Source organism: Crocuta crocuta, unplaced genomic scaffold (assembly GCF_008692635.1).
Source record: "Crocuta crocuta isolate KB4526 unplaced genomic scaffold, BGI_CrCroc_1.0 scaffold197, whole genome shotgun sequence".
Taxonomy (NCBI): Eukaryota; Metazoa; Chordata; class Mammalia; order Carnivora; family Hyaenidae; genus Crocuta; species Crocuta crocuta.
In genome coordinates, this window is record NW_027532002.1 from 9,767,553 (window position 1) to 9,839,641 (window position 72,089).

A 72,089-nucleotide genomic window follows, 5' to 3' on the forward strand; every position below is an offset into this window, starting at 1 on the left:
AATGCCTCAAATTCAAATTCATAAGTACAATGTCCTAACTTTCAAATAAATATGCATGATGATTGTCAAATGACAGCAGGACTCGCCATGTAATTTGCTTTGTCTGGAAATCGATTAGTCCCAAATAATAATGGTTATAGAAATTTTCATGACTTTCTTTTTATATATGTATCCTACTCGCTGCAAATCGGTAGTAATACTGATAATTCACCCATATGTATGCATTTCACGTGCAGTGATTCAGCTCACCTTCACAATCATGCTTTGACATAGGGGCAGTATTATACTCATTTTACAGGTAAAGAAAGCAAGGCTCAGATGCTCAGAGATTTACATCACTAATAAATGACAGGACTGGACCTCAAATTCTCATGATCACCTGAGCCCAGGGCTACCACATGCAGCTGCTGAGCAACATTACAAAGAGAATTCATTCTAAGGGTCACAGAAGTGGCCATTTTTTACCTCTCAGCAACATTTGGTCTTGCTGCCCACCCCTGCTTTCTCGAAACCCTCTGCTCTCTTTATTCTTGGGAATTGCTCATTATTGATTTGCCTTCTGCCTCACAGACTTCCTCGGTCTTTTCCAAGATGTCCTCTTCGTTGGGCTTCTGTCCCCTTCTCTTGGCTTCCACCATCAGTGAGCAATCTCATCCACTTCTATTCTTTCGTTTATTCATTCAACAAGTGTCTCTTGGGCATTTCCTGTGTACCACGCCCTGGTCTAGGCACATGCGATAGCACAGTGGACAACAGCGATCTCCCTGCACAGACAGAGTTCGTATTGTTGGGTGGGTACAGAGAAGACAGATAAAAACAATAGGTAAGTAAACTAGATGCAGCGGGGAGTGCTGTGGATAATAGAAAGCAGAGAAGGATAGGGAGCGGCAGTGTAAGGGAGTTGAGACGAGATTGCAACTTGGGGGTCAAGGCAGACCTCACTGACTAGACACTTGGGCAGAGATGACCTCTGCAATTCTCCTTGCAGACGATTTCTGAGTGTCCACCTCTGACCTCTCTCCTGACCCCAACCCCATCCCGGCGCTCCTAAACCTCCGTCTCTTCCTGTACCCACACCCCAAAGTCATCATTGCTACACTTGAATTCATCCTCTCCTTCCCTTCCTCCGGCACCTCCTAAGGCAATAAATGTATCAGGGGGACCTTCGATGCAAATATACTATTCTAGGTACTAAAGGAATACACTGGTCAATAAGACCTATTTCTTCTTAACAGCTGTGTTTAGGCAAATCACAGAGAGAAATGATTAAGGATTTATAAACAGACCTGTATTGGGGCGCATGGGTGGCTCAGTTGGTTAAGCGTCTGACTTAGCTCAGGTCATGATCTCATGGCTCATGACTTTGAGCACCATATCAGGCTCTGTGTTGGCAACTAAGTGCCTGGAGCCTGCTTCGGATTCTGTGTCTCCCTCTCTCTCTGCCCTTCCCTTGCTCATGCTCTGTCTCTCTGTGTTTCTCAAAAATAAATAAACATGTAAAGTAAAAACAACAACAACAACACAGACCTGTGTTCAATTCCATCTCTTCCATCAATTAGCAGCAGGTCCATCTATACAATGGGGATAATGGTACCTACTCATATTAATGTTATAGGGACTACATGCAACAATATCAGAGAAGTGAGCAAGTGAGTAATTGAATGGATAAATCAGTGAATGGTGTGTTTCCTGCAGTGCTTGAGGTGGGAAGTACTTAAAAGATTTACATGATTTCATCACGGCCCAATCTCTTACCTCTCAGCTCTGTTGTCTTTCACATGGCCTCATTCTCAGCAGGCTCCCCTTTACAGTGCAAGATGGTGTCCCAGAGTTCTGGGCTTGCACCCTCACCCAGCCACTCAGGAAGATGAAAGAGAGTTTCTTTTCTCCATAACTGCACAAAAACCACGGGTCCTGGTAGAGTCATGTGCCCACCCCTGAACCAATCACTTGGGCCAGGGAACCACTGTTGCTCTGACTGGCCAGGCTGGGTGGCAGCCCCCTCTGGGCAGGGAGGTTGAATCAGTTCCACTGTGAACGGAGAGCAGAGAGAGGTGCCCACCGAGGAAAATGTTTCTTGACATGAATTGATTCATTAAACTAGTTTCAACGAGTTCTTCTTTTGCTCATTTTAAATTCTGTGGCATCTTGTTCTCTTTTTATTACATGAGGGTACATAAAGTCTCAAACACACATACACCTTTTAACACCCAAAGAGACAAGATTCCAACAGCAGAAGCAAATAAACCATCTTCATAATTTACATATATATTGACTCTCTTCTAAAATCATTATCTCAGCTAATTTTACACAGGTGAGAGAAAAGCAAGATTCGGTGGTGCCTTTCTAAGGCTGCTTCCTTTTGCTGTCCTGGTTTTGTGCAGCAAATGTTGCATTTGCTAAAAACTCAAGGGTTGCATTTGCTAAAAACTCGCTCTCGCCTTTCACAAGGTATCATCAGTACACAGTTGTCATCATTTGGATTTTACTGGAGTGCGGGAATGTCCTCAGACTTTCCGTGAGTAATTTAACTTTGATCTCTGTGGCCTTTCTCAAGGACGCCTCTCAAATCCTGTGACCTCAAGTGGGGCACTTTCCTCCTCCTTCCTGGGCACACAGCCTCCTGCTACGGACTCTGCCCCGCCTTGCTTATGGCTAGATGTGGCCGGGTCACTGGGTTCTTACGAAGCGGTGGATGTGGTGATGTCTGCAACTTCCAGATAGCTTCTTAATGAGGTCGAAGATCTGATTTAAAATAATCCGGCCAGCAATGGGGAAGGCATATTTGGGGCACAAAAATGGTACAAGTTCTACCACGTGAAGGTAACTGAAGTGATGGTCACGTGGGCGTGTATTATACTACATTCTCCTTACGCGTGGGCATGCTGGAAAACTCTTATTGGCAGATGAATCAAAATAAATTAAATTAACTTAAAATTAATTAATTAAAAGGTGCTCGCCTCGATCGTTCTTGGCCCAGCTGTGCTCGCCTTTCCATTGGACTGGCTAGAAATGGGAAGGAATGGGTACAGCCTTGGAAAGCACAGCCTGGGCCACTCCCCCACCCCCCACCAGCCTGGGGCCCTGAATGACCTCCTGGAGCAGGGCTTGCTGGTCTGTGTTAGAGAGTGACTGCAAGAGAGATTAATTTCTGACTCATTAGAGCCATTGCACTTTGGGCTCTCTTTATTGTAAGTGTCTCTCCCCAGCTCCAGCTCCTCGTTTACTTATGTTCTATTTCAGAACAGTCTCCTTTCCTTGAACAGACAGGATACATCACCTGCCTTCCCCAGCCCCTTACTGCTTTCTGTTTTTCGTTGTGGTCAGAAGGGTGCCTCCGCTCACTGCGTGTTCACCATGGGTACGTTTTCTGCTCCTCTGCAGGTCAGGCTGCACGAGCCCCACAGACCCCCAGGCGGCACTAAGTCGACCTTAAATCGCTCACAGCACAGCTCTCCGTCAGAACCCTTGCAAAAATGCCGTGTTTGAGTTTGGAGGTCTACTATTTACTACAGCTACGGACAAACTTGATTCAGAAAAGGACCATAAATTCTTACAGCAAAGTTTAGGACAGAAGAGTGATGTTGAGAACTTTTTAACAAAAGAATAAAAGGTTAATTTTTTTTTTTTCCACATAAAATATGGTTGTATTCGAAACCATCCCGTAGGCTGTATCCAACCCATGGGCCTGTTTGGCCTCCCCCTTCCCAGATCTGGTGACACCATTGCAGGATTTCCGAATTTCTGTGCTTCGAGGACACACACGCTCCAGTGTAGCAATTCCTTCCCTCCCTTGGCTTCCTACCCCCCGCCCCACCCCACCCCCCACAGGCTTTTTACACATTTCCCCGGAGCCCAAGGGATCTGGCTATTGACAGGGCTTCAAGTGTAGCATGAGGCACACAGATTTAAAATACTTTTCTTTTTTTCAAAATTTTTAATGTTTTTTTATTTATTCTGAGAGAGAGTGTGTGAACAGGGGAGAGGCAGAGAAGGGGAGAGAGAGAGAATCCCAAGCAGGCTCCGTGCTGTCAGCGCAGAGCCCAACACTGGGCTTGAACTTATGACCCGTGAGATCATGACCCGGGCCAAAACCAAGAGTGGGACGCTTCATCGACTGAGCCAGCCAAGTGCCCCTAAAATTAATTTTCTAAAAGGAGTTGTCAACCCTTGCAATGGATTACCAAAGGTCCCAGGCTCTTTCTCCAATGGTCCTTAGAAATCAGGTTGGTTTTCACATAGTGGCTTTAGGTGAATTCCCCTGAAGGTCAGAGGATGAACCTGGTAGACAGACCTACAGAGAGGAAAGTAAAAATGGGATGTGAACTACCCTTTGTTGTCATTGAACGTAAAAAACTGAAAAGTCTTAGGAAGCTGTACCGGCAGGTGGGACCGCAGGTGTCCTCTGCCCGCTTGTGCGCAGGGAAATAGTACAGCCAGCCTGCTGCCGCCCCCTGCCCCCAGCACACCCACATCCACACACACACACACACACACACACACACACACACACACACACCCCCCAGCCCCCCTCCCCCCACCCCACCCACCCCCACANTCCGCAGATGAGCCCTGGCTGCACGGGCTGCAATGAGTGTGGGTAGGAACCAAGAGGATCAGAGATCGTCTCCAGCAATTTATATGAGAGAAGAGCAAGGTTAGAAAAGAAGGGGGGAAAGGCAAGAGCCAGTGTGGGCTGGGATTTGGAAGTTTGAACAGACGCTCAAATTGTCAGAAGTTTGAAAAAACTGACAAGGAGTGTGAGGTGTGTGTGTGTGTGTGTGTGTGTGTGTGTGTAGAGACAAAGACAGAAAATTGGGGGGGTAAATTAGATTCCTTTGGTGTTTATTTTAGGAGACTTTAGTAAAACTCTAAATTACTCTTTAAAAGTCAGTCTGGGCTTCAGCTTTATATGGGGTTATACGGCAGAGCCACAAACATTTGGAGAAAACTCTAACCTGTCCACAGGGTCCAATATTTCAGCTCAATCATCAACCATGCTTTGGACGTCACTCTACTGATACACACTGCACTAGGCACAGGTCTTATCAGAAACAAGTTGACCAAAAGAAATAGTTCCTCAAAATGTTTCATTGAACGGTCTCTTTGATCAATGAAGAAAAAAGTAATCTCAAGCGAGGTATTTATTGTCTTGCCACGCAGACCTCACGAAGGGACAGTTATGTTGCCATCCCAAGGCGTGCTTGAAAAGAGAACTGGGAAACGTGGCACTGTAAACAGAGGGTTCTCATGCACCCTCAGGATGAATAAAGTTTCCAAGTTCAAGGAGCTAAACTTCTCTGAATTACCTGCTGCGTTCTCTAAGCTCTTCTATTTTTTTGCTGGTTCTGCCGCAGGAAATGGAGCCCTCAGAGGGTCCCCAGGCCTTTTGCCCACCACATGGCAGTAATTCATCACTCACCCTAGAATGTGCTCGGTATTAAACTGTAGGTTGGTGCTGGGTGGCAGCGGGCGGGAGGCAGAAATGAAATGCAGTCCTCACCCTCCAGGAGCTTCTGCCTGAACAGAGGGACAGACAGACGGGTGACGGATCGTGCAGAGCAGGGGGAGAAGGGCTGGCATGAAGTCACGTGGGGATGCGTAGGTCTTGCTACAGAAACACCACGAAAGGGCACCTGACTCGTAGTGGGCGTGGTCAGAGTAGACATCAGCCATCAGCCCAAAGGAGACATACCGTGAGTCCTGAATAACTAGTAGGAACTAGCCAAGCAATGAGGCCTTGGGAGGGGAAAAGAAAAGACCCTTCTGAACAAAGGGACCGTGCAGTGACTTCATCAGCAATTCACACTTGGCCTCACATTGTATTATTATCCTCACGCTACAAACAAAGGAGCGAATTCCATAAGGTTGAGTGACCTGTTCCCACTTATCCTGTAAGCAGTGAAACCAAGATTTAAACTTGGTACCATATTCCCTGCCTCTTTATAGGACTTGCTCTCTGAAGGGGAATCCTTTTTACTGAGTGATAGTCACACATTCCTCACACTGCACCTCAGGGACACCTAGGGTGAAGGCAAGTGCATTCATTCTGGGAAGAGATCCAAAGTATTATAGATTCAAATATCACAGAATTTTAGATTCTCTTCTTCAAATCAGTTTAAGGAATCTGCATACAGAAGCCCCACCTCCACCCCCCCAACACACATACACTTGAGAGATTCACAGTGTGTATTAACATATGAAAAGCACTGACAAGTCCTGCAGAAAATGCAGGGTTAAATTTTGTTTAACGCAGTGTGACAGAAATGTAACTGTCCATGGAAACCTTCAACTTACCTCCTTCCTTCCTTCCTTTCCCTTTCCTTCTTTTTTTTTTACTATCACTTACTAACACCTTTAAAGACATTCTGTATCCCATTTTCTCACTGCAATGATGAGGAAACTGCAGTCGAGAGGAGTTAGGGGCTACCTTGTGCTATGTACTATGTGCTAGCGGCAGAGCCAGAACTCAATTCACCAGACTTCCCTCCAGTCAACATTCTCTCAGACAAATCATGCTTCAATATGTCCATTCCATACTTCCAGTCTGTAAACAGTACACACACAGCACACGAGTTGATAACCTTGTAATTGTCAACTTACAAATTACCCCTTTAAAAAAACACAAAGAAATCCGTAGGTGAGAGCTGAGATCATGTATACAAATTTGAAGTGTGTTTATATGCACTATTAATCGCCCTTGTCATGGTTTATATTAGTTATCCAAGTCTTGCTGATATCAAGTGTTTATCTTCACAGCCTTCCCACTGAAATAATAATACTAATAACAACTACTAGCTCTCTCGTTGCTTTCAATGTGAAGGATAACATTAATATATCGATGGCAATTTCTAGTGTTTATCTATGCATTCATTTAAATGGAACCAAAGCTGAAGAAATCACTCGTTAACAAGATAATCATAAAACAAATCTTTGCACCAAGTACTTCATGGCTAGATCAAATCCCATCATCCCCACCCTAAAGGAAAATTCTCACTTTGGAATTCACTTGGAATCCAGACAGCACAAAAAAGGAAGGGGGTAGAAGTTTGGAAGTTTTGTTTAGTTTTGCAAAGATTTCTATTATAACAATATCTATTATATTAAAAATTAAGTTATGTTTGAATGAAAACATTTTAAAGGTAATATACATTTCAAGAGCAGTCAGGATGCAGATTTGAAGAGTATTCATGAATAATAATGCATTAGGAAAGGTCAATTGGGCTTTCTGTCTAAAAAGTTAAATATTCAGTGCCTGCATTCTGCATTTGTTACCAAAGACTTCTTTATCAGTAGAAGGAGGCAAATGATACCCTGAAAATGTTTTAAACGTGCAACTTTGCTTATCTCCCTGTATTAATGATCCTTACGGCAGTTGTTATATTAACCTTATCACCTAGCACAGCAATGGGGGGAAACTATTGTGAAAGGAACGAAAAGAAAAGGCATTTAGTTTAATCTTGAGACTCTTTTTTTCAACCTAGCAATTTTTTGATTGTCATGTCAGAGGGAAATGAAATTTAGGTTTTTACTGGGTTTTCTTAAAATCTCAAAAAAGCACTTCGACATTTCCAAATGGGTGATTTGTTAAACATCATATGCTGTGAAAGAGGACAGAGATTAGATTATCAGTGAAAGGCTCATTATGTGAGTTCTGGGTTTCGTGAGGTCCATGAAAGAGCTCTGACCAGGAGACAGTGAGTGGCTCCTGAGAAACTAGGCTCTCCTTCAAGGATCTGAATTACTCATTTGTGGATATGCCATTACAAGAACTATCATTTGCCCCTCAGAAAACTTCTACATCCTTCTTCATACAGTCTCTGCGTTCACATAGAGGAAGTTCAAAGGCTCTTTTAACTCCTTTTAACTTTGACAATAATACCAAATCCGACCCTAAGACCCCTTACCCTCTCATGCTCTCAAGGTACTTAGGGAATCACCTAACTTTGTGATTGAAATTAATGTTTTCATTCCACTGCGAATGCTTGAGCTCAACACACACACCAGCAGAGTGAAGCCCCTTCGGCTTCATCAGGCAGGTAATACGCCTCTTTTTTTTTTTTTTTTTCATTATCCCTTTAATGCAGAGCAGGGCTACTGATTACAAAGAGGCAGTTTGACTCCAGCAATAGGTCTTCTTCACTAATCCTCACTGTCATGGAAATTCCAGCTGCTACAAGAATAAGAGGTTCAATCCATATTTGCCAGCTCTAATATGAAATCTGTCAGAGCCCAAATTAATGAGTTCCAAATTCCTTACATCACGATAACAGGTTAAGACTGGTCAATTAATTACATAAATCCTTCCCGATTCATTGTGCGTTTGCAGCCCAGATTGTGTCTTACATTACTCCACGACACAAGGCCTTTTGGCTCCTGTTGTTCTGCAGAAAGGCCCCATTTAAGCGGAGGCTGCCTGCCACGGCAAAATGTTAAATGTCACACGTTAAATTTGCACTTTTCTGTAATTGCTTTTGTTAAAAAAAAAAAAAATTAAATGAAAGCCCAGGGCTCCCAGCACACCACTATGCAGAGGCCTGGGGTGGTACTGAATGGACCCCCAGGCATGCAAGGAGCTACCCTTCACCTCTAAAGGTTCGCAGGGTCTCTCCGCACCAGGTGCCCAGTAGGGAGCGGAACCCGGAATGCGCGCATTTGTGAAAATGCACCAAGTTTCCCTAGAATCTGTGGCAGCAAAAATGCATACTTGGGCGAGTCTTTTCTTTATGAAAAGATTAAAATAGCATCTTTACATAGCCAGATTCCCTTCTGCCCACCAGCAACAGAGATCTAAAACACGACTGATCTAACCACGTCTTCAGGACCATACATGGTACAAATGAAGGCGTGTGATGCTTGTGTAGATCTTTGCCACCCTAAAAGATGGTGCCGATGGCTTGGCTATTCGGGCTTGTAACTGGTACACATCTACAGAGGGGAAATAATTGAGGCTTAAGACCTCGAAGGAGTTCAAAAATCATTCAGGCCAAACGTTTTCTTTTTTAAAACAGCAAAATGGGCTTGGAATCACAAGTCGTTTGAACTAGACGTAGTACGGTGGACTTCCAGTGTCCTCGAAGCGGGTCTGCACGCCAGCACATTTCCTTGCGGAAGGGGCTTTCAGGTGCCCGAGGTGCTCCGTTGAAAGGACCCAGTCCCTGGTTGTATTTTCCTGCATCATCTCACTGAGGGCGGGGGGTTCTGCGAATACACCAGCGAGCAGACGATGCCCCTAAGCACAAACTGAAATCTACGTGGGGCGCAGGTTCCCGCGGGTTCCTTCGACCTGGAACCCCTGACGCCACTCTCCACCGCGCGGACAAACCAGACCCCAAGCTGCGCGTTCTCTCCGCCGCGCTGGCCCGGCAGCGCCCCCCTCTGTCCTCCGGCCGCCTCGCATCAGCTATGCCACCGGCGCGCGCCTCTTTTTTCCAGGCGAAGAACACAGCCCGGCTTCTGGGCCCTCAGCCTAAAGCGGTGGAGCATCCCTGTTCCTAAACCCCCACCCACGCACACACAGACATTAAACTCTGACCCAGGGCCGCTTCTGGACCCGGAGGCACGCCCGTCTATCCCGAGGCCCAGGGCCGCCACCAGGTGCGACTGTCCCCTCCCTCTCCAAACGGGAGGAGGCGAGTTTAAGGCGACGGCGAGTCCGCTCGGCAGGTTTTAAGGTCCTGGGGAGACTGGAGAGGAGAGGGGTTAGCCAATGGGTGCGGTGCGTGCGCCGACGTTTGGAGCGCACCGGCTTCGCCCCGGCCTCGCCTCGACCCCGGGGCGCTCTCGGGGGCGCGCCAGGCCTCGTCGNACTAACAAAAACACAGCCGCAAGTTATGCCCGTGCTGTGCCTCGACAGCAGCAAAGCCGAGTGGTGTGGGCTCTGGGATGAATCTACACCTCTCGTGGGGGAGAGAAAGGGGATCTTCCTCTTTAGCATAAGCCGTTTGCATCGTGTTTTTAGTCCGGAGTTTACTTTCAGCAGGAAACTGTAGCTGAGTTTTTCCGTCCTCTTTTCGTCTATATCATTTGAAAAGAAGTCTTTGGCATTTTGGGAAAAGAAGATGATCATTACCAGATCAGAGTTGGCGCAGCTGAAATAAATGACTGTCCAATGCAGGGTTCGTAACAATGATGGAGAAAAGTTTCCAACAAGAGTGAACAGCAATTGTGTGTCTGACTTAAAGGGACAGTGCGTCGTTTGGGAGACGCATATGGCAAAGAACAGGGCCCAAATCCTTCGTGAATACTTCAAATTTTAAAATGCTGCTTACTTACATTCTTCCAAAATTTTTGAACTTCCTCTATTACAACGTATTAATTTCTTATGACCTTTATTTGCAAAGAAAATTGTATCTATGCTTTGAATGTCAAATTGCAGTAATTAATTTCAGACGGCATTTTGTATTTGAAAATGTGTTTCTATATAATAAAGGCAGAGAAGCTCTATGGTCCAAACAAAACCAGAAAATTGTGTTCTATAAATAATTGGTTTCCTCCACTGAAAAGATGCTACATTGAATTTACAGGACACCAACTAAGCAATTTAAATATTAAGAGGACAACTATTTAGAAAGAGAATAAGCTTTCATTTTGTTATTTTTGTCTTAAAACTGTAGAAGCCCTTCCTGAAAAAAACGGTCTTCCATTTTATAGCTGAAATACTGAAAACCTTATTTGTGCCACAGCAGCTCCATAATGATGAATCCTCTTAAGGAACCAAAAAAAAAAAAAAACAAAAAACCTGAGTTCAAAACAACATTCAATTTACTGTTGGATATAACGGTAATTGTGGCGAGGCTAAATGAATTTGTTTACGTTCTTAATAGCCATAAAAGAAATTTTATTCTTTTACCTTACCACAGTAAGGTTATTGCATATCACTTGTTTGTATTTAATTATTCAATAAAGTGTGTGTTAGGCTTAAAAAGCTGCTGCAAGATATTTAATATCTTAAGGGACATAACTACTTAAAGATAAAAATTTCTGTTTTTCCTTAGTAATTTCACTAGAATCTGTATCACTTTTTTCCAAGTGAGACTTTAAAGAAGCCCTAAGTAACAGGTTGTTGATTTCCCTTGTTGACACCTCTGGGTTATATATAAAACCAGTTCTCAAACAAAACCCACAAACTGGCTTTATAGGTGAATCATTTACCCTTTAAGAACTAGCCAGGGAACTACAGCTGTGCTGTAGGTAAATCATAAAGCATCCGAGATTAGATTTCTTTAAGTTACATTAAAAAGTTTTAAATAAACATGTATTTAATTCAGTTACTCAGTAATTACTTTCTTTTCCAAAAGAAAGCTTTATAAAATATGTCAGAGAAAAATAGACTTGAACATAGAAAGAAAGCCATTGGGGGCTGAAGTTCACCTAAATATCTCAGCTGCAGAAAATGAGTTTTAAGAAGCCAACGCTTAGATCAAAACAACCAAACCAAGGCTAAAAACCCCAAATGTGTACAACTATACTGACTATTAAACCAAATCTTACCAAAGTTTCTCATTAAAACTTCCTGCTTGATCAAAAACACACTGAAATTAGGTGGAANTATAAAATAAGTGATCCAACAAACTGAACTTAATTATTTCACGTTTAATGTGAAAACAATGATCTTGTGAAGGTTATATACCACAGTATTAGGCATCACTTAATATCAGTAATGGCTATGTTACATCATCTAAAAAATAATATGACAACTGGTGGCACATTACATGCTCTTCAAAACTGCTGTAAAACGGAAATAATGTGAATTCAAGTACATACTGCTGAACAAGCTAAGGGTCGCTCTTAAATGACAAGATGGCAAACTTTAAAGGTTAGCAAGATAAAACGAAATTGCTCAGTCTCTTTCTCCTGTATGAAGATGAGTCTTAGATGATAAAATAACAAGATCCAAGATACAGTAAATCAAAATATTTACAAAAGTTCAATACTGCTTTAGACCAAACAAAAACAAAAAGGAAAACTTAAGGAAGTCATTCTTATTCTAAATTTAATTTTTTTTCTGTTCTCAGTTACGAGCACTTCAAAGACTCTTTCAGAATACGGTTAACTTGTAAACTCCCAGTTGAAATAAAATGAGGCGAGGTAACATTTAATTAAAGCAACAAGTTACGTGAAAATGGCTTCCGGGTAGTTTGAGGGATACTTCATGGCATTCAACAAAGAAGAAACTTGGATAATTATCTCAAGAAAACGCTGCGTCACCTCACATTTGAAGTTCAATGTAGTTTATCTAAGACATTTTATCTCTGGGCCACTAAAAAACAAGACATTTTATTAAATTACACCAGTCCCCGGCCAGATGCCTTAAAGGAAAGGCTCTTTAAATATGAGTCATTCTTAAATTACCAAGTTGATATTCTTTTTTTCTAAATGCTGGGGATGTTTACTGATAACATGAAATGTAGTAATTTTTAGAAGATCCCGCTTCTAACTTAAAAATAAGTAACACATAACCACCACTGACGCTGAAAGTTACTTAGTGATAAGACACTGCACATTTAGTCAGAAAATAGTTAACCTGTAATCCTAGTTACACTGGGTAATGACAACACAGTCCCCGTTTCCAGAAAACCATGTGTTACAGCTGAATCTGAACAATGAAACTGTATTTCTGAATCTCTAGATTGCAAATATAAGCAAAAAATGACGCACACGATTTCTGTTTTCATATAAGACATAAACATTATTTTACCATGTCTCTAGTCGTAAGGTATGTTTTCCATCTACATGTGAAATAAGATACTGGAAAGGTGAAGCTTCTTAAAATATTTCAGTCAAACATCCGAAAGCGAAGGGTTTTCCCAGGGCAGGGGAGGTGCCTCCGAAACATCAGCCACATGTCTGAAAGAGGCGGTCTGGTCTCTGCCATGAGTCTTCGTACTGGCTCAGACCATCCAAGCTGGGTTTATGCTAACACTGTCCCACCGACACGGGAAGGAACGCGCTGTCTGGATTTTCAGTGCTGCCTATTTACCTATCAGTAAACCCAACTCGGTGTTTCTAAACGAGTATGTCACTGCATTTCGGGGCAGGGTCTTGTTTTACTGATAATGTGTGCCTATAAAGGAGAGCTGCATTCACAGGCCTTTAGCTTTTTACAGAAGCTTATCCAAAATAAGACAACATAAAAATACCACTAATAAACAACCCAGCGCCTTTAAGAATTTAAATACCTAATATCAGGACAGTGAGCTTTAGGTAAGAATCTATTATTAGCGAGCTTTCTTCTCCATGACTGGACATAATTCACTATTCCTAAGATGGTAACGTTAGAATTATTTTTCAGGATTCCTGTGGAGCCGTGCTCATTTTACATCCGTGTGAACTGCTGTCATCACTACTATGTCCAAGCCCAGAGGATGAACTGGAAAAGAAGAGAGGGGGAAAATAATAAAAAGAGGAAATTGGTTTTCACAACACACTCAAAGCCTGAGTAACAGAGGAGAACTTTAATTATCTCCAGTCACAAAGAGAGACAGGAAATTTGGACTTTTAATTAGCCATTTGGAGTGCAGTTGGATATTTTTTTAGCTAGATAATTTAAACGCGAATAATTCAAGTCTGACTAAATGAAAGTCACATAATCAGAATGCAGATAATTGAATTTCTACTGCATTCATTAATTCAGTGTGGAGGTGTGTGTGAAGACTACTATGATGAGCTGTCACAGCTCAATAAAATCTCAGTCAATTAATTTTTTCATTATCTTAGTATTACATCAACAAAAAAGTGAAGTGCGTATATATATATACACAGACACACATATATATCTGTCTACACATGTGTAGACACTGCATACGTGCGCACTGTATTATACAGATACATATACGTTCAATCGAAATGCAAGGCAATACCTTTCTGAATCATAATCTATATCATTTTCTTTTTTTCCTTCTTCATCTTCTTCAGGGAAACGTCTGTTCATCAAGGCAAACTTGTGAATGGCGTCTTCCACAGAGTACTTAGTCTGCCCGGAGACGCAGGCCTCAATGTCTTCGGAATTCAAATGGCTCTGTAGGAATAGGTGAAGGCAGCTGTCTGAGAGCAGCAGCGCGTTCTGCAGAACCCTGTGTCAGAGAAGCAAGGAGACAGCCTTGGTGAACGGGGGTGGACGGTGAGAGGGTAGGAGAGGGGAGAAACGTTAGAAATGTGCCACCGAAATAATCTCTCGGCTATGGCGAACTTTGCGTCAATTAAAGGCTCTGCCTATTAAAAGGATGAAAGCCTATGTTAACTTTTCTTCAATTATTTGGAAATTTAGGTGAGTCCAAACATGAAGCTAATAGTTGAGAACATCTGGTAAAAGAATAACTTCAAGGACATTTCTTCAATTTAACCATCTGTTATGACCATGTGGATTAATTATGGAAAGACTTTGCTGATGGTCATAGAAATGTAGTCTACTTAAAAAATTTTTTTTTACTGCCAACCGGCGTGTCTGTTCTGTGATCTTTATTGGCCAGGCTGGAATGGAACATCAGAACTTTCCACTACCATTAAAAATTATATTAAAAAGCCAATACATTTCTCAACATGTTTTATATTTTAAAACTTTACAAGTATGCTTATGTACACGTTTACAAGAACTAAGTTGAAAGGTGGCTTTTTTTTTTGAATACCTAAGATTGACGAGAAATTTCTCCATGCTCAGCAGTTAGCACTGTGTATCTATGTTATTAAAATAAGCCACCAAATATAATTGCTCCCAGTCCATGTTACCATCTATCTACTTAAAATACAATGATTCTGTGGTAAGTATGTACCAGCCTTCCCATAGTGAAGGTCAAAGTTTACAAAGAGTATAGATTTCAACCAGTGCATCAGAACTACATGGAAAATTAAAAACGACTCTGCAACAAACCCATACATGCTCAAATTCATATTATTACTGAATGTGGGTTTTCTTTCTGAAATGCATGTCTTGGAAGGGGAAATTAATTCAGAGTACACCCTTATTTTAAAATAAAAACCGGTTTTACCTTTTCCGGGAAGATCTTGATGTATGGTAATTTAGTCTCTCTGAATAGTTCAATAAAAATATAATACAAGGCACTGAGACCAGATGGAAGGGACAAAACTAAAATACTAAAACCTGAGCATAACTTTGCCCAACATGGGATTTTTCATAGAGAGCTATATGAAAGGCCAGAGGAACCTTACCTTATAGTCTGCATTTTTACACAAATAATTAGAAAAGTAAATCTTTTTTGGCCATTCATATCAATTTACTTAAAATCCAATGTTGTTAGAAGACTTCCTTCACAATAAAACAGTTACTTCTTCAAGAAGGCAAAAGTCTAAATAGGTAGAGGATCACAACCAAAATGTAGCTTCAACAGCTTACCAAATGTAGCCTGGGAGAATATTCTTTACCGACCCTACTAAAAGGAAGCGAGAAAGCTTTGTGCATTTTAAAAGGGCAAAAATCTCAATCAGAGCAGCTAAATACTTCCCATCCCTCCATGTCCTCTGCCATGGCTTCTCCCAGAAGGTGACCGTGTCACATGGTAAAGATTAATTTGCCCAGTACAAGTAGTAAAGTAGTAAATCCCTTTTACTCTCTCTTTGAGAGTTATTTTCTACATTTACAAATGTTTACCACTCTTGTTTTAAACACTTGAAATCAAGAGAAGATTTATATGGCAACAGCCCATTAATATGAACTTGTATTCGCCGTGAAGTTTGCACGGAGTGTTTCCTGCGCCCTTCTGTCTGTCAGTGGATTTCCTGCCAGCTGGGGTACAAGTAACTGCTCACAGGATTATACTTACTGCTTTATTTCTGTTGGAAATGTGTTTTATTTTCTTTATAAAATAATGGGTAATCTTTAAAATTGATTTTAGATGGTTCGAGGCATTACACCACAAAAGTAATGAGCACTAATGCCAATGATATTGGACACAAATTCATTTTAGCTTTATTTCACGTCTAAAGCAATTCTACTGAGCCTTGAACTGCCCACGCGCTGTTATTAACTTGCTGGTAACCTAACACATGGGTACAGCAAACAAAAGTGATCAGAGTCCAGGTTGATCGGGACCTCAAGGCTACTGTCCTTTTTCTTGAGCTATAATTCAATTTCCAATTTTACTGTACATTAGACTCATTATTTCCCAGTGTTTTCTGCTCACTACTGCCATCTGGAGGACATGCCTGTGAAAGGCGAGAGCGCGCTGGCACACACCCAGCTCACAATTCTCAAGTGGGAGAACGTGGCTGGGGAGGCAAGATCTGCACACCACACAGGCCTGGAGTTCAAAGACAGTACATCTGAATGCCCTCTGGCTAGCTGGCTGGCTAACTTTATGCTACCGTACTCCATGGGTATGGCTTTTAGAGAAGCAAAATAATTTTTTAACATAGTGATCTTTTACACTCAGATATTTCATTTCACAGTTAAAAAATACAAAATTTTGAAAGTATTTCCCCATCTGGCACAGTGAGCATCACTAGTTCATTTTCAGTAGCACCTGGTTTACTGTATTTCAGAGAATGTTGTGACTGCCATCATCATCATATTAAATCCTATTTTTACCTGAGTCCTATTTGTGCCACATTTTCCACAAACAAATCTAATAGCAGAAATTAACTTCAAACTTCATATAAAGAGTACTCTGTAAAACGGTCAATAAACCGTCATCTTTATAAGCCTCCATAAAAACAAATGTATACAATTTCCAAGCCTTTATAAAAGGAGCAACAAATAGCCTCTAGAATTTTAGAGGAATTTCTGAAAAGATATTTACAACACAAGCCAAACATTATTCCTTTCCCCGTAACAACTTTAAACTAAACAAGGCAAATCTTGTTTTTCCCTTGAATTGGACACGGTTGAAAATCTGGTTTTCCTCAACCTGATTTTATTAGGTGTATTATAGACTGGTTCAGTTGGGAACAATATATAGCTATGCAAAACCATTTAATCCAACTAAGGATGCCCTGTCTGCTGAGCCCGATATAATGATATATACACATGTGTATAGAGAGTGGAAGGTTCGCCGTTGGATGCAGGGGAAAAAGAATTTAAGTCAGCCTGTTTACCTCTTACCGTGAGGGGAAAAAAAAATAAAATCTACAAATCTTCACTGAAGACATTCATGGTCTGTGCTATGGTGCCCTCTATTGAATACAAAGACTAATAAATATTGTGTGTGTGTGTGTGTGTGTGTGTGTGTGTGTGTGTGTCTGTTGTATAAAGCTAGTGTTTCCATGGTATCCTTTCATAAAAGACTATAATATTCCTTAAATTTTTAAGAAATGTAAGGCTGGAATACAGAAGTCTACACTGAAAGGCACATGTAGTTATTTTAATGGGATGAATTCAGCAAACAAGGAAAGCTGGCTCCCATTCATGATAAGAATCAAATAAAAAATGAGAAGAACTGCTGAGTTTAGAGTTAGGGACTTACCAACTCAGTTTATAATTTTAGTCCATAACTTTCTTTTCCCACAGCTAATAGCAGAAGTGACTTACAATTTCTAATTAGCTGGGGCAGGGGGGGAATCCCAAAGAGAGATTATAGCCAAGATTGAGGGGAAATGAATGTATTTGAAAAATCTCACACTCATACTGACCAAATTTAACTAGCATCTAAGAGTTCTACTAATTGTAAACCTGCCAGATCGTAGAATGACTATGATGCCTCCTCCCTTTCTCTAACTGCCTTGTTTATAAAACAGGTGATATCTAATTCCTAATATTATTGTAGGAACCGAGCTAAAACATGCAAAAAGCTAGACACATAGCAAGTGTTCAATAAATGGTACAAATCATCATTCTTTGGCACCTAGTCAAAGGAATAACTTTCCAGTTCCTTTATGAAGACTGGCCTGGAGGTGTACTTTGTTATTAAAGATGCTATTATCGGCGCGCCTGGGTGACTCAGTTAACCGACTGACTTTGGCTCAGGTCATCATCTCACATTTCGTGGGTTTGAGCCCTGCGTCAGGCTCTGTGCTGACAGCTCGGAGCCTGGAGCCTGTTTCAGATTCTGCGTCTCCCTCTCTCTGCCCTCCCCCGTTTGTGCTCTGTCTCCCTCTCTTTCTCTCAAAAATAAATTTTTTAATATTATTTTGCCTTAAGATGAATATACATAGTATACACACATAGGCACAGAGACAGCAGCATTTTGTTTTTAAAGGGTTTGAATACATACATTCTTCTCGGTTCGTAACTTCAAAACTTACATAAAAATCAGATTTAAAAAATACATGTGATAAATCCACAGCACAAGCATATATCACATTTTAATGCTGTGGTCTCTTTCCTTTCAAGCTCCTAGAAGTGTCCACAAAAAAAAACACGGTACAGGCCACTGACGGTGACCACTACTTAGCGGACAGCCCACGGGGCCCCAGGGGATGTCAGGCCGGGGTCAGGACACAGCGCCAAGACCGCCGAGTTGCAAGTCACATCCTGCTTCCCAAAGTGGGCTTCGGCTCGGGGATCCCAGGGGGAATGAGCTGGAAGGTTGCTACTTCTACACAGACCGGACAAAGCTATACATCAGAATCTGAGGGACACAAAACGGAGGGTAAGGAGGACCTGGAGGGGCCACGGTATTTGGGCCATTTAGGTCGGGCCTGGATCCAAGCGTGTGGTATTAGAGACTGCTTGCTTCCTTCAGGTTCAAACCACGTAGAAGCACCAGCTTTCCCTTTCAACGTGAAACTCACCAGCGTGGAGCCTAATGTTCACACACCTGAGTGGAACAAACACCACCACAAGAGAACGTGCTGTCTGCTCTCAGATTTGACTTCTGGACGATAACCCAGAGCCCATTGTAACGAACTTCGCCATCCCCTGAGAAAGAGATAGTACTTTCCCACTAGAATGGAAGCTTCAAGTGGAGAAGGATCTGTGTCCTTTGTGTGCAGTCCAAAGTCGTCACTGAATAAATAGGTTTCCAGAGTCCTTTCCAATGCATCATCTTAACGACACAACCGACAACGGCAGCGTCAGGAATGTGCTACGTTATCACACCCCTTATGACAAACTAAGGCACACAAAAATTAAGCAACTTTTCCAAGGTCGGATAGCCAGGAAAAAAGGAGGAGTTGAGACTCAGGGGAGCCCTGGCACCCAGCTCCTCAAGCTCCTGATCTGGGATACTTTCCACTATGATGTCTGCATCAGATTCAATCAGCAAACAGCCAAGTGACACAGTATGCAAAAATAACCAAGCACAAACCCTAAGCGCACTGCAGCCGAATGACATTCATCCAGTCATCAATCTGGTAGATCAACTGTGGAAGGAAAGGCCGTACTCAAAGCAGTGAAGTGATTCCTGGTCAAAAGCACACGGCCTGAGCTTAACTCGATATAAATACAGAGACACATGCTGTCCTTTGACCTCCAAAAAGGAGACTTCTCTACGGAAGACAAGCAGCCCACTGGTGCCGACAGGGACTGCAGGACTTGGCTGTCCCTGTCCAGGCCCCACTGCCAATGGCCAGTCTGCAGCCTTCCGAACAGCATCTGCACTGACGGGCCACTTGGCCAACTTGGACAACTGGAGCCACGTCTTAAGGGAGACGCCATCAGCCACCTGGGTCTCACACAGACAACAGTTAAAATCAGCACTGTCTCCAAAGGAAACGCGCAGAAAAACCTTGACCGGGTCTTTGTTCCATCCTGCCTGTGATACGCAAAAGAACGCCACTGTCCCGGATTCTGAGGACTCGGCTTGGTTAATGGGCTCTTCTGGTCTCTCGTCATTTTTATTCCTCTGGTTTCTTTTTTCTTTCTGGCCCTCCTTCAATTTATAATCTTGGATGTTTCTGTATGTCTCTGTGACCCCTTCCAAGGAAAGACACTATATCAACCTAATGGAAATAAATATTAATATTCATGTGCATACTTAATATCCAAACCCTTTATGAGAGAGCCATATGGGGAGAAGGCAGTATATTATCTCAGGCTGGCTCTAAGGTCCCATGGAGTGAACTCAAAAGGACATTACGGCAGATCCTGGAATCAGTAGAGAAAGAGAGAGCTGAGGAGACTGGGCCCTGCCTCTAACCTGCAGTCCTACGACTCAGCCTATTTTCTTATCTATTAAACGGGAAGTTTAAAAAATTAGCTCAAAGCTATTTCATGTCTAAATGGATCAAAACAGTAACAGCCAATACCACACATTACACGCCACGCTTTTTCGAGTGCTTTCTATACGTTAAGTCACTTAATCCTCTCAACAAGTGTACATACTACTATTATTAGCCTCATCTTACAGATGGGAAAAAACAAAAGCACAGAGGAGGTAAAGGACTTGCCCAGCCCCTCAGCTAATAAGTCGCAGAGCCAAGATTTGACCCCAGACAGTCTGGCCTCTGTGTCGGTGAGCAAACCAATGTGCTGTTTCATGGGCTGGGTATTCTAGCATTCTGGAGTGGGGAGAAGAAAGAAATTACAGTAGTGCGAATTCAAGTCGTTTTAGCTGCAGTGCCTACATCTGGATCACCAAGCAATCCAGAGTAATAACCCACCGAGACTATTCAACCGCCAATAAATACTCCCATATAAACACTCCCTCCAAAGAGGAGAGTTAAACTCTTCCTTTACAAGAGCCCAGAAAAGTATTACTTAGCAGCCAGTGCATTGTAGAGCTGATTTTGGTCTGTCAATACTAAATGTTGTAAATAAAGACAGTTTTTAAGGAGCACCTTATTAATAAAGCACGCTTGCTTCCTGGCAAATTTTATTTTTGTCAGCTCAACTCCTTGGTAATTTGGCTCTGCTTTGCAGCCTCAGGGACCACAGATTTATTACCAGACTCAATTAGCTCATTGTTTTCCTTCTAGATGTGGTCCCGGATGTGCACCATGAGATGTGAGCCACAAGATGGCGCTCTAATATAGGAAATGAACTACTGAGCTAGGTTCTGGGTTATTAGCATTTGGGACAGTGATATTCTCCCCCACAGAATTACAGGACACTCAACTTTTGCAAAGCCCTCTGCTCACAACTCCTGTCTGGCCACAAGAGTTTCTGCACACTTACTTTCTGAGGAAATCTTCTAACCCCTGACGACGCTGATCTACATGCTGGCGATTATTCATGTTGAAAAACAGGTTTTTAGATGGAAGTTCTGGCAGTTGCCTTAGGAAAAAGAAAAAGAAAAATGGTTTTTTAATCATCAAATCAAGGTGGGTTAGTGACAAAATCTCTCAAAGTGAAAGCAAATTATAATTATCATATAGTTGTATATATTAGGGAATATATAATAAGGGTATGAGAAAATTAACTGAAGGAAAAACCCATTTTTAAATTTTTTGAGGCCTTTCATGATCAATACTCACCAGGTTAGTGAAATTCAAGTGATAAATTTTGAATTCAGATGTAGTAGCCACAAAGCTAACTAAAGCTATAGATTGCAATCAAGAAGCCTATAAAATCTTTCATATTTTCTGTATCTTAATGTGTGACAAATTTTAAAATATTGATTATAATAATAAAGTCTCCTCAATATCACTTGCTTAAGTCACTTACACCAGCAATGCATTATTTTGGAGCCTCTGCCTCAGCCACACGAATTCTCTGTATCTTCTTCGCACACAGGATGTTTTCATTGTAAAACACATGCTGTTGGTCTGTTTGAAGAAAAAAAAATATATAAGCCTCAGTTCAGGAAAAAAATGTTTTTTCTTCTGTCACTAAGTCACCAAATGCACCCATATTCATTTTCATAGGACTTTTAAAAACCAAAAGTACGTCTGCACTTATGCTAGAGTCCAATCTTGCGCAAAGCCCAGCACCAGAACATCCCTGGAAGCAGCTGGCATGGCATCAATGCGCAGTGCTGTCCTGGGGCAAGGCCTGACCCTGTCGTTCCCTGAGTCCTGAGGTAGCCTCCTGCTCACCTATTAGTACTGCTCTCAAAGATGAATCCTAAAAATTAAACAAATCCTGAAGTCTGAATGACCAATAAAAACTCGGGGTCATCCCTCCATTTTAACACCTTCCATCCATGTGGCTGGAGAAGCCTTTGGGAATTAGAGACACCTTCTTATGGCCTTTGACATAACACCACAAGAAGCCATTATATCCTTGCTATGGCCCATCAGTACAGATCACACAGACCACGAGGTTTGGTGGTTCTCAGGCATCCTGAAATCACTTTTTTTTTCTTTTTTTTTTAATTTTTACTTTAAGTAGGCTCCATACCCAATGTGGGGCTTGAACTCAAGACCCTGAGACCAAGATTCGCATGCTCTACTGACTGAGCCAGCCAGGTCCCCTCTGATATCACTTTTTTTTTTAATTTTTAAATATTTATTTACTTTTGAGAGAGAAAGAGACAGAGCACGAGTGGGACAGAGACAGAGAGACACAGAATCTGAAGCAGCCCCCAGGCTCTGAGCTGTCAGCACAGAGCCGGAGGCGGGGCTCGAACCCACAGACTGCAAGGTCATGCTCTGAGCTGAAGTCAGATGCTTAACTGACTGAGCCACCCAGGTGCCCCTGATATCACTTTTAAACAAGAGAACAGCAGTCTCCTTCTCTACTAGAAGTACGAGGGAGTGTGATCCAAGGGAGAGAGAGGCCTGTGGTACACAGGGACAGTCACACCCATGGAGAACCCACGTGCCAGTTCTGGTCCTGCCACACGGCAAGTCACTTAAATTCCAGTTTGTTGAGTGGTAAAATGGAGATGAAGCAGTGCATACCCATTTCACCGGGTGGTTGTAAGGACTGATGATAAGTACCCGACAAATGTTATTATTATTATTATTATTATTACTCGATAGGAGATGTCAGTTTCCTTCCGGCTACCCTACGGCAGACTTGGAAAAGCCACCTACGGAGTCCCCATCCTGAGCAAAACAGCAGCAATTCTCCTTGGGGTGAACCCAAGACTGGTAAATACATGCTTCTCCTTTCTCCTTTGTGTAAAACAAGAGACTGGCAAGTATCTTGTCTAATGGCTTCATAAAGAGATTTCTGTTCTCTAGATTTATTTCAAAATCCTATTTCAGGGGCGCCTGGGTGGCTTAGTCGGTTAAGCGACCGACTTTCGCTTAGGTCATGATCTCGCGGTTCGTGGGTTCGAGCCCCGCGTCGGGCTCTGTGCTGACTGCCAGCTCAGAGCCTGGAGCCTGTTTCAGTCTGTGACTCCCTCTCTCTCTGACCCTCCCCTGCTCACGCTGTCTCTCTCTCTCCTAGAAATAAATAAAAACATTTAAAAATTTTTTAAAAAAAAGACAAAATCCTATTTCATAATCTTTACGCTGCCAGCTGAGAAAATTTGGGGTCGCCAAGACTTATATTCTTTCAAAATTGTTACTATCCTACCACTTAATCAGCACCCAGCCGTTGTTTCTCTTGGCGAACGTGAGTGATTAAGTGCCTGAGTTCTTAAACCGCTCCCATGAAAGGTACGGCGCAGTTCCGGGTTCTCCTAAGCCTGGCGCAGCTCAGAAAACCTCGGAAAGCAGACAGGTGAAGAGATCTGCCCCCAAAGCAGATCCGGTCTAAAGCCCGTCACCTTTGACAATATGGCAGCCAAACGCTCCAGACGGAGTTTGTGGCACAGTAACATTCTGTGTGTGGATTTCAAAGCCCGCCAGGGCCTCACTCTAAAGTGACCCCTGGGGACTAAGTCAGCAGGCCGTTCACACCAGGACGAGTGTCCTAGCAAAGCCGGGGCATGTGTCCTCTAGAGGACCAGGCCACCGCAGGGACTCCGGACACCTTAGGTAGGACGGAACCAATTCCAACTCCCCTTCATTTCTCTGTTCCGGATTATTGTGGAGGTCGGTAACGTGGGCGTCAGCTGGACGTCCACCTGGTACCTCGGCCACACACAGGTCCAGCCGTAAGTCCTTCATTTGCAGGACAAGGTTGGGAGAGCGTCTACAGTCTGCTAGTTTATAGTTCTAAATAAATGCTGAGATTTCACAGTCATCTGCTATCATTTCTCTTGAGGTTAATTTAAATGGATTAGCGCAGGCTTCTCTACCTGCAAAGCTCTGTGGGTACAGCATCTAAATGAGGCTGACTAGAGCTCTCTAGTACCTCTCCACCNTCCATTCCTAATCATAAACAGGTATGGACAGTTAGGACCAGACTATGCTGAGACCACTAATTTATTAAGCTCCTCTAAATCTATATGCTGATTTCTGTTATCTCCCAAGCCAAGATGATTTAGTCCTTGTCAATTTATTAGCATTTCAGAGAAATGCCAGAAGGACTATCAAATAATATTTGTGGAATCTATCATTTCTGGCCTGAGACAGGCCTTTCTCAATTCACCTCATGCAACTTAAGTAGCAGAGAAAAATCTATGCTTTCATTAACTCCCTGAGGATAATTAAATTTCACATCTACCATGAAGTGTGATAAAGACCCACACATTTTTTAGAGGAAGTTAAAAAGGCAACTAAAGAATTCCGTTTCATTTTCAAATGCTTACTCTTATATACCCATCTTATAATTTCCCACCCAGAATGCAAATCTGGTGTGACTTTATGAGTAAAACCAAAATCAAAATACAAGAAAATACAAGGTACACTCCCCGGCAGTGTCCTTCAACACAATCATCAAAAAAGCAGTTCTAAAAAAATGTTTTTAAAAAGCAGTTCTGAGTTTTTACTTTTTTTACTTTTTCTAAGTTGGGGAACTTTGAAAGAAAAAAGGGATGAAAGGAGAAAAAAAAGTTTTATTGCTGATGCTTGAGTGTGCAATCTACCAGTTTAACTGTTTACAATGGGGAGACTAAAGGTAGCTAAATTTTTCCTGACTTGAATATACTCACAGATAAAATCTGAGTATGTGTCTATACTCCCAAGAGAAACGTGAACTAAAACAGATGGGAAAAGTAACTATTTTCATGATCAGGGGCCAATAAACTATGACCTGGGGGCCACATCCAGCCTCCCACTTGTCTTTGCAAATAAAGTTTTATTGGAATACAGTTACATTTATTCATTTGTGTACTGTTTATGGCTGCTTTCACCCTACAATAGTGGAAATGAGTAGTTTTTAGAAGGAATATAGAGCCCACAAAGTTGAAGACATTTACTATCTGGCTCTTTACCAAAAAAGTTTGCTGACCCTTGTCCAAGGTGATTACAGAAGGCCATACACCACACAAAAATATTCAAGAGATTATAATAGAGTATTTCCAAATAAAGCACATTATTTCTAGTTATTTACCTATGTTAATCATGAATCTAGACTAAGGCAAAATAATTGCACATTATCTGTTTTCTACTTTCTTATTCCACCTATAAAACCACTGCATATCAGTTTCCCAGAGAGCTCTATATCCTCTTAAAACCTAAGATTTATCAGGCAATATATTACCCAGAAATATGCTATAACAGATCATAAAGAAATACCATTAATGAGCTATAAATACACTTTACCTGTGAATTTTAGATGTATTCACATTTTCATACATGAAGGCAATAAACATTAAAATATTAACATTAGCAAAGCTGCAACAAGGAATTCAAATGAGTCATTTTCCAACTTTAGGAAGCATCTTAACTACTTCATTTGAGATACAGGCATTACTTGTAATCATTCAAAGTCAGTTCTTTGAAATAGGAAAATTTTTACAAACTTCAATTTTAAAGTATAACAGAGTGTCCTATCAAATGCATATGCTGCCTGAAAATTACCATGATTTCTGCAGACTACTGACCGAATACTTACATGAATACATATCTCATAGTCAATATAAGAATGCCAAAAGTCCTCCTTCTGAATCCGAGGATCTCGAACCCAGACGCTTACAAATTCCTGTAAAGGCATCACAAAAGGAATATGTTTCAGAATCACAAGCAGGGCTGGAAAGAAGAGAGAGAGAGGCACACGGTACTAGAACAAAACTGAAATGAGCCGTGGTGGTTCATTCTTTAAAAAACAAGAAGTAAGCTAATGAATCAGGCACCATGGGAAGTCCAAGAGCGCTTATACTACAAATGGAATTTTTTAAATGGTGTAACTCCAACCTGGGGGTACTTCTGGGGAGTCTTACAGGTTACATGAAGACAGTAAGAAAGTAACTGATGTTTTATTTTTAATCGTGAGAAATGTTCAGATTTTTCTCAAAACTTACTCTTCTTACTTTTTTCATTCCTCTACACTAGTCATTTCTTACTTTTTTCATCTCTCTACATTAAAACTATAGGCCCTGGGGCACCGGGGTGGCTCCTTCGGTTGAGCACCCGACTTTGGCTTAGGTCATGATCTCGCAGTTCATGAGTTCGAGCCCCGCATCAGACTCACTGCTGTCCGCCTGTCAGCACGGAGCCTGCCTCAGATCCTCGGTCCCCCTCTCTCGACCCCTCCCCTGCTTATGCTCTCCCAAAAACTAAATAAAAATACAAATAATAAAAATAAAAAAACTATAGGTCCTGCCTGATAACTCACTTCCTAGAAGAAAATATAAAAGAGTGGCAAAGGTCATGTGAAAAGCAAGCAATGGGAGATGAAAATGACTTTGTACACAGCCCACGTTCAATACAATAAGCAGCAATAACTTACTAACAGCAAGATGAAACCCTTTTACCCAATACTTTTCTATTTTTAAATATATTTTCCCATATAGTAAATAATTTCATCTTCTTAATAACCTCATGTTGTAAACAAAAAGAGATGTTAAAAAAAACACGATAGACAATCTTGTTCCTTTTGAAAGACAATAAGAATCGGAAATACAGGGTAAAAGTTAAAACACAATTCTATTTATTTATTTATTTATTTATTTATTTATTTATTTCTGAGAGAGAGAGACAGCATGAGCAGGGGAGGGTCAGAGAGAGGGAGGCACAGAATCTGAAACAGGCTTCAGGCTCTGAGCTGGCTGTCAGCACAGAGCCCGACGTGGGGCTCGAACCCACAAATTGTGAGATCATGACCTGAGCTGAAGTCGGTCATGATACTTAGCTGACTGAGCCACCCAGACACCCCTTGAATTATTTAATTTAATGTAAAAAAAATTTTTTTTAGAGAGAGAGCAAAGTGACCGAGGAGCAGAGAGAGAAGGAGATGGAGAAGGAGGGAGAGTATGGAGCCTGAAGTGGGGCTTGAGCTCATGAACCATGAGATCATAACCTGAGACAAAGTTGGATGCTTAACCCAATACTCTACCCAGGTACCCCAAATTTAATTTTATTTTAAATATTTCAACTTTTTATCTAAAAAAGGAGGGCATCAAGGCTGAAAATCTTAGGCATTTATTACAGTTTTGTGCTGGCACATCTGAGAGGCAGGCTCTGAATGTTCTAGAGAAGAAGCCAAAAGAGAGATGATGGTGTTTTCTAACCTCTATTCTGTTAGGCAGATCATATAATTTTTCAGCACAGGGCATTTTTTTTTTAAAGGCAGAAAAAAATAGTTCGCATTCCCTTTTGACACCTGTTAAGTTTCACCTCTTATAAAAATTTTTTTAAATATTTATTCATTTTTGAGAGACAGAGAAAGAGAGAGTACAAGCAAGGAAGGAGCAGAGAGAGAGAGAGGGAGACACAGAATCCAAAGCAGCTGCAGACTCTGAGCTGTCAGCACAGAACCCGATGTGGGGCTTGAACTCATGGACCGGACCGCAAGATCATGACCTGAACCGAAGTGGGATGCCCAACCGACTGAGTCATCTAGGTGCCCCTCAAATTTTACCTTCTAAGGCAACACACACTTTGTTCTCAAATTTGAGACTTCTGCCCCACTGCCTGCCCACAGGATACAGGGATTGTGAGTGAATCTTCCCAAAAGTCTTACTTTAAAAGCTTTTCATTACGTATTTTTTTTTAAGTCATTTAGAAGACAGAGAGATAATAAAAATAAGACAACATAGTGATGCTCTAAGCATTTTTGGCCATTGTTTCTCAACCCCCCTTTTAAGTTTATTTTTGTTTATTTTAAGAGAGAGAGCAAGTTGGGGAGGGGCAGAGAGCGAGGGGAAACAGAATCCAAAGCAGGCTCTGCGCTGTCAGCAGAGCCTGAAACGGGGCTCAAACTCACCAACCACGAGCTCATGACCTGAACTGAAATCAAGAGTCAGACACTTAACCAACTGAGCCCCCCAAGCCCCTCTCAAAAGCACATTCTAAATTATAAGAAAAACTGCCCAGCGATGGAAACTGAAACAAAACCCAGGCACCATGCCCTTAGTCTGTCATTTCTGTCTCCCGTCGGGGTGTGTGTGTGTTAACTCATTTCCCTGAAGTACTTTCCACACACCCAGAGTTCTTGGAAGGAATGAACCAATCATCAACAGATCAATGAACAGAAGGGCAAATAGGTTAGGAAGAGAAGACTGGAGTCCAAAGTAGACCACATTTATCTTTCCAAATCCCGCCTCACCTCTTCCCCCCTCCCCGCCCCCCACACTCTCAGGGCTGCATTCTGGCTTTCATGGGCCTTCGGTACTTTTACCTTCATGAGACCTTTCTGCCACACACACAAAAAAAAAGAAAGAAAGAAAAGAAAAAGAAAAAATTAAAAAATAAAAAATCATACTTTATAACCACACTGACCTAAAGAGAAATATATTAACATTATATATTAAAACCTTTCATTTGATCTGAAAGTTTATTTTCTTTTTCTGATTTTAAAAGAAATTAAAACATGTTCATGTTTCAATGAAAACCCCTAAAAGCAGTGTGGGCCCTGGTCACCACTCCGCCTACGCTGAGCCAGGCAGGACGTTGGTTACAGACAAGGTTATCCTGCACCCCTCCCCCGTCCCTCCACTGCCCTGCAGCCCGAAGGCACCCAGTCATCCGGTCACATGTGGGCCATGCGCCCTCACAGGGTGCTGGCAGCTCCACTTTTCCACTGGAGAGGCCGGAGTTCTTGAATATTCCAAGAGAGGAATTAAATATTTCCGACAGCTCAGTGTTCCATATTTTTTTTCAAATGTTTATTTTTGAGAGAGAAAGAGAGAGAGAGCTAGCGCACGTTAGCTAGGGAGGGGCAGAGAGAGAGGGAGACAGAGGATCTGAAGCCGGCTCTGCGCTGACAGCAGAGAGCCAGATGTGGGGCTTGTACTCATGAGCCATGAAACTGTGACCTGAGCCAACACTTAACTGCCTGGGCCACCCAGGTACCCCTCAATGTTCTGTATTAACAGCAGAAGATATGCACCTGTTACTGAAATAGTGGCCCTTTACACAGATTACACAAAAATGAAAAGAAAAGGAAATCCGTTTGTCAATGTGCTACAAACTTGGGATAAAATCCAACCACATCTCAGCTATTCATTAGGAGTATCAGATTATAAAACACGGGTGGAAAGCCTGCAAAGTTTTTCATTAAGTGCTACATGAAGGTAAAGTATTATTACACAGAAAGGAAAATGCTTATAATAAACTCAAAGCATTGAGACCTTCCCACAGACACTGGTAATAAGCAATTAAGCTAAACCAATTGTATGTATCTTCTGAAGCACAAAAAATTACTAATTTAAGAATCCAGCAGCAAACACTCTAACACTGTAATTTTTCAGCCAAACTCAGACTGACCTAAGGATTTCACAGTACTTGCTCAGAGCAAGTGCTCCTAATATTTATAGAAGGGACGGACAGCATAATGAAAAATTACAGTAAAAAGTCTTTTCTTCATCTCAATGGGTTGGAATTCTCAAATTCTACTATTATTGTTACTCATTAAGTCTACTCTTTACATTGGGAAGGACGTGTTGAGTACATATTCTAAAACTCTGCTAGGAAAATGAGTCTTTTCGGAGCAGCAATGCATTTTTTTTTCAGTGTTTATTTATTTTTGATGGGGGGGTGCAGAGAGAGAGGGAGACAGAGAATCCAGGCAGAACCCAACATGGGGCTTGAACCCGTGAACCATGAGATCATGACCTGAGCTGAGATCGAGTCAGACGTTTAAGCGACTGAGCCACCCAGGCACCCCCAGAACAGCAATGCATTTTAAATGCACATTTAAAGTTAACTGTGGTGCTAAAACTCCAAATATTTTTTCGATCTTGAAAATTTTTAACTCAGTGGGTGTGCTAAATATCCCTGTTCTTTTGTGAACAGTGAGCTTTTACCCCTCTTGCTCTCTTAAACACCTCAGTGGCCCGGAAAGCCATCCCCAGCTGCTGTCCTTCACACCCTGGTGCACTTCCAGGATGATCTCATCCAACATATGCTTTCAAGCACCCGGTGTGAGCCAATGGTTCCGTCTCCAGCCCAGCCTCGGCAGCGCCGCACACTCCCAGCCTCTTGCCTACATCATGAGCACAGAGTCTATACCGTTGCCACACACGCCATCCCGCTCCCCCATCTCATCCCCGGCAGCCCCACCAGAAACCCAACTACGCCAGACTTCGCCTGCACTCAATTCATCCCCCACACTAAGACAAGAATGACCCCCAAGCACATGTCTGGGGGCGTCATCTCCCTGCTAAAATTCCTGCAAAACCTGCCCCATAATTTTCAAGATCAAGTTCAGACTCCTTAGGTAGCACAGCATGATTTTCACTCCACTCATCACTAAAGGCTAAACGAAGGTCACCTATGTGACACCCCAGTTCACTCCTCCATGCCTCTGAACACACTGTTCCCTCTGCCTGGACTGCGATCCCTACCCTACTTTCTGCTTTCGTCGTCGTTGTCACCTGCCTCTTGCTTTCATATTCTGCTAACTCCAATTCATCTTTCAAAATGCAACTCGGCCTCTGGAAACCCTCCAGTTCACCCAGTCTGGTTCACCTGGCCCTCCTCTGAACCCCTAACGCCTCCAGGCACACCCTGGGCACCATCCCTCCTCGCCACAGCTTACTGTGCTGTGATGCCTGTAGGCCACGTCTACTAGGCACTGGGCTCCTTCAGGGCACCCCAGGCTGTCATGTCCGACCTGAGCGCCTGGCACAGCCAGTGCATTCCGTTAATATCCCCTAATGAATCAGTGAATGACTACAGGAATGAATGAACTGCCTTTGGGGAAAAAATCGAGGTCAAACTTCAACTGGAATAAAATCCTCATCCACTTGGGCTCTCGGACTCCGTGAATTAATGATAAGTTATTTAGCAGCTGGTCTAAAGTTTATCTTAATTTACCAAACCCCTTCCTCTAAGGGTGTGCCAATTAACAGCGTATGGCTACATGAGCAATGTTTAAGATCTATGAGAACAAACTGTTTTCGTGCACCCTAAAGAATTCTGGAAGCACCTATTTACATAGAAATAATTGAAAATCATTCTGATGGCTTCAGCGACTTGGGTCCCAGAAGACCTGTGCCAGACGACAATTTGTTTGCCTAGTTGGAGTTAAAATATGTACTTGGAAGTAATAAAAGTACATTTCTTTTAAAATATTCCATAATTCAGATGGGCCTCCCCTCCCCCACCCCGCAATTAGTAGGAATTAGTGAAGTTTCGCCATACTTCCAGCTATGAATAGCACACCCAGGAAGCCAAGGTTCACCTATAATCTCTTAATTAGACGCATCCCTCAAGATGCTGCCCACCATTCTTCAAAGGAATGTTGACAGCCTGTCAGCCGCGGAGGACAGTTCCGAGCTCCACACCTACAATCGTATGGGTTTCCTCTGGAAATTGCCACAGCAGCAGCAGTCAGTCAATTTAATAACCTTATTAAACACTTTAATGACTTCTTGGGCCTAATGACTATATCTAGTGTGGAGGAAGAAGCCAGGCAGAGTAGAATTAAAAATTTAAACTAACTGATCCCTACTGTTCTCCATGTGGGAAAAGGCTTCTGAGGAAAAGAGAGGCTGCTAGACTCTTCGGACATCTAATTCCTATGTTCTCTTCTAATAGTTGCTCTTTGATTGTAATGCACCCTGTCCCCCACCACCACTGCCCCAGGTTCAACCTTTTTCTATTTATCCACCTACCTTGTCTTCTCTTTCTTAGCCCCCACAAGAGATGAAATTAACAATGAAAGTAACTGTATCATATAGGGCACTGTGCCAAAGTGTTTTACATATATTTTTCTTTAATCTTTACGATAATCCTAAGGAAGAGGCCAATTGATGATCTGTCCCATTTTGCAGATAAGGAAAGTAAGGCTTCTAAAGCTCAAGCAACCGGCCCAAAGCCAAATGGCCAATAGGCTGAGCTCGGTTTCAAACTCAAAGCTTGTGCTCTCAAACATATTCTATCTAGTGGTTCTTTCAGCAAGATAAATCTCAGATGACTTCCATTTTCCCTGTAATCATATTATTTTGGAGGGAAAGAATTATCTTCAATTGCCATTAGCTACTATCAGTTCAAACAACATGCTCTTCTCAAAGTCTTTCTTTCTATTTCATTTTTATATTTCTAGTCCCAAGCACAGTATTAGCACACAGTAGGTCTTCATGAAATGCTGGAGAATTAATCAACCGATTACAGAGATGATTCAAAAACAAACGATGTAGATCCTAATGTTGAAAATTACAAGATGCAGTTGGAAGAAATCAAAGAAGTCTATACCTCTTTGTATATGTCCACGTAAGTATATGTCTGTACTACATTCATATACTGAAAGACTCAACACAGTAAAGAGATCAATTCTTCCCAAATTGATCTATAGGTTTCATGCAGTTCCTGTATAAATCCCAGTAAGATTTTCTGAAGACACAGATGAGCTGCTTCTAAAATTTACATGGAAAGGGACAGACCCTAGAATAGCCAAAATAATTTTGAAAAAGTAGAAAAGAGTGAAAAAGAATCCCTCTGCTGCAGTAATCAAGACAGTCTGGTACTGGGAGAGGTACACAGATCAACAGAACAACAGAAAACCCAGAAATAGACCTATAAAGGGATGTCCAAGTGACTTTTGACAAACGTGTAAAACCAATTCAATAAAGTATAGATAATCTTTCAACAAGTGGTTCTGCAGCAATTAGACATCGACAGGCCTACAATGAAATTTGACCTGACCCTTGTACCTTCTACAAAAATTAACTCAGATGGATCATAGATTTTTTTTTAATGTTTTTTATTTATTTCTAGGAGAGAGAGAGAGAGAGAGCGTGAGCAGGGGAGGGTCAGAGAGAGAGGGAGTCACAGACTGAAACAGGCTCCAGGCTCTGAGCTGGCAGTCAGCACAGAGCCCGACGCGGGGCTCGAACCCACGAACCGCGAGATCATGACCTAAGCGAAAGTCGGACGCTCAACTGACTAAGCCACCCAGGCACCCCAGATGGATCATAGATTTAAATGTAAACACAAAACCCTAAAACTATTAAGAAAAAATACAAGAGAAAGTCTTTGGGACATAGGCAGAGATGAAGAGTTTGTAGACTTGATACCAAAAGGATGATACACATAAGGAAATGGTGATGCAGTAGGGCTTGCCTAAACTAAAAACCTTTCCTCTGCAAAAGACCCTGAAAAGAAGTTGAAAAGACAAATGACAGACTAGAAGAAATTATTTGCAAATCACACATCCCTCAAAGGACTTATACTTAGAATATAAAAAACTCTGAAAACTCAACATTTATGTGGCACCTGGGTGGTTCAGTAGGTTAAGCGTCTGCCTCTTGATTTCAAATCGGGTCATGATCTCAGGTTCCTGAGTTTGAGCCCCGCATCAGGCTCTGCACTGACTACGAGGAGCTTGCTTGGGATTCTCCCTCTCCTCTCTCTATGTCCCTCCCCGGCTCACGCTCTCTCGGTCTCTCTCGAAATAAATAAACTAAAAAAAAACAAAAAAAACAAAAAAACACAACATCTCAACATTTAAAAAAATAAAGAATTAAATTAGAAAATAGGCAAAACACACAAAGAGACTTTTCACCAAGGACATACAGATCGCGAACAAGGACATAAAAAGTGGTGTAACGTCATTAGCCATTAGGGAAATGCAAATCACCACCAGAGTGTGACATCACCACACCTACCAGTTTCCGATGGTGTTATCGCTATAGTTTATCTTAGCCATTTTGACTGGTGTATTTTTTCGTTTTTAATTTTCACTGTAACCTAGTTTTACAGTACAGGAAACATAACCATGTGCTAATTGTAAGAATATTTATTCAGATTACAGGAAGACGAGTAGGGACAAAAGCTAATATTAGTCAGACTCCCTAGGTGTTTATGAATATTAATTTTTCATACCCTTGATAAGAATTTTCTATCACAAAGATGAAAACTTGCTTCATTATGTGTTCACTTTCTCAGGATGGTTTTTTTTTTTCCTATTCAAAAGTATGTTTTACATGCTTATGTATTTAAGCTAAGGATTCATGCATATTCTCATTCATTCATTCATTCATTCAATTAAAGAACACGGATGCTGTGCTAGGCAATGTTCTAACTCGTAGAATTTAACCAAGGTCTTATTCACCAGTGTTCTGTTCAGGACTCCCACGTAACAATCTCAAAACTAATATTTAACCCATTTTGCACACTACATTCTATACAAATAACAAGCTTGAAAGGCAGAAGGAATGTATCAAGTAGGCTTCCTATTTCCTAATAATAGTTATGACAAATCACCTAAAGGCATACTACAAGAGACGTTACTTTCTACTTTATAGCTTGGAGGGTGTTTAAATGCCATGCTCTGGCAGTTTTGAATGATGATTTTTAAGAAGGCTTTTATTACTTCAGGAGAAATATCTGTGGATGAGACTCACTTAGACCTGCCTTTTATATGACTTATAACAGTCCATGGTGTTGCAAGTTTTATAGAAGTAGCGTTCAGAATTAAGGAGAGTTATCTTTTGTATCTCATGATATATTAGGAAAAGTGTAGTGGCAAAAACCTCATCTTTTGTAACAAGAAGTAATTGCCAACCTGTATTAAATTATACCACAGGCCACAATCAGCAAAATCCAGTTTGTAAAAATCTCTATTGAACAAAAGATGTAGTTTCTTCAACAAACAAATTACAAAAGGGGAAAAGGCAGAATGACAGACTTCAAGCACTACAGTAACTAAAAGCAATGTGTGGTCCTAGTTGGATCATGATGAGAAATAAATATATACATTTTTCCCCCAACAGAATCCAAAAAACCTGAACACTGACTGAATATTTGATGGTATGGAAGAATTAATGCTAATTATTTAAGGCATAATAATCTGATTTGTTCCTAAGAAGGATCATTTGTTAGAAATTAATACTGAAATATTTACCAATGAAAATACACAATGTCTAGAATTTGTTTCAAAGTAATTCACCGCCTGGTAGCAGGGAGAAATGGATGTGGGTAGGGGACAGCTTGGTTGTGAATTAACAATGTGCTAATTGTTGAATCCTTAGGTACACAAGGGTTCATTACATTATTCTCTCTGCCCTGTGTATGTTTAAAATTTCATAATCAAAAGTTACAATAAGAGAAAGTAAAAGGGAAGAAGGGAGACAGGAAGGGAGGGAGAGGGGAAGGGAAGTCATCCTAAGCTGACTTCATTATGAAAGGGAAGAAATGTGGCACCTGAAAGTGAAAGCAAGTCAGAAACATAGACCTAATATGTTAACCATTTATTCAACATTCATTGACCATTAACACAATAGCCTAATACTTATCTACCTTTAAAATAAGATTTTTTCATAATTATAAAAGCCAGCCATGTATATAATCAAAGAGAGATACATAAAATTTCAAAAACAGATGAATACACTATGAAAATGAAGTCCCCTATGTATTCAACTCCCCATTTTTTGTCCACCTAGCAAGGACTTCTATAATTTTTACATTTTATATATATATATAAATATATAACTGGCATGTGTATGTATATAGGTTTAATTTTAACACAAGTGGGAGAATAATATAAATACTGTTTTGCATCTTGCTTTATTTACTGCACAATATTTTAGAAAACTTTACATGTCGAACATATATAGTTCAATGTAGTTTGTTTTAAAAGTGTTAATTTTAGGGGCGCCTGCGTGGCTCCGTCGGTTAAGCATCTGACTTCAGCTCAGGTCGTGATCTAATGGTCCATGGGTTTGAGCCCCATGTCAGGCTCTGTGCTGACAGCTCAGAGCCTAGAGCCTGCTTTGGATTCTGTTTCTCCCTCTCTCTCTGTCACTGCCCTCTCTCTCTCTCTCATGCGCTGTCTCTTCCTTTCTCTCTCTCTCAAAAATAAGTAATAAAAACATTAAAAATGTAAAAAAATAAATAAAAGTGTTAATTTTAGCAGTTTTGGATATACAGAAAATCCCCATTTATCTCACACCCATCATTTTCCTATCATCATATCACATCACACAAGCAAAGAAGGAAAAGACAAAAATATCGTTCGGGGGAATAGGAGAGTGTTCTGTCTTGTCTTGTCACTTGCCTTCAAAGTCCCCAGCATTACAGGACTCAGGTGGAAGGCTTGCTTATGGGATATTCTTTAATGACATTCACTGGTTCTAGCCCAGTCAGTTTCCAATCAGTTTCCCAATAACAAAAGCATGATTTCCTAGAGCGAGTGCAAAAGGCTACCATCAGTCAGCACAAGCAGATCCTGAACATGAAAATGTAAGTTTTGAGGCAACACATCCAAAATGGCAGCACATCCCTGGCATCTGTCCCCATAGAGCCCTGTCTCCTCCCTCAGCGGCAGGATCCTCGTGGTCCCTGGAACTCTCTTGGGCCCACTTGGATCTGCTCCATTCAGGGTATCCGCAGCCACAGGGCTGAGGGATTTCTTGCCACTAGTGTTCAATAACTGGTAGTTGCTGCTCTACCCAGAATGAAGCATGTACATTTTGAAGAAAGCCCTTATCCTAAAGGTATACATTTCTCAAGGGAGAATTCAGTCATCGTGATCCAGGAGAGCAGGGGAGATATACATCCCATCCCCAACACCCACACCCACACCAGGGGTTTCGGCCCACCCGTCCCGTCATACCACATAGGCAGGACTGTCCCGTGTACACCACGTGAGCCCTGGACAGAGGAACAAAGCCGGGGCCTTGGAGGGACCGGAATGGGGGACGCCATGAAATGCTGTCCCCGTAGACGGGAACTGTTTATTCACACATCACAGAAGAGGAGTTCAACGTGGCAGAGAGCAAGGGCCCTTAGTTACGCTGAAAAGCCAAACTGCTCACTCTGGACGTTAGAATAGAAAAAGAACAAAAATGCCCGACTCCACGAAAGGCAGTCTGAAACAAGTTTCCTGACACAGCCACCTGCCTTTTCATTAGGATTCTGGGTTCTGTCTCATTAAACAGAAGAGTTGATTCAGTTGAGCCCATCTAATTATTCTTATTAAAATATGTAACCATAATATTTTAATTGTAAATTAAAGTTGCACGCATGAATGACTCTGAATTCATTTTAATTTTACAATGGCCCGATGCCAGAGCCTTTTTATGGGGAAGATCCATCAGCTCACATACTGTTCTCCTGGGAATCCAAACCAATGTGCAAATGGAACATGTTTAACTAACAAGGGAGACTCTCGCTCCCGGTTCTCCTCTCTCTAGATTTATTACAATAATAAAGCTATTTTAACAAGAGAGACTACATTTGGTTACCCACACCCCACATCTATAAAAAAAAAAATTACCAAACTTCTAGGCTGGCACTACCAGTTAGGTAGAACCGACCCATCCCTCCTAGACTATCTGAATTATAAACAAGGATGGTAAATAGGTCTCAATTTATGTGCCAATGTCAAGATTAATTAGTAATGTCTGCTACGGGCACTGAGTGGAAAGTGCTTACACACACACCAATTCCTTGGTCTAGATTCTAGAACAATCAGTGATGTTGCATTAGGCCCTTACATATGCAGTCAGGTGGGAAATGAATTATTTGCACGAAACTACAACCAGGCACTAGGATATTTAAAGGCTCCACCAAAACCTCCCCCATGTCTGACTGTACTGACTACAGGGGAGGTGGTGAGGTAAAAAACCTTTTTACAACTGGGGCTTTAGGAAATCCTCTTCTTCACTTTTTTTTTTTTTTTTCTCTTCTTCACTTCTAAGCTGAGGCCTGAGGATAAAGAGGAGTTAGCCAGTCCACACAGAGTGAAGTCTGGGGGAGGAGAGATTATTCCAAGCAGTGGGGGGATAATTCTGTGAAAGCCCAGGGGCCCAGAGGGCACAGAACATTTGAGTCTGCAAAATAAGCTCCAAAATAAGAAGTGAGAAGTGCATCGGGGCAGAGGGAGGCGCAGAAGATGAGCCTGGAGAAAGAAGCAGGGTCCAATCACAGAAGGCCTTAGTAACACATTTAGGAGTTTTAACTCTGTTCTAAGAGCAATGCCATTAGGAAGCCCACAGATCGCTCTGGCCACAGGTAGACAGCGGACTGGTAAGCAATGAGCGGCGCTACATTACAACACATCCCGAACCCAGCCCGGCTATGCTTAGTTCTTCCTGACAGAGGCTAGCGTAAATTTCCAAACATTAAACCTCTCTCTTCTTACCACACTCTTTTCCTTTTCAGTTAGAGGACTTTCTAGTTTAAAATTCCTTAATGGTACAAGGACTCTGGGTGGCTCAGTTGGTTAAGGGTCCTACTGTGGGTTTCAGCTCGGGTCATGATCTCATGCTTTCGTGAGCTTGAGCCCAGCATTAGGCTCTGTGCTGATAGGGGAGAACCTGCCTGGAGTTCTCTCTCTCTCTCTCTCTCTGTCTCTCTCCGCCCCTCCTTTACTCACACGCTCTGTCTCTGTCTCTCTCAAAATAAATAAATAAACTTGAAAAAAATTACTTTAAAATTCCTTAATGTTATATTATTTTTAATGTTTATTTTTTCTTTAATAATTTTTTTAATATTTTATTTATTTTTGAGAGAGACAGACAGACATCATGAGCAGGGGAGGGTCAGAGAGAGAGGGAGACACAGAATCAGAAACAGGCGCCAGGCTCTGAGCTGGCTGTCTGCACAGAGTCCGACATGGGGCTCGAACCCACGAATGGTAAGATCATGACCTGAGCCGAAGTCGGACACCTATCCGACTGAGCCACCCAGGCGCCCCTAGTTTTGAGATAGAGAGAGCACGAGCAGGGTAGGGGCAGTGAGAGAGGGAGATAGAGGGTCCAAAGCAGATTCTGTGCTAACAGTATCAAGTCAGATGCTTAACTGACTGAGCCACCCAGGCACCCCGATGTTATGTTATATAATTATTTATAACAAAAGACTTTTGCACAGTCAATAAAACACTTTCTTTATGTAGTTGGTTAAATTAGTTTTTGTGCTGTAGTTTTTAGTAATTGAAATGAGTCTGTAATAAAAATCAAGTGATTAAACCAAGTAAAAAATTTAGAAAATTAAAAATTAAAAAATTTTAAAACAAACTCTCTAACTGGAAAAAAAAAAGTCTTTGTTGCTTTCATTGGCAGTTTCCCCCTTATGAGAACGACTTTTATTTATTTTTTTAACTTATTTTATTTTGAGAGAGAGCACAAGGGCACACAAGTGGGGGAGGGGCAGAGAGAGGGAGCGAGAGTATCCCAAGCAGGCTCTAGGATGTCAGTGCAGAGCCCAACATGAGGCTTGGGGCTCGATCCCATGAACCATTAGATCATGGTCTGAGCCAAAACCAAGAGTAAGCAGCTAACCAGCTGAGCCACCCAGGCGCCCCTCCCCCTGAGAGAACAAGGTTTAAAATATGCCTTGGGAATGTGCCAGCAATCACACAGCCTCACTCCCTTGGCACTGCCTGCCCAGTGGTCAGGCCGAAGCAGGTGTGTAGGGAAGAGTCCACCTCCCCCAGAGAGAGGTCTGGCCTCTGCCTTCAGCTACTGGGAGGTGATCTCTAGGCCTCTAGAATGTCCTGCCTGACAGGAGTACCTTTGCTGGCCTGAGCTTTGGCCACCAGAGAGGCCAACAATGTGAATATGATGGGGGTTCAGAACCACACTGTACCAACTGCGACCTTTGGAGGAACTGGAGACTAACGATATTAGCCTGACTGCAGGAGGAGTGGAGACTAAAAGTCAGCCACACGGGGCGCCTGGTGGCTCAGTCGGTTAAGCGTCCGACTTCGGCTCAGGTCATGATCTCATGGTTCATGGGTTCAAGCCCCGCATCAGGCTCTGTGCTGACAGCTCAGAGCCTGAAGCCTGCTTCAGATTCTGTGTCTCCCTCTCTCTCTGTCCCTCCCCCACTCACGCTCATCTCTCTCTCTTTCAAAAATAAACATTAAAAATTAAAAAAAAAAAAAGGTCAGCCACACAGGGAGTATGTGACTGAGTCCCAGTAAAAACTGGACACCAAACACCCTGCTGAGCTCTGCTGTGCGTATTATCACACACCAGTGGTAGGAGTGTAACTCCAGCAACTCCATACGGAGGAGACAAACAGGAGCTCCACATCTGGACGCCTCCCCCACTCTGTCCTCTGCACCCCTTCCTTTGGCTGGTTCTACCCCATAATAAGCCGTAACTGTGAGTGTCATAGCTCTCTCAGTGACTTCTGTGAGTCTTATGAATTATCAGAATTGAGGATGGTTTTGGGAATCCCCAAAATTATAACTGGTGTCAGAAGTGAGAGAGATCAGGGGCGCCTGGATGGCTTAGTCGGTTAAGCGTCCGACTTTNATTTCCTGAAACAGGCAGCCTGATCCCAGTATTGTTTAATATAGAGACAGGAGAGAAGTCCTGGTGTTATGTGGGGTTAGCTCTGTGGGGAAGAGAGGGGGACTGACTGGGAAGGGACACACAGCACCGTCTGGAGTGCTGGAATCATCTATACTCTATCTGAGTGTGGTTACACAGGTGTATACATAAAGACTAATCTGCTGAGCTATACACATAAGATTACATTATTTTATGCATATTCATATATATATATATACAGTGAAATATATACAGTATATNCTGGGGAGCCAAAAAAATGTTTAAAAAAATAATAACAATAAAAAGAAAAAGAAAACGGGGAGCCTAGCCTGGAATTAAAAGGGTAGAAGTGAGCTGGAGTGATGAGAAGACTATGAACCCAAAGACAGGGCTGACAGTAAGAATGTGAGATCTAGCAAAGAAGCTTCTGGAAGGATTCTCTGGAATGGACTTTTTTGGGTTGTTTGGTGTTTTAACCTTGGGCAAGGCAAACTAAAGACCACGTGCCNCTGCCACTGTTCAGTCTCATGAGGCTTACCCAGTGACAAAGTGTGCGATACAGTGGTAGGCAGGGTAGGACAAATGGGTACTTTCAAGAGAGGGTCGCTCAGCAAAGGGCTGGTGTGATGGTTACCCGACCCTCTGCCCAGTCAGATAAAGCCCAAGAAGCCAGGACTGGAGACGCGGGAGGTCAGACAGGGTTCGGGAAGGAACAGTGTTCTCCGAACTGTGTGAAAGCAAGCCAAGATATCTGAGAGGCAACAAGCAGGCTGAAACTGAAACTAATGGCGGACAGTTCCCCTGGGTTATTACCCGAGGTGGGGGGATTCACTCGTGAGGCAAGAGAGTAGAAAACCAAGAAAGCCAGAGGGAGGCTGTTCAAAGCAGAGGGTGATAGTCAACGCCTGGGAGAAATGTGAGTCATGGAGAAAGATATTTTTATAAGCAGTGGGTGGGAGGAAGCAAGGACCCAGCTCCGTCACTGGAGTCAAGGAATGAGGGTCGAGGACGCATCAGTGCTGGGCAGTGAGGGCCATGGAGCCGTGGGGACGGGAGGGCAGGTGTTCTGCTTTGTCGTTAACCCTCCTCTAGGATGCCCTGAAGTGTCCTGACTCTCCACGATGGTTAGTGAATGAAGAACTAACCTGCAGTGAGTCAAAACGCACAGATTATTTATCTTTGGATTTGTGAGGACATACCTCTTTCTGCTGTTCGGGAAACATCTTCAGCACAGGATATAATCAATCTGAAAAAGAAGACACCAACAGTCAGTGATCTGGAAGCAGGTATGTCTCTCACGGCCTCCCATCCAAATCCTCCAAGAGAAAATCTCTGCCTACCCACGGTCCCTGAAACATGAACCTCTGCTCCTCCTCCCTCCAGCCCGCTGCTCACCAGACCAAGGTGAACAGCAGTCTGCACTGGGGCCTGGGGGTTCAGGACACGGTCAGTCTGCGGCAGCTGGATGATGACAGGCACTCAAACCCGAAGGCCAGGCAGAGTGTGGCTAGAGTTGGAGCCTTGGTGAGTCAGAGGCGGGAGGCGGGGGAGCAGAGTGACCACGCGTGTACCAGCAGGAGCTCCCCATTGGCAGAGAGACGGAAAGAATGCAGATGCCCAGAGAGAGCCACCACTGGGAACAGCGCTGATGGCTTTATCAGAAACTAGACCTTCAGGGAAGAGGTCATTGCCGTGACGTCTGAACCACTCCAGTATTCAGACAAGCAATGGTGTGGCCCCACGAGGGATGATGGTCAGCACCTTGATACCAGTCAGTACAACCAACCTGAAGGGTGGTCCCAGGCCCTGAACATCCCTGGGACTGTCTGCTGTCTTTTAAACCCCACTTATGACATAAGCTCACTGAATGGGACACCTGCTCCCTATCAAAGAAAATTGAAATCCCGAACTATATTACATATCCTGCATATGTATTCTTACAGCGGAAAAGCGGCTATGACTGTGTGGTCGCTGTTTGTCTTTCTTTGGACCCTGTAAGTCCGATTCCATTTTCAGGATTTGCCGTCCACATAAGGCTCTACTTAAACATCCTTGAGACTGTAGGGAATATAAGGAAGCCTCCAGACCCACATGACGTTGCTGACAGGATGCCCCACAGCAGGCAGAGGAAAGGGCCTTCTGCAGGAGAAGAGTGGATTGCACGGGAGTGGCTGGAGAGTCCCCGAGGGGAAGGCACTTCCTGTCACCCAAGGAGGCACAGGAATGTCAGCATTCCTGGAAGAAAGAGGGACCTCCGAGGATCACGGGTGGTGACAGCACACACGAAGGAGGGAGAGAAGCGTGATGGACAGTCCAGTGATGGTGGGCGGGCCAGTTCCACTGGTTGAACTGTTGCTGCCAAAAAGATATGCCCACGTCCTAACCTCCAGAACCTATCTGGAAAAAGGGGCCTTTGCAGACATAAATAAGAATCTCAGATTTGATCATCCTGAATTACAGGTGTGGGTTCCAAATGCAATGACAAGTGTCCTTATGGGAGACAGAAGAGGAGAAAGTCCACACACAGAGGGGAAGCCATGTGAAGACGGAGGCAGAATACTGCAGAGATGAAGACACAAACCAAGGACATCCGGAGTCCCCAGAGGCAAGGAAGAATGTTCCCCTAAGCCTCCAGAGGGAGCACGGTCCTGCCAACACGCTGATTTCAGACATCTGGCCCCCAGGATTACAAAAGAATAAATTTCTCGTTCTAAGCCACCAAGTTTGCGGGAACTCCTTTCGGCAGCCATCGGAAACCAATACAGAAAGGGTCTGTGGGGATCAGAAAAGACAGGCTGGGGTCGTAACTGTGAAAGGGGTGGGAATTCGTTCATTCGTACATTACTCGATAAATATTTACAGTGCTCCTACCATGTGCCATGTGCTGGGCTAGGAGTGGGGCACACAGCGGACTACAGCATACACCTGAAATTCGAAAGACGACTTCATAACCATAATGTGGAAGGGACAGGAAAGGACTCCTGTTTCAAGAACGGAGGGACAAAATGCGGGGTGGAGTGGGGAGTTGGGAAGGCTTTCCTGAGAAAGTGGCATGTGAGCCGAAGCCTACAGGGTGGTGTGGTTTGGCGTGGAATGCAAAAGGAGAAACATTCTGCGCAGAGGGACTGGCATGTGCAAAGGGGCAGAGGCTGTGAGGAGCAGGTAAAGGGCCGGGTCATTGGAGGGATTCCTGCGTTGGATAAAACTTAGCCCAAGGGCTGCATCCATCTCAGGATGGGCTTGTTCCCTACACACACTGCTCTGCACCACAGAGCTGGGCCTCCGCCCAGGTGGGTCCTCTACCCTCATGCCTTCATCCCTTCCTGACCCCCCTGCATACCTCCAGTCCTTTCCCAGGATTCTGCTCAGAAATCACTTCCCCTCTCCTTGCCCCGGCTCTCTGCCCCGTTACAGTCCCCTGCCATCACAACCCTCACTTGCAGCATAATATTTGTATATTGCATCTCCCCAGTTGAGTCAATTTCTCCAACAGAGCGTATCTGTGTTCTCCTGTGCAATCAAACTTCCCAACTATCCTGTGAGGGAGATGTGAGAACCCTCACTTTACAGGTACGAAAACAGAAGGTCAGAGGGAACAAGTCGTCCAAGGTCACACAGCCAGTTGCAGGATTCCAGTCCGCTTTCAACTCAAGCCAGTCTGCTTCCCAACCCCGTTCTTCCCGTTGCCCAAGGCTGCACCCATGACTGTGTCACATGAACCAATGGGTTGAAGTTTGGGTCTTAATTCTCCTCAAAGGGCTTGAGCTTTTCCCACCCAGACAGAGGACTCTGCAACTTGCAGAGTCAAGGACTTGCAGATCACCCCAAGATGCTACATACCAAGTAGCACGGAAGTAGGAAACTGAAAGTTTAAACCAGCTCCGAAACTTCACGCAGAACCACACAGTCAACCTTTAATACAGAGAGAGGTGGGGNTATACTTCCATATTGGTTGAATTCTTCCAGTTAACACAAATTCATTTTATACTTTTTGAAGTAATGATGGTTTAAAATGAGCACCATAATTCTGTCAGAAATGGTCACTCTAACATAAATTACGGAAGATTTTTACTTCATGTGAAATAAATGGCAGATTGGAATTACAAAGAGACACTACCTTTGTAACAGAAGCTATCCGCTGGTGCTAGACCTTGCCATGGCACTTACTAATGAAGAGAAGGAAATTAACTGGTAGCATAACTGTATGGCTTAGATAAAAGGTCAGTTGTCTATAATTTAGCAAACCAAAGCCTCAATGAGAAGCTGCCCTTTGAAAACATGACGCCCCCCTGGTGGGCTATAATATTAGATTTGTTTAGATTTCCAAATTCCCCAGAAGAGCCCATATGTCTTTCATAATACTCTCCGTCGGGAGATTTTCATCCCAACAACAGTCTGCCTCCAGGTGACCGTCAACAAGACTGTTTTTGGAGCACTTTATCTCCCCACCACCAGTGGGGAACCACAGCACACCTGGATAATCACCCAGAGAGCCCTGATCTTTCCTACTTACCTTCCCAGAAAAAAATTATTAAATCTCCCCACTATTCTGAACAACAGGGATGACTTCTCAAACTTGTTGTCCAGGATAGAATTAGGTACACAGAGATGGCAGATACAAGGGTTGTCCCCCTGCTGGGAAATATGGCGGCCACAGAGACTCATCTGAGAGGCTCAAAACGTATCTATCACTGCCATGAGGGTATGAGTTGCCAAAACCAGAAACTTCAGGAGAAAACTGCCTCCATTTTCCACCTTGGAATATTTCCTCTGTAACATACAAAATGTCCATGGAACAAAGGTGGAATTCTATAGAGCAGGGGCTGGCAAATTTTTTCTATAAAGCACCAGAGAGTATATATTTGAGGTTTTTCATGTCAAACAGTCTCTGTTATAACTGTTCAAGTCTGAAATTTGTAGTGAAAAAAAGCACCCAGATGCTAAGTAATCCAATGCACATGGCTCGGTTCCAACAAAACTTTATCTACAAAAACAGGCAGCAGTAGCTTGCCTTACCTTACCTATGGAGTAAGTAAGTAGTAAGTGTTGTGTTCTCAATTCTATGCCTTAATAAAGCCCTCTCTTAGATCAACAGGAAAAAAAATCACAATGTCAAGTTTGGTCTATATACCCATGGGCAGTCCTCTCTCTGACAAACAAACTACTGACCGCGTGTCTACGGACTGTATACAGGACTGGAAAGAAAAGGGATTATGTACTTTTCCCAGTGGTGAAATAAGCAACACAAGTGTGGTTTAGGTCATTCTCTAAAATGAAGATGAAGGTGGGGGTGGGCTTTCAGTAGCATGTTTTTGGGTTTTCTTCCCGTCTCATGTCAAAGGCTGATGAACCCAATAAGCTTGTTAATAATGAACTAGGTCAGAATGTATATATATCAAAGCCACAAGGACATTCTAAATAGAATAAAACTGGTTTTATCAAAGATCTACATGGAGCCATTGACTCACTGTAACAGTATACAATTTCATAAACCAAATAAGTATGTTCTTCCGTATTTCCCACACAAAAGTCAAGAGAAATCTCATGCGCTCCTAGAAGAAAGTGCAGGTAGATTTTTAACTAACCTCGTGGTGGGCAGGGCCTTTCTAACAGTAATGGGACAAGGGTATATATTTTTTATTAGGAAACAACTTTTATAACTTTCTTCTCTCTCTCTCTCTCTTTTTGCTACGTTAGGAGGAGTCATCAACGCTCAAACAGAATACACTTAACCTCTTCTCCCTTCTGGAGGTGTGGCCAGGTTCCAAGAACTGGGGCTTGAGCCCGGAGACAGGCCTGCAGGCTGTGCGTGGAGGAAGCAAACAGGTAAAAAAGACACCACCACACGTTCCTGTAATGTCTCACCATCTCACCTTGAAAGTGCTTTTTTTTTTTTTAAGAATGTGAAAGAGAGAGAGAGAGAGAGCAAGTGGGAGACAGGGCAGAGTGAGAAAGAGAGAGAACCTTAAGCAGGACCACACTCAGCACGGAACCCAATGTGGGGCTCGATCCCACGATCCGGGATCATGACATGAGGTGAAATCAGCCGACTGAGCTCAACCGACTGAGCCACCCAGGTGCCCCAACACTGCTTCTGATGCTTTTTCACCCCAAGTCTTAGAGCCTTCACACCAACATATTACCTTTTAATGCTGAAGAGATTCCACTCCAGGACAAGAGTGCTTGAGGATGGCATACATCACCCTGTTCCTTTCCTGTTACAATTCTGCCTTCAGAGAGGGCTTTTATAAGAAAGTCAGACCAAAGCCTTGGTATTGCAAGGGCCTGAGCACTGGAGGAGAGGGCTCATGCGAGGGGTTGGCTGAGTAGCCCGTCTCAGAGGTATCTAAGAAGGTGGGAAGAGGGGGCTGGCTGCCTTCAGGGGCACCCAGGAGCTGTGTTGATCTGGGGTTCTAAAAACCTTGTTCCTTACCCTTCGAGAGAATATCCTCCCACCTACACCCTGTCCCGTGCCTGTGGCCCCTGCAGTGTGTGCCGAGGAGGGAGCGGTGTTCTGTCTACACCTGGGTCTCAGCAGCTCACTGCCTCGCCGGGGAAAGGCTCACCATGCCAGGGCATTTATGCTGTGGCCCTTGTGCTGCCCTGTGAAATGCCCGAGGGCGCTGAAGGCCCTGGAGTCCTCTAAGCTACCCGAAGGAACTGGTCCTAGTGTAACGGTTAGTAAACACCCCTCCACCCTCACATACACATCAGAATAGGAAAAAATTTTTAGAAAACAGTGATAGATGTGACCGTATGAAAATTTAAACCTGCTATAGTGTACATTTCAAAAGGAATGTAAAGACGCATGTTCTATAATAATAATATTTATAATACATACAAAGGATTAATACTTTTTTTAATGTTTTATTTATTTCTAGGAGAGAGAAAGAGACAGCGTGAGCAGGGGAGGGTCAGAGAGAGAGGGAGTCACAGACTGAAACAGGCTCCAGGCTCTGAGCTGGCAGTCAGCACAGAGCCTGACGCGGGGCTCGAACCCACGAACCGCGAGATCATGACCTAAGCGAAAGTCGGACGCTTAACCGACTAAGCCACCCAGGCGCCCCTAGAATGTTTTTTTAATGATAAATTCTACACTGGCAAAGATCATGAGAAGCGGGACTGACGGCTGCTGGGAGGAACGTGAGCTATTGCAATATTCCTGAAAGACAACTGGGCCATATGTTTCACAAGAATTTTTAAATTGCTCATGTTCTTTGACTCAATTATTCCACATCTGGGAACTCAACCTATCAACTCTGACATGCGCAAAGAAAAACATTTTTATCTGAAAGAATGTTCACAACGCAGCACTTTTAAAAAAGTGTATCAAATAAAATGGAAACGTAAATGTCCATCAGTAGATGGGAAAGAATGAATTACGGTAGAGCTACGTGACACACCAGCTTGTACCACTACACATTGTGTTATAGAAGAATATTAAGTGTAAGGAGTGTTCACGAAGGGTTAACATTAGGCAGGGAAAGATAAGGGGCCTGCAGGGAGGCTGACCAAGCCACAGGGAAGGAGCAGTAGAGTTTGGGGAAGAAGAGGAGGAGATAAATGTGTTCCAGACCTGCCCGAGCTAGGGGCCGAGCTAGGGGCCGAGCTAGGAGCCGTGCGTGAAGTCCCACAATCTTCCTGATAAGGTCCCAGGAAAAAGTCAGGGACAAAAGTTCTCGGAGCTACCCAGTCGGGACCCCTCTCACTCTTGAGAGCTTCATACTTTCCCTCAATAAGCTCTCTGGCTTTGCTCACTCTGCTGTCCGCGAGATTCTTTCTTCGATTCCATGAGACAAGGACCAGTGTCTCTCACACTCTCCGGTATCAGTATCACCAAGTGAATTTTTTATGTATGTTTTTATTTCTTTACTTATTTATTTAAGAACCAGGGGCGCCTGGGTGGCTCAGTCTGTTGAGCGTCCGCCTTCAGGTCAGGTTGGGATCTCAACAGTTTGTGGGTTCGAGCCCCGCGTTGGGCTCTGTGCTGACAGCTCAGAGCCTGGAGCTGTTTTGGACTCTGTGTCTCCCTCTTTCTCTGTCCCTCCCCCGCTCGTTCTCTCTCTCTCTCTCTCTCAAAAATAAACATTAAAAATAATAATAATATTTAAGAACCAGAGTCTACGTACAACGAGTTAACAGTGGTCACTTCTGAGTGGTGAGATTCTGATGGTTTTTTACTCTGTTCTTTTCCGTACTTTCCAGAAAGTTTACAATGCATTTGTTACTTTTGAAATTTGAAAACACTGTGTAATTTTTTTAAGTAAAACTTAATGTGCTCAATCACTTTTATATTCCCATTTCCAAGAAAACAAACAGCTAAGTTAATTTCACTTTGTGTTTTACTGCTTCCAATGATGTTCAGCAACTTTTCTACATAAATAAAAAATTACTGACTTCTTACTTGCATCTCATAAAGATATGCCATCAGTGAGGTTGCTTTAAATCCAAAGTTTAACTTAGTGTCAGTTTTTCTCATACCTATTTCTCAGTACTACCTATGTCTTTCGTGCTGCGTTGGGCAGGTCTAGGGAGTGGGGCCGTGCCCCTCAGCCCCAAATCTCCTCTAGAGGGAAGCTATGGGCCAAGGTCTTGCTGGAGGGGCAGCTCTGTAGGTAGCCCTGCTTTGTATCACCTGAGGGGACCCTTCCTAGACACAGGTGACAGCATCAATGATAAGCATCGGACTCTGGGGAGGCCAATCCACAGGGTCAGTCAGGGGCCCGAGGCACCGCCTGGCACGGAAAGAAGAGCTGGGCACCTGCTCCCTCCCATATTTGGCCCAGGACACACTGAGAGACTTGGCAGCACCCTGGGATCCGAAGCTGGGAAATGATGAAAGAGAAACAGGAAGGATTACACCGTCACAGCCAGAGGTCTGAGCGACCAGAGCTTATACTGAAACAGAAGCCATGATGAAGATAAACGATCTCATGAGATATTAAAGAAACTGGCCGCCAGGAAAGCTGACTTACGGCACTGGCTTCAGCTGCCTGTGCCACAGAGCTGCCTGGGGCCAGCGCCCGGAGTGCCCAGTGCCTTAAGGGTCCAGCGTCTCCTTGGCTCCATGCACCCCTCGACTCAAGGCAGCCTGAGGGAGGTCCCAGCTTGGGCAATCCAGAAAGAAAAAGCAAAACAAGCCGCCACCAAAGCAGGAGGCCCGGACCGATGCGGGGCAGCTGTGCGCTTTCCAGCAGGAACAGCAGTGGGGGCAGAAGCACTGGTAAAGCCGGCCCCCCAGTTCTTCCTCAGTCTGATCTCAGAATTTAAAAAAGACAAACCAAAACGGAAAATGAGGCAGAAAGCTGAAATTCAGTGAAAGTTGGAAACACAAATAAAATCACGGTTGAAGTTTTCCACCATTTATCACAAAAGAAAAAAAAATAGCAAAGAGAAAACGACATTTCTTTTTAAGGTGTATTAGCAGTCTAAGAAAATACTGTTGCACCGTACGAAAAAACAATGAAACCACTAACTTGGTAATCTCAACAACATATGGGCTCCATTTATGGTCATGAAATGATGCTGGGCCCCATATGGGGTTTAAAACTCAGGAACAAGAAAAAAATACATCGAATTTTAACCTCAACTATTTTGGTGGCATTTTGGAAAAGTGCTACCTTATTTATACCTTAGACTTAAGGTCTTACCTGGACACATAGGAACGGACAGTGTGGGCCTGACCTCTATCCCCCCTCATATATACACTAAGGACAGCACCGGGGAGTAGCTAAACATGACCAGAAGAAACAGAATTGAAGGAAAGAAGCCATAAAAAGCAGACACAGAAGAGAGAAGGGGACACTCGAGCAGACACGCAGGTGATACTAGACTTCCTAGCTGGTGAGATCGCTCTCCCCAGAACAACCCTACCCTCCCAGATCAAACCCAAGAATATTTTTCACACTTCTCAAATGCTCTCCTTCCTCTTTTATGCTATTAAGATTCTCTTAACTAGTGATGTGTCTGGGCTACTCCTTTTCCTCTTCTAGAAAAGCAGATAAATCTTGGGAGGNAATCTAAACATCAGTGTGAATGTGTCCAGATTGCATTCCTATTAACCAAAAGCCACCTACAGCTACTCACTCCCCTCCCCCATCCCTATCACCACGCAGAATTTTGATTAAGAGGGAAAAGAGGGGAAACCATTGGTACTTGGGGGTGTGGCGTTCTTTGGAGGCTGATGCATCCCTCAGCGCCCTGCCACAGAGCCATGAAAGACCTGAGAACACGGCCCCCTGAAGAACAGTAAAAAACACCCAGCTCTTCTTTCCTACCTTTCCTTTTTTCCTACAATTGGAAAGGTATTTTATTCAATTTCACTCATTCTAGCCCCACCCTGTGGTAAGGGGGCTTTGCAGAAGTATGACCACACTTCCCATCAAAATACTATCTTAAAAAGAGCCATCAAAAGAATAAAATAAAATAAAATAAAATAAAATATCTAGGATTAAATTTAACAAAAGAAGTACAAAGCATATACTCTAAAAACTACCAAAGATCACTGAAAGAAATTAAAGATCTAATAAGTGGGGTGGGGGAAGGGATTCCCCTGTTTATGGACAGGAAGACTTAACATTTTTAGGATGACAACTCTGCTCAAACTGATCTATAGGTTGAATGCAATCTTTATCAGAATCTCAGTTGACTTCTTTGTGCAAATTGACAAATTGATTCTAAAACTCCTGTCTAATTGCAAGGGACCCTGTAGAACCAAAATAACCCTGAAAAAGAAGAACATAGTAGCAAGACTCTCATTTCCTGATTTCAAAACTTACTACAAAGCAACAGTATTTAAGATAGTGGCACAAAAATAAACGGACAGATAAACAGAATAGAATTAACAGTCCAGAAATAAATCCATACCATTATGGCCAACTGATTTTCAACAAGGCTGTCAAAACAATTCAGTGGGGGGGGAAAAACAGTCTTTTCAACAAATGGTGCTGGGACAAATGGATATCCACAAGCAAAATAAAGCTGGACCCCTACTTTATACCATCTATAGAAATTAACTTGAAATGAATCAAAGACCTAAGTGTAAGAGCAAAGTTAAAGTTAAAAATTATGAAACTTCTAGAAGAAAATACAGAGGTAAATCTTCATGACCGGGGATTTAGCAAAAGATTCTTAGATATACCAAAAGCATACGTAACAACAACAGCATCAAAAAAACCCAAAACAGATAAATTAAACTTCATGAAAATCAAAAGTTTCATGCTTCAAAAGACACCATCAAGAAAGTGAAAAGACAATAAATGGAATGGGAGAAAATATTTACAAATCATGTACCTGATAAGAAACTAGATCTAGAATATATAAAGAGTTCATACAACTCAATAATTAAAAAAAAAAAACCCTTAAGAATCTAATATATACCCTGATGACTATAATACACTATATTATATAATTGAAATGTTCTAAAAGAGTAGAACTCTCACCAAAAAAGGGGCGGGGGATCAACAGGTGAGCTGACGGGATGTGTTAAGTAACCTGATGGGGTAATCCTTTTATATGTACACATATTATCAAATCACATCGTACCCTTTTAAGTATCTTAAAATTTTGTCAATTATGCTTTGGTAAAGCTGAAAAGATAATAAGAATAAAATATATATGTTGTATTACATTACATGTATAAATATAATAATATAAATATAAATATAATAATTGATAACTTATAAAGATGACTGATAGCTGATAATTCAAAACCAGGCAAAGGATCCTCAATAGACATTCCTCCTAGGAAAAATGGGAAATGGCCAAAAGCATACGAAAAGATGACCAATACCATTAGGGGAAAGCACATGAAAACCACAGTGAGATACCACTGCACTCCACGAGGCTGGCTAGAATCACAAAGTCCAATAGTAACAAATTTGGGTAAGGATACAGAGAAAATGGAACCCTCCTGCACTGCTAGCAGATTTGTAAAGTAGTGCAGCCACCTCAGAAAACAACCTGGCAAGTTTTCAAACCACCAAACACAGACTCACCATTTGACCCGGCAATTCTCCTAGGTGGATAAGAAAGGAAAATGTATGTCCACAGGGAAAAAATATCAGCATTATTCATAATAACCAAAAGGTGGCAATAACCCAAACGTTCATCAGTGGACAAATGGATAAACAAAATGTGGTATATCCATACAATGGAATGTTATTTGACGATAAAAAGGAATGAGGTATTGATACGTGTACAACTTGGGTAAACCTTGAAAACATCAGGTTAGAAAAGGTCCACAAAAGTCCACCTATTATACAATTCCATTCATATGAAAGTGCAGAATAGGAAACCAAGGACAGAAAATCGATTACTGGTTGCTTAGGGCTTGAGTGGGGTGGGTAGAGAGTGAAAGGGTAGAGCTTAGGGGTTCAGGGAAGTGACAGTTAAAGAGCAGTGAAATGAGGTGACGAAAACACTCTAAAATAGTTGTATGGATCTGTGAATAAACTGACACCAGTGAATAGTATACTTAGCTGGGTAAATTGTATAGTATGCAGATATTTCAATAAAGTTGTTATTTAAGTGTTAACTGAAATTCTGAGTTTGACCCATTTTATTCATGGCCCTCATGGCCCTATTCCTGCAAACCACAAAGTCTGCCAAACTGAAGGCCCTCTGGGCATCATCTACCCCTGGGGTTCTCTCACCCCAACTTGGCTCTGACCCCATCCTTGCTCTGCCATCCCCTCTTCCAACCCTTCCTCCCACGATGCCTCGGGAATGTTCTTCCTGGAGCCAGCAAGTGCCCCACATTCACACCTACCTCGACAGCACTATTCTGGCTGGGCCCTGGCCACTCTTCCCTTCCTTCGTGACCCTTCTAACCAGCACCCCATTTCTAAGGACCAGGAGAAAACCAAATTCCCCTGGTCACTACAATCTCCAGATAAAAACCTACCAACAAGTGCCTAGAACCTAGGAATGTGACCCACTCCCTCCTCCTCACTTCCTGGAATGACTTCCTTCTCTCCAGTTTTCTGCTTCTCCTTTCTACATTTTTAGGAACCTTCCTTGTGCTCTTTCCCATTTTTTCCTGATCCCTCCAAAGAGGACTTCACTCACCATAATGACCTAACACCTCTTGGTCTTGCCTTAGCCTATTCATTCCTGTGAGCTAACCTCTTACCAACAATGTCTTTACCATATGACCAAGTCCCACCCCAACAAAGAACTTCTCTTTGAAATGTAAAACTAAAAGTCTCCTCTGATTACCACAGCCCACCCATCCTTCTCTCACTTCCTCATTCTCATCCAATTTGCTCTTTCACTTGAATGAAAAACCACAACTTTGATCCTACCCTTCCTGTTCTCCCTCTGGACCGCACTTCCTCACATAGTCTCCCTCCAGTGCCCCTCATTTCCTGTTCCACTGACACACTTCTATCTGTCAACCTCCAAACACAGATCAACGTAACCTCTGTCAACCTCCATTTCTTCCTGTCCCACCTACCACTGATGAAAAATGCCATTGTCTCTATGGCTCCATCACCAGGTTAGGAGTTCCAGCTTCAGTGGGGTCCTCCAGAGTTCAGGAATCTTCCACTCGTGCCAGCAGCTTCAGACCTTCACCTCTCACCTCCAGCCACCTACCTCCTCCCAGTCTGCTACCCACCCCCCATCATCTGATAACCCTTATCTCCCATTTCATCAAAACAATAAGACCATCAGGTTTATATTCTTCATCTTGGTTCTCTGCCCCCTTGAAATCTACCCACATACTCACCCACTTCCCTCAGGCTCAAACGAAAGGATCACACGTTGCCCTGTCTTTGCGATCTTATTTCTCCTGCCTCCTCCAAGACGTTGGTTCAAGTACCCCTCACCCTTACTAACTCCAACTGCTTCCTTCCCCAACAAACAAGCTCAAGTTCCTCTTACCCCAGTGTAGATGGGCAACACTGGCTAATTCATTCAACCTATTGAAGACCAGGCACTGCTGCAGACGTCAGAGATGGGACAATGAGCAAGACACCAGGTCCCTCGTTTCGCTTACATCACAGTGGGAAGAGACGGAAAGAAGACGTGTAAACAAATAAAGAGACAAGGTAATGAACAAGCTTAATGAAGAAAACAACAGGGTGATGCAATCAAGAGTAATGCCGGGTATGTGGTGGGGACTACTTCACATGTGGATGATCCGGAAAGGCTTCTCTGAGGAAGTGACATTTGAACTGAAACCTGAAAGGAAGAGGGGGCCAGTGACAAGGCAGTCTTTCACAAGGTAGTCAACTGTCAGAGGAACATGTTTTCTTAACCACCGTGTTTAGTTCTCCTGAATGTGAAGGTGGAGAAACCAAAAGGCAAAGGAATAGCTAAGTTGTTGTTCAAGGTCCTATGGTTAAGTAGACTAGACTACCAGCCCCAAGGTCCATGGAGATAATTATCAGCACCCTAACCTGATGTCATTTTTTTTTTGATACAGTATTAATTTGAAAAGATTACACATATTTTTAAAAATCTCCAGTTTTGTTTCATAGTACTTCAAATGTGAGCCAATAAATTGCCATCTTCATGCCTCACTACTGTGAAGTTATATACAAGTCAGTCAAATATGAATTTATATTAGGGAGGCACCTGGGTGGCTCAGTCTGTTAGGTGCCTGACTCTTGATTTTGGCTCAGGTCATGATCTCAGGGTTATGGATCAAGCCCTGCATTGGGCTCCACATGGAGTATGGAGTCTGCTCAAGATTCTTTCTCTCCTGGGGGCTTCTGGGTGGCTCGGTCAGTTAAGAGTCCAACTTCGACTCAGGTCATGATCTCATGGTTCACAAGTGCGAGCCCCGTAATGGGCTCTGTGCTGACAGCTCAGAGCCTGGAGCCTGCTTCAGATTCTGTGTCTCCTTCTCTGCCGCTCTCCCACTCATACTCTGTCTCTCTCTCTCTCACTCAAAAATAAATGAAACATTAAAAAATATATATTTTAATTAAAAAAAAANCTGCCCCTCTGCTCACCCACTTGGTTCTCTCTCTCTCTCTCTCAAAAATGAGTAAAACATTTAAAATATTAAAAAAGAAAGAAAGAAAGAAAGAAAGAAAGATCCTCTCTCCTGAGGCGACTGGGTGGCTCAGTTAAGCGTCTGATTTTGGCTCAGATCATGATCTCCCAGTTGGTGAGTTCAAGCCCCGCATCAGGCTGTTTGCTGTCAGCACAGAATCTGCTTTGGATCCGGTCTCCCTCTCTCTCTGCCCCTCCCCCACTTGTGCTTGCTCTCTCTCTCTCTCAAAAATAAATAAACATTTAAAAAAATAAGATTCTCTCCCTCTTTCTCTGTCCCTCCTCCCTGCTCATGTGTGCACATGTACACTCTCTAAAATAAAAATGAATAAAATATAAATTTATATTGGGAAAACTTTGGTAGAAAGAAATTAAAAGGCAGACCCCAAAGCTAACCTTTCACTCTAAAACTGCTTCGTGAAAGAAAAGGAGAGCAGCCTTACAAGTCATCTCAGCAAGCCCTTAGGTCCCTCTGAACCTACAGAGTCCTAATCTCGTGAGTCACTGGAAACGGCCACCCTGGAATCTGTAAGTGCTACTCCACTTCTTTCCTTCATGAGGATCTAGGAGGTCAAACAATGACCACAATTTCAAGGCCTCCCAACTCGTGGGAGATCAACATGGTCATTTCTCATGGTCAGGGGAAGAGACATAAATACTAAGTGAAAGAACCCACAGAAATGTTCTCTGACCTCTGAAAGTAAATATTCTAGAGGGCTTGTCTGGCTCCATGGGAAAGGGGCAGGATCAGATCACTCGGTGCCCTCTGCCAGGGGGATTGACAAGCAGGGAGAGCTGGGAGAGAAAGCAGAGCAGGGTGACATGAGCAATGCGTGTGACCGAAATAGCCCCTGCCCCAAGCCCGTCAGAGCCGAATGTTAAAACCTGGTAAATTACAAGTGCAAAATTAAAGTGACTTGTTCAGTCCCTTAACGTAAGCTGACGCTGAACACAGAGAAGTAGAGGACAGGGAAGTCACTAGGGTGCCCAGTGATCAGCAGGCCTCGCTCACTCCTTTTCCGTGATTCCTTTCCCGCCCCGGCATAACCTGAGCAAGCTGTCAGTGCTGCATCTGTGACCCTGAGGGTGTGCTGTACACCTGGAAACATGGCCTTGACCCACGGAATCTGGCTAGGAAAGGGCTCGGGACAAAGCCTCACAAAACTGACCAAACCAAACAAAGCTTGGGGCGCCTGGGTGGCTTAGTCAGTTAAGCGTCCGACTTNTTTTTCAAACAACAGTAACCTTGTGATCTTATCAGCCATTTAAAGTCCAAAGATTAATGAAATACTAAGTAGGCAAAAAAAAATGCAGGCGGCTGGGGAGTGGGAAAAAAAACCCAAACTGGCTTTGTCCTAGCAGATGCAACAGTCAGGTTCTCTGTGAAAATGCCTGGACTGAAGCGAAAGTCAAGATTTAAAACGGGTTAAGTTGTTCCCTTCACAAATCTGAAAAGCGTAAGCTAGCTGGGGGAATCATCATGCCCGTGAACTAGCCAGTCACGTGGCTCTGGCCTGGGCACTGCTCTGCCTACCTCAAAGGCACAGGAGACTGGACTCCACGTGACTCAGGCCAGTGTTTACACCTTGACCCTAACCGGAATACAGGGTTACGGACTTCAAAGTCTAGAGCTCACCCACCCTCCAACCCAGCATCCCTACTTCTAGGAAGGGATTTATGAAAAAAACCAGCAGCCGGGTGCAAAGTCACATCTGTGATGCTGTAGCCATGCTCATCACTGGAGAAACTGTGACGTGAATGCTCACTGGTAAAGGAAGGATTAAATAGAGTAAGGCGCATTCATGGTATACCTTGCAGGTGTTCAAAAAGAGGGGAGGGGATCTGTAAGCGAGGAGACAGGGGACTATCCCCGATGCACAAAGTGGGGATGACAAATTGCAGAATGATATGTAGTGTGATCCCGTTGTTTAAGTGTGTACGTTGTCAAAAAGAAAACCACAGACCCAAAATGGAGTCACAGACGGAAGGCCACGCCACCGGCAGGGGTGGGGTTAACACCTAACCTAAATGCAGTTTAAACCTCCCCGAGAAATGTAGTCTTAACCGGTCAGTCAGGAATTTTCTGGTCAGCAACCAGCCTCTTCCTCCAAAGCTAAGGTAATCTGCAGGTAATACCTCCACTCTTCCCAAGGGAAAATGACTTTGCCTGAAGCAATCATTTCATTTGCTAACAACTTCCCTGTCCGACCCTCCTGCCTTTAAAAACCTTCCATTTTTACAATTCCTCGGAGCATCTCTCTACTTGCTAAATGGGGTGCTGACCAGTTGAATTTCATTTTTTAACCACATACATATGTATACACTTAAATGCCCAGAGATGCACTGCAAAAGATTCCAGAGGACATGTGCCAAAGTGAGTGCAGCTGAGGTCTGGGGGGCGGGGGTAGCGGGGAGACCAGGGGGAGACCAGTGTTTTTAGCTTATACACTCCTGGATTGTTAAGAACTCTCATTCTTAAAAATGAGACTTTGTGATTTGAATGTATATAAATACAGATAGCGTATATAAATATATAAAATCAACTAGACCTCCCTGGGCATCTTTAGTTCTCTTTTGCTGAATCAGAAAATCCCAATTACTGGGAAAGGAAAGAAGGCCTGGAGGACTGAACACTCCCCTTTCCCCAGAAGCGTTTGCTATTTCTCCCTCGTTTAGCTGACACATCGGGCCATATTTGTATTCAGTTCTGATTCATCAAAAATGAGGAGAGGGCATGAGGCAGGCTGAGGGGCAAAACACAGCTAGCACCCTCATCCCCACCCCCCACCCCACCCCGTCCAGGTGGGACAGGTATGATATTGCTTGGACACTCTAGGCTACTCAAAACCAGGACAGGACCCAAAAAAGGTTAAACTGGTAAGAATGCCACCAGTTTACCAGAAAAAGGCCTAAAGTCCAGGAACTCCCTACTGTCTTAGCGTTCATGCTTTGCTAGAGGGAAAAACAACCTTAGCTTGACAATAAATAGCCAGGCTGCCAGTAAGTCTTTAACATGTAGAAGTCTCTTTGGGAAACTCCCTCCTGGATTTTATCTCCATAAAACAGTCACCCCCACCCCCCAACCCCAGTGCAGCTCCTCTTGCCCACGGGTCCTGTCCCGGTGCTTTCATAAAATCACCTTTTTGCACCAAAGACATCTTCAAGAATTCTTTCTTGGCAGTCGGCTTCGGACCCCAAGAACCCCCCATCACCCCAAAACTTCATCAAAAAATAATTCAGTTTTGTAATTTAGAGAGAGAATGTGAGCAGGGAAGGGGCAGAAAGGGAGAGAGAGAATCTTAATCAGACTCCACGCTGATTGAGCCCCGCCATTCTGAGCCAAAATCAAGAGTCGGACGGACACTCAACTGACCAAGCCACCCAGGCGCCCCAACAGTTAATTTTTGAAGCAGGATTCGCATTAGCAGAAAGACAAAACAGGAACTGCGGAGCAAATCCAAATGGTTTGGAAGCCAGCTCAGCCCAGCCCAAACAGGCTCCATCTAAGTCTGGGGCCAGTATCAGGCACTGACAGCCAACAGCTTACTTGGCCAAAGTCTCATTGGTATGTCTTTCCAACCCCACCCATGTTGGACCCATTTCTGAATATATTAGTTATCTCTAATTCATCCTGCCCTTGCTTCCAAATGGATGGGAGGCAGTACCCAAATAGTTGATGCAGCAAAGCTTTTAACACAGGAACTGTGATGCAGTTACGGTAAGAATGAGGAAGAAGTAAAAATGTCACTTTAAGTATAAACTCCTGATACTCATAAGCATATTTAATTTTTGGTTGATATACACTAATGCTCCTTCAGATCTATACTGTAAAACCAAGGTATAAAACAATCAGGAAAATAACCCAGAAGGACAGCGCTACAATATCCACTGCTACTGACTCAGACAATAAGTCTAAATTCAGCAAGCTTTCCCATGCTCTTCAGAGGCCACGGGCCTTTTTCTAAGCCTTTCTCTTATTTCTTATATATGTCTAATCAATCTTCTGGCACACACCTAGCTTGCTGGCACAGTGGCTTGGCAATCTTTGATGACTAGCTCAAAAGGTGGCATGTAAGTGCTTAGAGCTCATATTTGTAGTCATTCATATCTGGATTCAAATCCCCACCATGCCACTCACGGCTGTGTGACCTTGGATGACTTACTTAACTTCTCTGGTCCTCCACTTTCTTATAGGGGGAAAGGAAGAATTTTTTTTTTTTTAGTTTTTTAAATGTTTATTCATTTTTGAGAGAGAGGGGGGAGAGAGAGAGTGCAAATGGGGGAGGGGCAGACAGAGAGGGAGACAGAATCTGAAGCAGACTCCAGGCTCTGAGCTCTCAGTACAGAGCCTGATGTGGAGCTTCAAGTCATGAACTGTGAGATCATGACCCGAGCTGAAGTCAGATGCTCAACCAACTGAGCCACCCAGGTACCCCAGAAAGGATTCTTAGCAGTGCCTGTTTCATAGGGTGAGGATGAAATCAGATAATGTACTTGCTGCACTTACCAAGTGTGCAATAAAAGTTCAGTGTGACCACTGGCTGAATTCTTGGAACTTTTTTCTTCAAAATCTAAGAACAATGAAAGACACAAAAAATTGTATATTTTCAAAGAAAAGCTCGATTGGATGGCTGCATATATGCATGTATATGTCCCAGAGCAAAGAGAGAAAAGCAAAACTTGCCATTCTCCGAGGATACACAAGACCACTGCATCTTTTGGGCACCTGGGTGGCTTAGTCGGTTAAGTGTCTGACTTTGGCTCAGGTCATGATCTTACGGTTCGTGGGTTTGAGCCCCGTGTCAGGCCCTGTGCTGACAGCTAGCTCAGAGCCTGGAGCCTGCTTTAGATTCGTGTCTCTCTCTCTCTCTGACCCTCCCCTGCGCATGCTGTCTCTCTCTCTCTCTCAGAAATAATAAAACATTAAAAGAAAAAAAGACCACTGCATCTTCAGCTATAAAAAATATCCGTGCAAAACTATAAACACTGCAGCAAAGATCACAGGCCAAACAGAATATGGTACAGGTACAGAAAATGCACATTGGACTAGCTATTCATGATTGACTGCATGAGAAACAGAAACGTAGGAGATGTGCACTAACAATACTGTGTCTTAAATCCTAGTATATTACAACTGCTTCCAAGGCAGCCTTGTTATGAACATGGTTTCACACCAACAGCTCTGTATGAGCCTTTCCCACATCTTAGGGGCCAACAATACTTGGCCTTGTTGAAGACCATCAATAAATTTCCCTTTAGGCTTCCATTTTCCAAGTTAAGTATCCTCAGGTGTTTAGTATCCTCTTGCTAAGCAGGATTAAAAAAAAAAAAGATTTAAACAGGTACCTTTTCAGAGTCTCCAAATGAGCAGAAAACACAGACAGTAATAAAAATAGCTACCATTTCTGATTGTCAACTATGTGCTGGAATTGTGCTGAGTATATTATGTGTACTACCTCATTTAATTCCTACAGTCACCCGTTTTATAGATGAAGAGGTCAAGGCTTAGAGAGGTGAAGCCGCTTGCTCAAAGTCACCGACGTGTCTGGGGACAACCCTGGAATTCAAGCCCACCTGCCTCGTTAACCACCACTCACTTTTCAGATCTCGGCTCCACTGTCACTAACCCCCTCCAGCAAAGTCAAGTCCCCTACTTCCCCTGCACCGTTGTCTTCCTCTTGTCATTCTGAGCGCAGTGATAGTTTTACCCTTATTTGTGTCAATACTGAATGAATGTCTGTCTCCCCACCAAACTGTAAGCCCAGGGATAGCAGAGCTCCTCGCTGTGCCCGTTTGCTTAGGGTCCCTGCCCTCCGACCCCAGTACCAAGCACATAATGGGTTCTCCATAAACATTTACACCCATTGCATGAATAAGGGGGAGAAAACCGTGCTCAGAAAGCAGCAGCCGCTTGGGCACTGCACCAAGCACAGGCAGTCCCGGGTTCGTCCGTGTGTGGGCACCACAATGCCACCTGCCCGTTCTGAGGGGCAAGATAACTGCAAGAATTGGAATGAGCAGAACCGGAAGGGGACCTCAAGCACAAAACCACCCAGGGGGGAGACACAGCTCCATCTTCCCATTTGAAAGAAGACAGTACAAGAGATGGACTCTTTATCGACCCAATTAATACATTACTACTAATAAATCATGTTTCTGATTCATTTTGGTCACCTCTTTCCACTATATATGCCTTATTTCTGTTTCAACTCTTTTTTAAATAAATGTTTAAAGATCCTGTTTTTAAGTAATCTCTGTACTCAATGTGGGGCTCAAACTCACAACCCTGAGGTCAAGAGTCTCATGCTCCACCGACTGAGCCAGCCAGGCGTCCCCTCTGTTTTGACTCTTTTTCGTGCTATTTTAATCTGCTTTCTAGTCCCTTCCTTGAATATCTTTTTTCTCAAATACTTGAAGCAGAATCACATGCCATTCACAGGCTATTTTCTTAACACTCAGCTACGAAACCAAAAGCGCCTGGAAATAAAGGAAACTGTATACACAACAAAAAGGAGTTATTAAATCTCAACATTTCTTTGTAAGTCACTGTCACAAGGAAAATCCCAATGGTTTCAGCGTAAAATTTTTTTGTCTTTTTTTAAGTAGGCTCCAAGCCCAACATGGGACTCAAACTCACAACCCCAAGATCAAGAGTCGCGTGCTTTACCGACTAAGCCAGCCAGGCGCCCCTGAGCAAAATCTTTTAAGTAAACCATAGAGCGCCATCTCATATTATACGCATTTACAATACGAAAATGTTAAACAGTAGAAGCATTAAGTCATTCACGAGAATGGAAAACACATCCACATGAAGCTATTTTAGTCCAATAAGACCAAAAAGGAATAACTTTTTTAAAGAGAAAATTACATTTGCTCCCTGTCAAAAAAATCAGGTGTTTGAAGGGCTCAGGATCTGATTATCAGTCTGATGATAGTTTTGACTTTGTAATTTTTTTTTTGTCTATACCACAAGTGAATACTGAGCTTTAAGAGGATAGAAGTAGAGACAATCCAGAGAGGGGGTTTTGTTACACAACTGCTCAAGAAAAAAAAAGGAAAAAGGAAACTTAGTTCCACTGATTTAGCAGAGCCCCAAATTCATGAAAGGTCTACATGATTTAACCCTTTTTTAATATGCAGTCTTACCCTGCAATCCAGCAATTGCACTACTAGATATTGACCCAAAGGATACAAAAATACACCCTGATGCTTATAGCAGCACAGCATTATCAAGAACAGCCAAACTACAGAGAGAGCCCAAATGTCCACGGACCGATGAATGGATAGAGAAGACGTGGTACATATATACCACGGAATATTACTCAACCATCAAAAAAGAATGAAGTCTTGCCATTTGCAATGACATGGATGGAGCTAGACTGTATTATGCTAAGTGAAATAAGTCAGAGAAAGACAAATACCCTATGATTTCTCTCTTATGTGGAATTTAAGAAACAAAACAGATGAACCAATGGAAGGGGGTAAAAAGAGGAGAGAGGGAAACAAACCACAAAAGATTCTTAATGATAGAGAACAAACTGAGGGTTGATGGAGGGAGGTGGGTGGGGGATGGGCTAGATGGGTGCTGGGCATTAAGGAGGGCGCTTGTTGGGACGGGCACTGAGTGTTGGACCTAAATGATGAATCACTGAGGTCTACTCCTGAAGCCAATACTGCGCTGTATGCTGACTAAAATTTAAATAAGTTTGAATAAATATGCAATCTTTCCAAGTATAGAATTCCCCTGAACATTCTTTTCAGAGAGTCACAGATACAGCAGCTTCTCCGGGCCTGGCAACCGTGAAGAGCCCAGTTATGCAAGCTCTTAGTCAAGGAAATTTGCTGCCTGCGAGTGAAACAATAGCCCTGGGGAGGCAGGTGGCCTACAGGTTATAACACCATCAAGTATTTACTGCAAGAACCAATTCTAGAGAGCTGTTGTGTGACACTGCGCTCGTCGTTAACAAGACCGCGTGGCACACTTAAAAATCTGTTGAGAGGGTAGATCTCATATTAAGTGTTCTGACTACAATATAAAAAAAAATCAGGTATCTCCTAAGTGGATCTAGTTAGCCACACAAAGGCTGGGAGAGAGAAACTGCACGGTCCCCAAAATGCCACAAGCAAGGAGGTTCTTTGCTCTGCACCCCTTCTGTGCATGTGCGCGCGCGCGCGCGCGCGCACACACACACACACACACACACACACACTTCCTCCTCTTGCCAGTTAACTTCTACATCTTGATTCCTGTGTGTGCTTCGTGTATCTTTCTAATATAAATACTCGGCCCTTTCCCAAGATGCATCCCGGGGCATAAAAGAAGAAAAAGAGGTTCTGTTCCCAAGTCTGCTACTACCTGAGAGTGGAGTCAGTCCAAGCCGGTTTCCTCAGGAAGAGGAAGGGATGGGAAGCTACAATCCCAAGGGCCCAGCAAAAGCCCCAACGTGACAGTTTGCAGAACTCTGCGTGGCCTCTGCTCGGAATGAAGTAACCCACAGCCAGACTCATGCAGGACCAGTTGGCATGTGGAGTTTCCTCAGAATCTAAGTTTAAGCAACTCAACCTTCTTTATCACAACAGTCCTAAATCTCCAGTTACTCCTCCTGGCAACTATCATAAAGTCAACAGTGACCAAAGCTTCTGTCAGTTGCTGCAGAAGCCAAGATCTTTCCCCTCCTGCACACAGGACCGGGGAGCGGCCCCATGGCGCACTCACCTGCCGGGAGGTCTCCCTCTGAGAAGGCAGAGAAGGGGAAGGCTGGGCGCCCATGGGCGGCGTGGAGGACCTCCTCAGTGTGATTAAGGGAAAGGAAGAGCAAAGCGCTCTCAGGTGTCTCCCGGCCCATCACCCAGAAACCCTGGAGACCTTGAGCCCAGACTGCCGTGTCACCAGAAGGCCTCCATCTTGGTAAACCGAAGGCTGCCATTTTCAATCGCAGCTTGGCCCCGTCTCTCATTTGTGATCTGTCTCCGCAAGAGCAGGGCAGGCATTGCGTCTGTTCTATCGCCAATTGCTGCTTGGCGCGGTACCAGCCACGAGGTCAGTACTCGATGACTAGGGAACGGATGAGTGAACGAATAGATGGATGAGTGATATCCTGGTCACAACAGTCGTCTGAGGCAGGGCAACTATTACCATCTCTGTTTCCTAGATAAGAAGAGACACCCAGTGAAGGTGGTGACTTATCCCCGAACAGGCAGGCCTGGGCATTTTCCCACATGATCGTAATAAATTCACTCATCAGCCCCTACCTGTCGCTTGGCACAAGTTCACGTATCAGATAATGTAGTAGAGAAGAGGCTTTGAAAGACTGACACTGTAGCATCTCAATTCTTAGGAGAGAAGAGCAGGAGGGAGAGGAGGGGCAGAAAGATGCGATGAGCCGCACAGAGTCCTTGGGGGATGGAGAGCCCGTATTTCAGGGACAGCTCCCTGAGAGACCCCGGGCAAACCTGAGTCAGCAAGAGGACTGTGAGCAGCTGTGAGGAAAGAGGGATTTCCAAAAGGCTGAGGCTAAACACACGGGGACTAGGCCGCCGGGTCTGGAAAATCCAGATTCCCACTTCTGCTTACCATGCCCCACCTCGGGATCATTCTCTCCCAAACTCTGAAGGTTCTGGTGGCTCGCCTGTGCAAGAATCAGCTCTACATGTTGGGAAGACACAGACCCCCAAATGTCCAGAAGGGAGCTGGCTTCTGCAAGACAACAGGGATAGGCCCACGCTCACCCCCGGGCCCAGGCGTCAGCCTGTGGGGACCTGCCGAAGCCACAGAGCTCAGGTCCCTGCTCCTCTGTCTGTGGGGACACAGAAGAGGCTGAAAGCTGGCTTTGAAGAAGCAGGTGACCCTGAGTCTGTACACACATGAGAGCCAGCTACGCATACCAGAGTGTTCTGCAGTCAGTGAGCCCTAGTGATGCAGTACTGACAAGAGACCAGGTCATGGCCCCGAATCCAAACCCTGTAGGGTGGCACTGGGAGCAGAGAGGGGAATGAAGAGGGACCAAGATGGTCCCTTGGTCCTTGGTCTAGAGGTCAGGCCACTAGAGTGAGGAAATGGAGTAGAGGTGAACGAGAAGACTGTGGAGTCAGGGCCCGAAAACCACAGCCGCCTCCCCTCTTAGAGAGACCTGATCAGCACCCTCACTAAACTCATTGTCATCCTACCTACTGAATCCCCTAGGGCACTAAGTGGATGCTCTTCAGGCCAACTTCCAAGGCCACCATCGTCTGCCTCCATGCTCTGAAACAGTGTTAATTTCTGCTCCTTCTCCCACCAGTGATCCCACCATTCAGCTGAGAGCCTTCCTCTCCCCAGCGGTGGGCTTGCTGTCCCCAGGTCCTCCACCACCTCTCTCTGCCTGTCTCTGCCTTACCCATTCGTTAGGGCAAAATACCAAAAGCAAACACCTCCAACAGCGCTTAGAATGGCCAGAAACTACTCCAAGCACTTGACACACATTAACTTACTGACTTTGCACAACAGCCTTTTGAAGAGGTGTTATTAGTATCCCCACCTTACAGATGAGAAAACTGAGGCACGGAGAGATTGACTTTCTCCAGGGCCCATAAATAAGAGGCAGAGCCAATATTCAAACCCACAGTCAGCGCCAGAGTCCCTCCTCCCAACCAGCAAGGCCACACTGCCTCTCACAGCACAACTCACCTACACCTCCTCCCCAAGCCTTCCCTGACTCCTTCGAGGAGAGCTCCATGCAAATCTTCCTGCCACTTCATGTTTGCTTGGCATGGTAATTGACCAATTTCTTGTCTTCTCTTCCCTCCTAAGTTAGAAAGCCCATGAGAGGGGCGCCTGGGTGGCTTAGTCGGTTAAGCGTCCGACTTTCGCTTAGGTCATGATCTGGCGGTTCGTGGGTTCGAGCCCCGCGTCGGGCTCTGTGCTGACTGCCAGCTCAAAGCCTGGAGCCTGTTTCAGTCTGTGACTCCCTCTCTCTCTGACCCTCCCCTGCTCACGCGGTCTCTCTCTCTCTCTCCTAGAAATAAATAAAACATTTTAAAAAAAAAAAAGAAAGAAAGAAAGCCCATGAGAGCAAGGCTTCGGGCCCTTTCTACATCATCTTTGCATTCATTTCCTATAACTGCTGTAACAAACTGCCATCAATTTCATGGCTTAAAACAACACAAATGTAGTATTGTACAGCTCTGTTGATCGGAAATCCAACACTGATCTCTCTCGGCTAAAATCAAGGCATCTGTGGGGCTGGCGGCTTTAAGGGAGAGACTGCTCCCTTGCCTTTTCCAGCTTCTAGAGGCTGCCAGCATTCCTGGGCTCCTGGCCCCTTTCTTCATCTTCAAAGCCAGCAACCTATCGTCTCTCTGACCTTTCTTCTGGGGGCACATCTCCCCCTGACCACAGCCAAGAAAGGTTCTCTGCCTTTAGGGATCCATGTAATTGGACCGGGCCCACCTAGAAAACCCAGGATAATCTCATCTCCAGGCCCTTAATTTAATCACAGCCACCCTTGACTCCAAGGAACCATTCACGGGTTCTGGGGATTAGAACATGGACCTTTTGGGAGGCCACGAATCTACTACAATCTTTGTATATAAACCTTGGACACAGCGTTCTGACAAGTATGGAACTGACTCTCCATCAGACATCAGCTGCAGCAGCCCCTGAATGTTTGATTAAATGGTCTTTCCACTGGCCTCTGACTGTAGTGTGCATGAGTCTTATGTCCCCAGAATGGCCAACAGCTCTTAGAAGAGTATCCTCCCTTTTCATGGCCCCAAACTGTGATAGTGGTGAACACATAAAGACATTTAATAATCTGGAGATCAAACACGACGCTAAATCGATACATAGGTTCAATCCCTACCTCGACTACAGTTTTATTTTCTATTTTTTGTTCCATATTAATTTTTAAAACCTAACACTTATTTCAAAATACTAAAAAAAAATACAAAAGAGTACAGAATAAAACTCTCCCTCTTTTCCGTACCTCTTCGTCATTTTTAATATAACTTCTAGAGCTATTTTATGCATATGCAAGTACGTATACATATGATTTCCCCCCCTTCCTTTTCTCTAAATGGTAGACTCACATATGGCCCTTCCTACGCCTCACTCCGTACTTAACAATACAGATTGCTCCACAGCTATACATAGAGCCTTGTTCTCTTTTTGTGGCTGCATACTACTCCACGGTGCAGATGTGCCCTAATTCATGCTCACCAGCCTGCACCAATAGACACTCTTGCTATAATAAACAGTGAATACGGTGAACTTATCTGAAGGATAAATTTCTGTACGTGGAAATTCTGAGTCAAGCATGACCACGTGAATGACTAACTCTGACAGATACTGGCAAGAGGGCCCACTAGGAAACTAATACACATTCACCAAGCACATATGTGTGAGTTCTGTTTTCCCACAGCCTCCCTAACACGGATAGCTTTCAAAATGTTTTTATCTTTGTCAACCCCAGAAAGGTGAAATGTTGTGTACCTCAGTGCAATTTACCTAGAATTTTAAAAATTATTTGTGAGGTCGGTACTTTTATGTGTTTAGGAGCCGCTACGTTATTTTCTATGGATTGTTTATTCATATCCTTTGACCATTTTCCTATAGTATGCTTGTTCTTTTCCTTACTGATGTGCAGGCGTTCTCTATGTATTAGGAAAATTAATCCTTAATGCGTAACATGAAATGAAATGCAAATATATTTTTCTGGTTTGTAAACTTTTTTTTTTTTTTTTTTTTTGCTTATGGGGGCTTTGCTATGCCAATTGTTTTTAGGTAATGAATTTTATCAGTCATTTCCCTTATGGCTTTTTAATTTTTGCCCCATACTTAGAAAGCCCATTCCTACTGTAAAGTTACAAAAACATTCCCCTTTAAATTATTCCAGAAACCAATCATCTATAAGCAGTCAAAAGTTATCTTCTATGTCATAAATTATATCTTGGCCATGTACACAAACAAAATTTAAGTTCTTTGGGGTTTTCTGTTTGTTTTTTTAGAGACAGAGAGAGAAAGTGAGAGAGCATGAGCAGGGAAGAGGGGGAGAAAGAGACAGAGAGAGAGAGAGAGAGAGAGAGAGAGAATCCCAAGCAGGCTCCATGCTCTGTGAGGAGCTCAATGCAGGCTTGATCCCATGAGCCTGGGATCATGACCTGAGGAGCCAAAATCAAGTCGATGTTCCACTAACTGAGCCACCAGGTGTCCCCAGAATTTAAGCTTCTGAAAGTTAACTTTTCTTTTCTGACATTCTGCACTTTATAAATGCACTGTCCCATGACAGGTGGTGACACAGGCAAATTTATTTGTCTCATTTTACACAAGAGGATACCAGTACCCACAGGGAATACATGGCCGCTGAAAGCCACACTCTGTGGTGCAGACTCAAACTGAGGCTCCTAAATGCCAGCAGTTTGTCTCTTTTCTCCCCTCAACCACCTCTCCTAACAAAAGGCCAACATTCACGTGCACTGAATCTTAAAGGACAGATCCAAAGTCAGTTCTAAATAATTTCAAAAGAAAGTGAATAATAACTTTTCCTATTCTAAAACAGTATGTATTGAAGTGGGTCACACAGCGATCCAATTAAAAACAGTAACTCATCCTCCAATGCCCATGCCAATGTTCTCACCAGTTGACAGGATTCCACATTCTACAGCGCGCCTATACAACCTCACACGTTTAATTGAAAAATAAGAGATGTAAAAAGTTCCCAGATCTCACAGCTTCTGAGTGGATCCCGAAGAGGAGAGCGCCTCCATTTGGGGAAGGGGAGAAGGAGGGATATTCCAATCACAGAGGGCTCTTTTCAAATCACACATATCCCCGGCTTCCCCATCACCAACCCCCCGACGGCCCACCCCAGAAGGTCATTCCCTGACCCCTCAAGTGTACTGATGACAATTTTTGAAAACCACTGCTTCAATGGACAGGGTCTATACCTGCACGACCCCTGTAAAGCACATTCTTCTGGTTCTCCAACCAACCCCTTGTCTCAACTTTGCACACTCATCGTGTCCAGCCGCCCTACAGGTCAATTCTGAAACTCCCACCTCAGGCCCTTTGTGCCTCATGTTCCCTCTGAAGCCCCTCCCACCCACACCTCCCCACCCAACCCCCCACAGAGGCTCCTTCCCATCCTGCAGGTCTTGATGCTACCTCCTCAGAGGAGCCTCCCCTGACCACCCACTAAAGCAAGCTCCCCTCCACCCCGCCAGTAATGTTCTACCCTTTTATTTTCTGTTTAGAATTTATCACAATCTGTATCACTTTATCTACTAATCTATTTGGTTGTTTATTATCTGTCCTCTCAAAGGTCCCACGAGGGCAGGGACCTTGTCCAAATCATTCAGGCTTTATAACCTAAGCACTTAGCAGAGTGCCTGGCATATAGTAAGTGCCCAATAAATACCGGGTCAATTCGATTTGATTGGATTAGTCCCAACTAATTTTCTCATGCAGGTCTGCATCGCCATCAAGTTTCTAAGCAGCTCAGCCACGTGGGCTGGGAGGAGGGGCATACGAACACCTCGCCTGCCTCTCTGGCCAGCCCTCTCCCTTCTCACTCATGGTTGTTAATCATTCACCTTGGGAGAGAAGAAAGCTTTCAGCCAGCAAGAGCCCAGAGGGGACTGTCTGAACCACCACGTGTCTTCCTCTATCATTTTCTATCTTTCCTCCGGACCTAACTCCATGGGACTGTAAAAGAGGAGAAGGGAGAATAACGTTAAAGTTAGGCCACTAATAATCAGAAACAGTAATCAAAGTAAAAAAGAGCAGATTGCTAACGGTGTGCCAGACCCTGTGAAGAGCTGGTAGGATGAATGATCTCATCTAAGCCCCAAGATACCCAAGTATCATTACTTTCATTTTACAAATAAGGAAACTGTGTCCAAGGTCGTGTAGCTAGTGAGTGGAGGAGCCAGGATCCAAAGCCAGGTGACCGGCCCTCCCCCTTACCCGCCACACGGTGCCCCCGACGTCCAGCATGGTACCTGCACCACCTCCTTAGAAATAAATGCTCAAAAGATAGCAGCCGATACGCTGACTTATTAATGTCTCAAATGCTTTAGGGAGATGAGGTGGGGGCAGAGTTCTGTCTGTGAACCCGGGAAAACGTGCAGTCAAACACCCAGACATGATGTTCTCATCTTCTGAAAGAAGTAATACTTAGAGAAGTGTGCCGCATTCACATGACAGACCTCTAGTGTCCCTGGCTATAAAGGACCCTCTAAGCATTACAGAGGACAAGCACAAGTCAGTTCAATATGTAATCGCTGAGCATCCACTGTGTGATAGTTACAGGTCTGGTCCTGGTGACGGGTATGATTTTCAATGGTTAAGTGACACTTTCTCACTTCTACGACCTAAAGATGCCCAGGCACAAATATGAGACTGTCCACTTATAATGCAGAGCTCGCCGTATGTCACCCTCCCCCCAAAACGGCACTGACACCAGGGCCACAGGAAGAATGGAGGGGTAGAGGCTTCCTGGAGAAGACAGGGCTTGATACGGCCTCGCTGCTTGCATCAGGACAAGCACAAAACACGGGACCAGGTGATTCATCAGTCATCCCACTTTCAGAGAGCCTGGGACCTGGCCCCCCAGGAGTGGAAGACCTGTGCTGGCAGAATACTGCAAGGAGGTAAGTCTGGAAGGGCTCCAAAGGGCATCTAGGAGGGGGGATGTCCCTGCATGATAAGAGGAGGAATTTTATTTTATTTTATTTTTTTTACAAATAGTTTATTGTCAAGTTGGTTTCCATATAACACCCAGTGCTCATCCCCACAAGTGCCCCTCTCCGTGCCCATCCCCCCTCCCCCCCACCATTTCCTCCCTTCTTCTCCCCCATGGCCCTCCGTTAAGTTCCTTGATAAGAGGAGGAATTTGATGGGGCGCTGGGGCAGCTAAGTGGGACAAGCGTCTGGTTTCGCCTCAGGTCATGTCTCGGGGTCATGAGATGGAGCCCTGCATCAGGCTCCATGCTCAGTGTAGAGCCTGGTTAGGATTCTCCCTCTCTCCCCCTCTGCCTCTCTCTTTCTCTCAAATAAATTTTAAAAAGTTTTAAAATTATATATTTAATGGAAAGAGTCTAAGTGTCCATCAACAGATGAATGGATCAAGAAGATGTGGTTTATCTATACCANGAATTACAGGCTGTGAGCTTCATCAGGGGCTTGCTGGCATGCTCCAGCCAGCAGAAGACAACGGGGTACTCAAGGTGGGCGGGGGATGGAAACGCCCTAGAAAATACCAAGAAGCAGAATAGAGGGGCAGTGAAACTATTCTGTATGATACTCTAATGGTGGACACATGTCAGACTTTTGTCAAAACCCACCATGAGTGGACCTTGATGTAAAGTATGGACTTGGGTGATAATAGAGGAGAGGAAGCAGGCAGTGTATAGAATTTCTCTGTGCTTTCCCTAAATTCTGCTGTGAACCTAAAACCGCTCTTAAAAAACACACACACAGGGGCACCTGGATGGCTCAGTCGGTTAAGTGTCTGACTTTGGCTCAGGTCATGATCTCACAGTTCTCCTGAGTTCGAGTCCTGAATGGGGCTCTGGTGCTGACAGCTCAGAGCCTGGAGCCTGCTACAGATTCTGTGTCTCTTTCACTCTTTCTCTGTACCTTCCCCACTCACACTCTGTCTCTCTCTCTCTCTG

At 43.6% G+C, this 72,089-nt stretch overlaps 1 protein-coding gene across 4 annotated transcripts; it reads right to left on the reverse strand.

Moving 5' to 3' along the window:
* Positions 1-11,580: 11,580 nt before the first annotated feature.
* SNX10 (sorting nexin 10) lies at positions 11,581-59,967 on the reverse strand. 4 transcript variants are annotated; one of them, XM_077775338.1, is made up of 7 exons: positions 59,947-59,967; positions 41,636-41,682; positions 25,667-25,753; positions 21,497-21,597; positions 21,008-21,106; positions 13,863-14,075; positions 11,581-13,372 (listed from the first exon to the last, which is right to left on the reverse strand). In XM_077775338.1, the coding sequence occupies exons 2-7, from the start codon at positions 41,657-41,659 to the stop codon at positions 13,291-13,293; spliced, it is 606 nt and encodes a 201-aa protein (XP_077631464.1). In that variant the 5' UTR covers positions 41,660-41,682; positions 59,947-59,967; the 3' UTR covers positions 11,581-13,290. The 4 variants fall into 4 exon arrangements, with proteins under 4 accessions (XP_077631464.1, XP_077631463.1, XP_077631462.1 ...); XM_077775337.1 differs by lacking the exon at positions 59,947-59,967 and adding an exon at positions 54,321-54,394; XM_077775336.1 differs by lacking the exon at positions 59,947-59,967 and adding an exon at positions 54,166-54,314.
* Positions 59,968-72,089: the final 12,122 nt, after the last annotated feature.

Excerpts from the sequence above, each read along its gene's own strand:
- SNX10 (XM_077775338.1), bottom strand. The coding sequence starts at position 41,659 with ATGTTTCCCGAACAGCAGAAAGAG. Across the intron at positions 14,076-21,007 it reads TTAGAAGATTTCCTCAGAAA|GGTTCTGCAGAACGCGCTGC; the intron begins GTAAGTGTGCAG and ends TCTCTGACACAG. Across the intron at positions 13,373-13,862 it reads ATAGATTATGATTCAGAAAG|TTCATCCTCTGGGCTTGGAC; the intron begins GTATTGCCTTGC and ends CTTCTTTTCCAG.